Here is a 60,948-nt window from a genome sequence, read left to right as displayed (position 1 = left end):
TTCTCTCTTAAATGCAACATATTTCATTAATATCGGTCCTGAGGTTATCTCAGAAAAATGTTTTTGCGTTTTACATGTATTTAAATAGGCCGCGTCGGAGTTGGGCCCGAGCTAAAGCTTCCTCTGGCTCAGAACTGGCTCTCGGCATGCAATGTTGCTCGGAGCACTTTGCTGCACTTTACTTTCGCTTTCTCAGAAACGTAACCGTATAAAAGTTTTATCGCACACACTAAAAGTAAAAAAAAAATAGAGAATGAATTTTACAATAAGTTATGTTGACATCACGACTTCCAGCGACAGCTCCTTCGAAGTAGCAAATACAAATCTCGAAGGCAATGCATTTGCGTATATGCATTGACATGTTTCAGCCAATCTCATAGACCACAATTTAGCTCTTATTTAATTATAAAACCGAGGTGTGAAACCTGTACTATACATACAGCATCAGTAATCACCGAAAAATTGTAGAAAACTTTATGCCTGAAGCAGAACCGTCAGTAACTAGACTACAACGTAGTCACCATGAGCTGATCCTCAGACAATCCACCATGCGCGTTTTGTAAACAAGAAATGGCGTTTAAACGAGAGGGCACGGACACAGCGCTGTTGCAAGATTTGCAGGTGAGCGTTCTTTACTTTATAAAATTGATGTTTGCTAGCTCTATATATACAAGTCCTTCATAACCGATCGTTTTGTTCTGTTTGGGGCACTTAATCGCACAAGCGCACTCGCACAGCGAAGCTAGTTACAACAGATGAGCATTAGCTTTCAGGCTACTGATCAGCGATTCCTTGCTTTATTCTATATTTAGAAACGACGAGTTAGCGAAATTCTTGTCAGCCACATACCGGAGGACGAAGCTCTTCTACTCAAGAATGGAAAGTAAGTTCAGACAAGGTTCTCTCAGTGATGCTCATCGTTATCGAGCCTGATAACCTGCTTTATATTTCAGATACGCATGTACACTGTGCTCGCATCGACCCGTCCTCGACACCATTGAAATGCTTGCCATGCACAGAAAGGGCAAACGACACTTGATAAGTAAGACATTTTCCTCAATTTGTTGCTGTTGTTCGTTAGCCCCACATCTTGCGAAATGGGGCAACTTTCGCGGATAAAATCACTTTCACGAGAGTTCGCGTGTCTATACTTCATCGATGCTACATCTCACAAGCTGGTTGTAGCACTGCCGAAGGTACGAGGCATACACGGGCAATATGCTTGCGTAGCGCTATATAGTTCCGGGCGTAACTGGCTGATTACTGGAGACTTTTAGTGCGTCTGGTATCCCGGCAAGCGCGGGCGGTTTGACGGTTTAGCGGTGGCGTAAACGTGAGTGGCCAGATTGGTGGCGCCAGCTGGTGGCGCAAAGCTCAACCACACAAACACAAAGCTAAATACTATATTCTGCTTAGCTACTGGTGCAAATTTTTGACAGCGGCGTAATCGTGTTCACAATTACACCGCTGCCAAAAATTTGCACCAGCAGCAAAGCAGGATATAGTGGGTTACTGCAGTTTTAGCTCTGTGTTTGTCTGGTTGAACTCTACGCCACCAGGCAGCTGCTCCGCTCTGGCTGCTCACGTTTACGCCCCCGCAAATCCGGCAATCCGCCCAAACCACCCCCATTTGCCGGAATAGCGGACAGGCTAAAAGTCTCTATTGGCTACACTAGAGAGCTTTATTTTTGCTCGCTACGTGATACGGTACAGCGATACATGACACATTAGGACCTTTGCTCTCGTACGTCGTATACCGCCGTATGCTGTAGTATACCACAGTTACCGCAGGTAACCGTAACAGCCACCCTAACCGTGGCAATATGGCAACATCCATAGAGTGCCGACCACTCGCTTCAATACGAATTCACGCTTGTTACTGGCTCTCTGCCCTGTTAGCAAGAAACAAGTTGCAAGATCCGTCATCGCTAAACATGGAGGAAGGAAAAGATATGGGGGAGCATACTTCAAGTTGATTTTAGCTAAACCTGGTGGCCCAACACGTGATCACATGTCAGAGGGCGCGGTTGGTTTTAGTGTTCCCGCTCTGCAGGCAGAGCCACGGCGGGGCAGCTGAATAAAGCGCGCACAGGATAAAAACTACTGGCATAGATAGCTACTGGAAACAAAATGTCTCAGCAAATCTATCGATTCTTGCTCCGTGATCCCGACCCAAGAGGTCACGTATTGGACCACCACAGTGGCTTCACGGAGCGTGCGATTGCCAAGGCTGGCTGCGTGAAGTAATGCTTCCTCCTATATTTTTCCTTCCACCTGTGTCGCTAAGTCTCAACTCAAGCTGAGGTCAAATCATTAGGCATGTTTTGTCACTGCCACTAACCATAATAGCCACCCTAACTTTGGCAACATGGCAGCGTCCATACTTCGCCGACCACTCACTTAAATCCGAATTCACGCCTATTACTGGCTCTGTGCCCTATCAGCAAGAAACAAGCTGCAAAATTCATCATTGCTAAGTCTCATGTCAAGCTGAGGTCGAATAATTAGGTATGTTATGTCGTAATTATTGAGATTAGCTGTTTGTTTTCACGCTGCTGGGACTACAGGCACGGCACTGAGCCGTAAAACTGGTTTGATTTCTATTTAGCAGACCGCACCACAGCATTAGCACCAGTGATGCGTTGACGAAGCAGAACGCTATAAAAGCCTAGTTTTTCACTGCGTCATTAATTCCCTACCCTGCTCTAGCATAGTACGTGATGACGGTAATGAGCAAATGCCTAGTAGATGCTGAGCAGATGCTGTGGCACAATTTGTAAGGGCATTCACCTGTACTATTTGCTAAGGAGGCTGTAAGGTAACTGCAGGGAAAGCATACAGGTAAAGTGAAGCCCTGCGGTTACATGCATGTAAATGCAGCTTATGGTTACGGCGTCAAAAGGTTTTCGCGTCAATCCACCAACCATGGAGCATGTAACAGGATGGCAAGCAGATGCTGAGCAGATGACATGGTGTGGATGAGCACGTCTCGAGGGACATTCAGCCTTCCTATTGGCTAAGAATTCGTGTAGCTTCCACAGTGTTGCAACGAGCTTGTGAGATGGAGTATAGTCACCGGTTGCGTTGAAATAATGAAAGCTACCTATCCCTAAGATATATATAATGAAATGGAACTTTAGCAAGCAGAAGATGCCGAGAGAAGACGGAATAAAATTATTTGCCTCCAGTTACTGTTTTGTTCCTCCAATAATTGCCCAAGAAAAATTTAACCACTCGGTTCCATTGGTGCTTCGTGGATGTAACTGAACAATCCGTTTAGCTTGACCTTATGCGCACCAAGATTGCAACAAAACATTCAGAATCTCATCAGTAGGTCAGGATGGATTTACAAAAACAATAAAGGGGGCAGAAAAATTAAAAAAAGACAAAGATGACACAACATTGTTTGCAATATTGCGACCGTTTGTGACATTTGTGACATGCATTTGCTAAACTGAGTACAGAGATATGAGTACTAACATATTTAACTTTATTTGGTGGTGGAGGGGGTAGGGGTATTCTACAGATTCTTTTATGATCTGGATTAATTAAAATTTAGAATAAATGATAGTGGAAATGCAACTATTACATTAATAACACTGAAATTTCTTTCCTTCACATCTAAACAAATGTCTTGCCATGCCCTTCCTCTTCTGTGAGATGGATGCCATGCTCATAAACTAATTTACTAAACATGAATTTTATCACTGCCCCTCCCCTCCCCCCCACATTTTGTTTTACTGCCACAGCAGTTAAAAGCTCGAAACTGGTTCAAAGTATAACAGTGTGACTTCTTAAGTGAGGAAAATTGTTGTCTGAGCATGTATTCCACAGGCCATGGCAGGCAGTATGGTTGCAGACAAGGGCAATGTTATATGTGTCACAAGGAAGTTGTTCTTGAGAGGATGGCCGTGTGCACAGTGAGAGCCTGCTGCTGTAGCAGTAAAGGAGTTCAAAGCCGACAATACTACTGGAGTGTTCCTTGTTGTGTTTTCCCTTCTTCTGCTTTGTCTGTGAGGATGATTAATTTTACATGTACAGCCATTGTATTCACATCGTGATGTTGTATTTAATTATTGTATTTGTTTTATTGTGATTTTATCTGGAGCATCACACTTTTCTGTGTTTAAATTTTTGTATTGTTGTGTGTGTTGTGCACCACTGTCATATGCTGATGACATCTGCCAGTAAATGAGGGCTCACTGCTTAAGTGAGCACATTTTCTTCACCCCTTGCCTTGCTCCAGTTTTTTTGGAATGGGATAAGAATTGCATTGATTCATTGTTTTATATTGCACAATTCACAGGAAGCTATTTCAATCACATTCTGCAAGAAAGCCCCCAAAGAAACCAGGGCTGGGATGATGTAGCGATTCGATTTCAATTCACTTCCTTTCTGCACTTGTCAGTAGCAGAAGCAGGGCCCCACCTACTTTACCACCACAGTCATCCATACATGAGTGGTGGATGTTCTGAAAGGAATAAAATTGAGCGAAATCGCTACATCATACTGACCCAACCTCTGTTTATCGGAGGCTCAGTGAATCATGAGGGGCCCACTACTTTGATTATAAGTGAAGAATGTCGATGTTTTCATGTTGTGAAATTACAAAGAACAATTAACTTTAGGCATAAGTGAAGAACATTTGCATGTGCCTGATCATCATCATTAGCCTATTCATGTCCACTGCAGGACAAAGGCCTCTCCCAGTGATCTCCATTACCCCCTTCTTGCACTAGCTGATTCCGTCTTATTTAACAGGGATAGTTGGGCTAGTTGGTAGTCGATATTGGAATGCATCATGTAACCGCGCAAACAAGAACGGACAAAGAAGGAAACACACAGGACAGGTGCGGCTGTGTAACCGCACCTGTCCTGTGTGTTTCCTTCTTTGTCCGTTCTTGTTTGCGCGGTTACACGATGCATTTCAATTCCGTCTTATGCCTGCAAATTTTTTATATTTCATCACGCCACATAACTGCGTGCTGTCCTCGACATTGCTTCACTTCCCTTGGCACTCTAATAGGCTGTTGGTTATTTGCCCTACGTATTACATGGTCTGCCCAGCTCCAGCTTTTCCTCTTAATGTCAGCTACAATAATGGATACCCCCATCTGCTCTCTAATTCACACCGCTACCTTCCTGTCTGAACATTAGGCGGAACACCTAATGTGTGTGTGTGTTGTCAAATGTTCTTTTTTTTTTGTTTTCTTTCAGATTTAACTCGGCACTTGTCACATACGAAATGGAAGGAGCAGGAGCTGCAAAAAAGGCTACAGGAGGCGAATGCAGTGTCAGGAGCAACGGCAACCAGCTTTGATCGTACCAAAGTAAGACGTACTGCATTAGCAAAACTGATGGAGGTTTTGTTAGTGGCAGTAAACACCCTTGAGGTGCCAATTAACTTTTTCCATTGAATATTGCAACATTTTTTGCATCATCAGACTTGTGAAAAGGATACAGCTGCACAACAGATCAAGAATTTTCACTTCTTCAGCGAGCTTTGTCAAGTTTACAGTACATGGACTAAATGTGAGAATTTGCTACAGGAATGTCAGATGCGAGAATATCAACTATTTCATCTGTAACACACTTGGAAAGCACTATCCAGACACTTAAATAATGTGCCAGGTGTGGAACATAGTGAAAAACATAAGATGCAAATTTACTACATGATGACACACCAACACCGCGAGGGAACGTTAAGCTGTCTGTCTTCTAACTCGTTTTACTAAAACACTTTACGCATACTATTGAAACTTGCAGCACGACCTGCTATGCTAAGACAGTGGCTTTGGCGTTGTGCTGCTGAGGTTGAGGCCATGGGTTCGATTCGGCCATGATGGCCACATTCCAATGGGCCAGGCACATGTGTAGTATATGCATAGGATGCACGTTAAATATCCTGAGGTGGTCAAAATTAATCTAGAGTCCCCTCCTGCGGTGTGCCTCACATTCTAAATATTATTATTTCATCAGTACTTTTGTTTTTTATGCACTGTCTTGGCATGTGCAGTTGTGTACACAGCACCTGAAGGGGTCAAGAAAAAATTTTTTTTAAACATTCTGCTGTGACTTTTGTGTCAGAAAGTAGGAGTAAGATGGGAGGCATTTTGTGGCTCCATGAGTAAAAATGTATGAAGTCAATGTTGTGCTTAAGCAGATGCATTATAAGACAGTAGCAAACTATGACTAAGATTTGGACAACTACATTAAAGACTAATATGGCAGTGATAGTAAAATTTAACGAAATGTAAATTTGTGATGTGACAGAAATTCGCTGCTTGGTAATTACATGCTCATCATCTTGGCAACCAGACACGTAGGAGTGTAACTGGAATGAGCAGTAGATCAAACCAGGAAATTAGAAAAGAAAAAAACAGCAAAGCTTGTATGTTGGCATAAATTCTTGTCTCACTATTTTTCTTCAACAGGTTTTAGCCTGAGTATATTGTGACATGCATAGTTGTTACCAGTCATGCACAAATGCTGCAGGAGTGGAAGCTTTTTCTTAAAGCATGCTTTGTCTTTGAGCATGATTTGTCATGCCTGGTGCAGCCTTTCTGCTTATATTGCTAATAATTCAGGAATGCAGCGGTAAATGCAGCTCAAAGGGAATTTGTGTACAGAGGCTAGGCAGTTCTGTTCTCAAATTTTGCCACTTAATGTTGCAATCAATGACTCCAGCTTTTTCATGTACCTATGTGGTACTGGGAGGATGCAGCTTTTTATGAGATATGCTAAAAAAAAATTTGCTGGAAAGGTATTAACTAGAGGTAGGAGAATATAAGCTTTCTTGAACATGAATTGAATATAAATAGTAAGTATAGAATATCGAATCGAATATTGAATACTGGTCACAAGAAGACACAGGAATAGTTGCAGCAGGAATATATATTTTGTTGTTATTAGGTACCATGCATGGACTGATTAGTGAAAAAGAAATTGCTAACTATTGTGCACAATTAACACAAGTTTTAAACACAGTATCATTGTTTTAATGGTTTCCTTTGATTTCCATTAAAACAACTGCACAACTCCCCTCTCAGCATCTCTAGAACTTGGTTTGCAAACAAGCTTTACAAGAATAAATGGCAACAGTATGACTAGTTTTGTGAAAATGCTAAGTAAATAGTAATTGAAGAATGATCGGAAGTTCTGGAAAAAGAAAAGGAAAAGCCTCTGAAGGACATGTGTGCCTTAGATACATGTAGAAAGGCTCGCTGCAAGGAAAACATCACTGATTGTAGCATAAAAGATAAAACTACTAGTACATGACTAGACTGCAAAAAACACCAATGGATAGATACGAGTATAAGTCACCATCTGTTTGTAGGTTTCCGTCTGAAACCAAAAACAAAGCGCGCAGTTCTCATTTTATTTTGCATTGCTTTGGAAACTGATGTTGTTTCACTTATTGTAATTTGCGATACCTTGTTTAACAGGTGCATAATAGTAACCCAAATTTAAAGTCGATTGTTGTGAAATATGTGGATAGTTTTGATATTCTAAACTACCGAATAGTTTATTTTCAAATACGAATGCAACTATTTAGTGTATAATATTCAATTCATACCTGAAACTTCAAATATTCGCTCGCCCGTAGTATTAACCCTTTAAGGACAAGAAATGCCAGACGAAATTGTGTAGATTTTATTAAATGTGCAAAATGCATTGATAATAGGGATATTTAACAAATGGAAAAAGTATCTTGCAGAAATATTTTCTGCAATCGGCGGGCAACGCTAATAACAGAGCTGGAAGCAAGCTTCATCCAAAAGCAACCTATGGCTTCGTTTGGAATTCAAACAGACAACTCTCATTGAATGGGAAACACAGCTGTACATTGCATTTCCTCCACATTACCTGTATGATACCACTGCAGCCAGTGATCTTGTACTGATCGTTCTCATCTGACAATGCTTTCAAAAGAAAGTGAGTCATGCCAAATTTTCTTTTTCATTCTCTTTTCCTGCTCTGATCCAACAAGTGACACATGCTGCCTGTTGGTCAATGTTGGCCAAAGTCATTTAGCCTGAAATGCCATGCTGACAACCGAAACTCGTCAAGAAAAAAATATGTTTTCTGGTGTGTTGCCTGTCGGCAATAATCGTCTATGAAGTGTTGACTAGGCTTCCAGTAGCGTGTCATTTTGGTTGCAGCTCACAAGCTTGGTGTTCACTATTCCAAAACGAGGCAGACTTGGAAGCAACATCAAGATAACTGATTGCTTCACTCTTCATCAAAGTCCTCCTCAAGAATAGTAAGAGACTGTTTCTTGGATAACGAAGGCATGAAGAGCAAGTGGAAACATACTTTTGTGGAAGCAGCTTCTCCTGCATTATTGCACTCTCCTGCATACATGTACATGGATGTACATTGTTACACTTGTCTGTTGGCACCCACAGGAATGTTGAACAAAGGGCACCCTGCGGACATGCTTCAGCTGTTGCAGTTTACAGGGGCTGTTACCACTAGATGCGGGTGTCATAGATCTGCTGACAAGCCCAGCATTCCAGCAGGAGGGTGCTCAGCTTTGCAATGCGGTCATGAGCCTCTCTCTGTTCAAGCAACCTGATATTGCCGTCATTGTGAAACTCATCTGCCGAAACCTGTGCGTTTGTCAAGTGTCAAACAGCTGTCATCTGGAGATGTTCATGGGAAACCAAAATTGCTGCAAGCAGTGTAAGCTGACCATCACAGAGAGCCAGCTAATTGCTGAAAGGAGCCAACATCCGACCACGAGTACGGTTTTGACAGCTGCTTTCCGAGTGCCTCGTCATTGTTTCATATGTGGGGGCGAAGGCACACCATGAGAGGCGAAGTCTAGGGGGGAGATACGACAAAGTGTGCATAGTGCTGCGAACATTTCGACCATTTTGATTGGCCGCGATATGGCCATTGAATTTTCTCGTCCAGTGACCGATGGTAAACGACTGCTTAAAAGTGGACATCTTGAATGCTTTGTGCAGTGTGTGCTCAGTCAAGTAAATTGCTCAGGCTTGTAGTAGTGTGCTCCGGCATTCAGTGGGCTTTGATTTAATCATATAGACCTTTTTATCGGGCGAGGAGGATAGGGCACGCGGGGAGCCTTTCCTCCTCTCTGGCTTGGGCGATCTGGCGCGGCGCTCCTTGAAAGTATTGCTGTCGCAGGCTGCGGAACGATTTCGAGATGTTTTAGATCGTACTCTGTGAAATTTATGCCATGTCCATTCATATAAGGTTGTCAGGGAAGCCTTTCGGTGCATTGGTTAACTACAGTAGCGGAAATATGTCTTGGGGGCGCAAAAATGTGACACGCTTTATCAGCCGTGGTGTACGCACATTATCAGTCGCGATGTGTGTATGTGTTGGGAACTATTTTGCTTATATCGGTTTTAATTCAACAGAGAAAACCGGTGTCTCTGTATTACCAGCATTAAATGATAAATCAGCTCACTGTCTGATCGCTTGGCATAGGGAGTAAAACATAAAGCATAAGAGCGCATGCTCGTGCACGGCTAACCTAAGGCAACCACGAAACATCTAAGCGGCAGGCACTATCAAATATCTGTGATGATCCGGCATCGTTCTCGCGCATTTCAAGTCTAGTAGGCTTGAAATTACTATATGTCTACGCTAGCCTTCCTGCATGAGGCCGATGGCGCTGCTCAACACAGCGATCACTGCGGTTGGTGAACCAGCACGATACATATGTAAGCTGTGCGCTTCGGCATTGCCTTTTTGGTCTGTATACAGCCATAATATATGAGAGGCATCGCATAAAAGCAATGCAATGGCTATATTTTAGGACAAGATTTCCGTAATACGTGTGAGTGCGTCGTAGAGAACGGAAGGAAATTAACTGAAAAACAAAAATTCAGTTATCATCCTCTTTCTCAAAAAAGCAAGAAAAAACGGGCTAACGCCACAATACGACCTCGCATAGTCACGCCGCACAATGTTTATAGATATATAACTGCCGATGCCGTATGCTTGGACCATGCGGTATATAGAACATAGATATCTGTAATTCAGCACCTACCACTGCTTAGGACGCTCGCGCAGTTCGTAAACAGTCCCTTTGCTGGACAAGCTTAATTCAGACTGTAAGGTATGCTGCTATTACTTGACAAAACGATTTTATTCAGGGGCGGAAACCTCATCCATCGAACCAAGTAGTCGCTCAATGTAACCTGCAGCGAACAGTTTGAACGCTTGTCAAAGTATAGCATCACAGCTCCTATCATAGCGGAACGATACCCATGCTGTTACGATCGTTGCATATCTTTCATGGCTCCTAAACTGCGGCTTAGAAATAGAGGATAATATATACTGCAATAAGGTCACAGTGAATGGAACATTCAGAAATACACAATTGATCTCCGAGGCTGATTGTAGGCTCAAATATGCGCGCACACATTGCGCTACGTGTTCCGTCCACCCCAACGCCAGCAGAAACTCCGGCCATGGTGCCTTAAACCACTTCAGCACGTCTCACAGAACTGTTTACCACGTAGAAGACGCACGTCATACTAAACACACTGCATGACCGCGAAAACAAACGCCAGAACCTATCGCTGAGCGCATACCTGCCATGCAAAACACCGCTTTCACCCAAGCCAGTATGGTGCTGCTCATAGGCGGCGCCACTGTGCTCACAATATGGCGGTGCCTACGAAAAAACGGTGTATAGACCACTCAGATACAATTGGCTCCTATAGCGATGGAGCCAGTTGTCAATATGTAGAATAAACCCGTTTCTCGTTTCCTTCAACTTCCCCACCTCATCTCCTTGCCAACATGCAACTCTTGGCGATAGAAACGGATGATGGTATAGGTGTACTTAGCCAGTGTAATGCGATGCCTCAGTATAGGCCAGGCCAGCTACCACATTTTAGGCATTCCGGCATTTTAGGCAAGTGCTTCTCTGTGTAACGCCTGACTCCGAACCACGAACCGCAGAACCAGATCTATTTCTATTCCCACACCTCATGTAATGGCCTTAGTATGGAACGTTTCAGGTATACTAAATAAATAAGCAAACAGTTGTTATGCTATGATAACGGCACATGCATAACAGCCACAATCGCCATGTGTGGGGAGGAATAAAACAGCTCACAGCACCAATGTACAGTTTGAAAAGGGATTAGACATTGGTTTCTCTTGTCTCCAAAGTGCTTTCTTGCCACTGCCACTTCCCCATGCATTGTGTGTGATTCATCTAGGAGTTGCACAAGAAAGGAATGGCCCAGCTGATCTCACTGATACGGGTGTCGCTTACACCTCGCAAACAAAAAGTTCCTCCATTAGGGCGAAAAATCTTATGATAAGAAATTGCCTGACTGGGGCAAATGTGAGGACATGCATACGTGCCAACTCTTCCGAATGCTTTGCAACGTTTATGAATTTGGGCTCGTTTTACTATTTTATGAATGTTGTGCAAACTTTATCGAAATATATATTCTGTTCGCAAAAAAGCTTCACTCGCTGGTTTCCGAGCTTTTCTTTGAAAGCTTCATCACCTTAGAAAGGACATCACACAAAGGTTAAGACAATTAAGTTCTTGAAGCATGCGACATTGGAAGCTTCAAGGTTGCTGAAAAAGTCACTGCACTGTCCCAAGTTTGCTGCTTGTGTGCTGTGTCTAAGGATAAATCATCATCTATTCCTGAAAAGGCATGTGTTTAAGAACACATGCCTTAAGAATACATGTGTTTAAGAACACAAGTTGGCAGGTATGGACCTGAATACATAGGATTGGGAAAGACAGCAAGACATGGATGAGGAAGGGATTCTCTGGCACATGTGTATATATGTTCCCGTTGAGGGGCACTTGCCACTGCATTATTGACTTGTTGCGGACTATAGTTGCAATGATGTGTCGTTGCTGTGGTAACCCTGAGGCTGTGCTCAAGGACAAACTTTTCCAACTCAATGTGAAATGCTGTATAAGATCTTCTACTTCTGAAAAAAAAAAAAAAAACATCTGATGTGTATTCACGCATTTCCACTTTTTGAACTGTGTACTACCACTTTTAAAAAAATCTGGATGGGATCCTTATTGTTTGGCACTACCTTGCTCTCAGCTTTTAGGTTCTGCACCAGTGAAGGCCACAAAGAAGGCACCACGCCTCAAGCTCATGAAGGCAGCACCTTATAGCAGCTGTTGTAAAAAAAAAGGAGGCGACCAAGGAGCCACTGGTTCCAGTGGTGAGTGCAATTTTTAACCCTTCCTTTCTTTCACACATCTTGTAGCTGTGGCATTGCGCTGCCGATCGTGAGGACTTGGGTTCGATTCCCAGACAATAATATTGCACTCCGATCTAAATGAAAGTTAAAAACTGGCAATTTTGCATGAAGGCAGAGCATTAAAAAGGTGATAGCAAGGTTAATCGTTGCACTGAAGGCATCTCAGAAAGCTGGCATGATGAAGAGCATCACCAGCAGCATTGCAAGCATTGCACCTCGATGGTGCATGAGATGACATTGAAGAAAAACGGTCGGTGTTTGTCAGAATCCAAAGAAAGGATTAGTACATAAATTTCGCTTGAGGTTTACTCTTTGCATTGCTCAGACCTCTGCATGCATACAGCTGCTCAACAGGAATGCTAACATGTGTCCAAAGCACTCATGCCAGCAGCAGAAGCCATATTGCAGCCCTGACTCTGGCAGAGCTGATTGGGCAGACTGTAATGGTGCAGCCACTCGGCTTTCACACTTTTGCAGTCAAATGTAATGCGTGTCTCTGGAGACCTAAGCTTCCATGAGCGGGCTGCACATGTGCCTCGATACCGTGGCAGCAAGACAATGCCCACTGCAGCAGTGCAAATCTGCCTTGAGCATCCGTATAATTGCCATCATGATGAAATACTTGTGTACTGAGATTTTGGTGCATGATGTACATCGATTTAGGTACAGGTTAAAGAGCCTCGGGTCATGAAAGTCCATGGCTCACCTCTACAATGTGTCTCATAGACCAGGTGTTACTCTGGGATGTAAAGGCCAGTCATTCAGTCTTTCGTGTAACCCTGTTCCAGCATGTTCTACTGCTTTCTCGTAACAATGTATCAAGACAAGTTGTGTCACTGTATGGCTGCTCTATTTTATTTCTAAATTTTATCACACTTGGAGCTCGTAGCATAGATCAGAAAGATGGAAGGATAGCACGCGTGTAAGGTTCACTACGATACCCTGGTGAGCTAGTTGGTGCATTTCTGTTAGCACTGAGTGACTGTGCAAATAAGCACAAGGAAACATGAACAGCACGGGCACTCTTCCTGTCCAAGTCATTTTTGTGTGGTTTGCATTTACTTGCAGAGTCATTCAAGCTAACAGGTGCACAAGCTTGCAGGAAGTAGGCAATGATATTTATGTTAATGCTAATACCTCTGCGGGAATATTTTTACAGGAGACATTTTGCCATTACTGGGTACATGAGAACAACTCACAGGCAACCCGGTCATATGTGAAAATCTATTCTCACTTTTGAATGAGTGTAGTTTATTCACTGATTGCCACTTTGTCACTTAGCATGACAGAGGTCCCTCCAAAATATTTACAAAAATATTGTTCAGGGGATATCATTCTGAGGGACTGTGATGACTCTGCTCATCTGGCCTTCTACAGTTGGAACTTTCTTTAGTTCCTTGCACCTCCACCAAAGATGATACGGGGACATGTCAAAAGGGGTTTGTATGCACTATTTACACAACGAGTGGTGCCACTACAACAAAGATGGCAGGCCGGGACAGAGCTCGTCCTCTTTCTCGTCTGCTATACTGCAAATTCTTCCTCTTCGTCTGCAGAATGGGTGGCTCATAACAATATTTAGAAAAAGTCTGCGATGTTGGCTCCTATAATGAAAAAGCCACCTTGCATGGCATTCTGATGTAAATAATTCAATATTCTGCAAAATTACCTATTCACATTATTATTTTGAAGCGTTCTCAACTAAAGAATGTTGTTACACTTTTTGCTAGCTCAGTGCCATCAACAGCCATCTGCATCTCTGGTTGTACTGGTGATGTAGCAGATTCTCTTTGAAGCTTTTTTGTGTGGGCAAAGAGGGATCTAAATGTTTTGGAAATTATTGCAAGTTATCAGCAGAAATAGTTTTCAGAATTTTAAACCAACCAGTGATTCAGCAGTTAATAACCTGTTGTGACAACAACGCATTTGTGCACCTGGGTGATGTCATCGTCGTCGTCATCATCATCATCATCATCATCATCATCATCATCATCATCATCATCATCATCATCAGCCTAGTTACGCCCACTGCAGGGCAAAGGCCTCCCCCATACTTCTCCAACAACCCTGGTCATGTACTAATTGTGGCCATGTCGTCCCTGCAAACTTCTTAATCTCATCCACCCACCTAACTTTCTGCCGCCCCCTGCTATGCTTCCCTTCCCTTGGAATCCAGTCCGTAACCCTTAATGACCATCGGTTACCTTCCCTCCTCCTGCTGTTCATGATCTGAGAATGCCTGCCAAACGCACCCCAGCCCATTCTTATTCTTCTGATTATTTCCATCTCATGATCCGGATCCGCCGTCACTACCTGCCCTAAGTAGATGTATTCCCTTACCACTTCCAGTGCCTTGCTACCTATTGTGAATTGCTGTTCTCTTCTGAGGCTGTTAAACATTACTTTAGTTTTCTGCAGATTAATTTTTAGACCCACTCTTCTGCTTTGCCTCTTCAGGTCAGTGAGCATGCATTGCAATTGGTCCCCTGAGTTACTAAGTAAGGCAATATCATCAGCGAATCGCAAGTTACTAAGGTATTCACCATTAACTTTTATCCCCAATTCTTCCCACTCCAGGTCTCTGAATACCTCCTGTAAACAGGCTGTGAATAGCATTGGAGAGATCGTATCTCCTTGCCTGATGCCTTTCTTTATTGGGATTTTGTTGCTTTCTTTATGGAGGACTACGGTGGCTGTGAAGCCGCTATACATATTTTCCAGTATTTTTACATACGGCTCGTCTACACCCTGATACCGTAATGCCTCTATGACTGCTGAGGTTTCGACAGAATCAAACGCTTTCTCGTAATCAATGAAAGCTATATATGAGGGTTGGTTATATTCTGCACATTTCTTTATCACCTGATTGATAGTGTGAATATGGTCTATTGTTGAGTAGCCTTTATGGAATCCTGCCTGGTCCTTTGCTTGACAGAAGTCTAAGGTGTTCCTTATTCTATTTGCGATTACCTTAGTAAATAGTTCGTAGGCAACTGACAGTAAGCTGATCGGTCTATAATTTTTCAAGTCTTTGGCGTCCCCTTTCTGAAGGATTAGGATTATGTTAGCATTCTTCCAAGATTCCGGTATGCTCGAGGTCATGAGGCATTGCGTATACAGGGTGGCCTGTTTCTCTAGAACAATCTGCCCACCATCCTTCAACAAATCTGCTGTTACTTGATCCTCCCCAGCTGCCTTTCCCCTTTGCATAGCTCCCAAGGCTTTCTTTACTTCTTCTGGCGTTACCTGTGGGATTTCGAATTCCTCTGGACTATTCTCTCTTCCATTATCGTCGTGAGTGCCACTGGTACTGTATAAATCTCTATAGAACTCCTCAGCCACTTGAACTATTTCATCCATATTAGTAATGATATTGCCTGCTTTGTCTCTTAACGCATACATCTGATTCTTACCAATTCCTAATTTCTTCTTCACTGCTTTTAGGCTTCCTTCGTTCCTGAGAGCATGTTCAATTCTATCCATATTATACTTCCTTATGTCAGCTGTCTTACGCTTGTTGATTAACTTCGAAAGTTCTGCCAGTTCTATTCTAGCTGTAGGGTTAGAGGCTTTCATATATTGGCGTTTCTTGATCAGATCTTTCGTCTCCTGCGACAGCTTACTGGTATCTTGTCTAACGGAGTTACCGCCGACTTCTATTGCACACTCCTTCATGATGCCCACAAGATTGTCGTTCATTGCTTCAACACTAAGGTCCTCTTCCTGAGTTAAAGCCCAATACCTGTTCTGTAGCTTGATCTGGAATTCCTCTCTTTTCCCTCTTACCGCTAACTCATTGATCAGCTTCTTATGTACCAGTTTCTTCCGTTCCCTCCTCAGGTCTAGGCTAATTCGAGTTCTTACCATCCTATGGTCACTGCAGCGCACCTTGCCGAGCACGTCCACATATTGTATGATGCCAGGGTTAGCGGAGAGTATGAGGTCTATTTCATTTCTAGTCTCACCGTTCGGGCTCCTCCATGTCCACTTTCGGCTATCCCGCTTGCGAAAGAAGGTATTCATTATCCGCATATTATTTTGTTCCGCAAGCTCTACTAATAACTCTCCCCTGCTATTCCTAGTGCCTATGCCATATTCCCCCACTGCCTTGTCTCCAGCCTGCTTCTTGCCTACCTTGGCATTGAAGTCGCCCATCAGTATAGTGTATTTTGTTTTCACTCTACCCATCGCCGATTCCACGTCTTCATAGAAGCTTTCGACTTCCTGGTCATCGTGACTGGATGTAGGGGCGTAGACCTGTACAACCTTCATTTTGTACTTCTTATTAAGTTTCACAACAAGACCTGCCACCCTCTCGTTAATGCTATAGAATTCCTGTATGTTTACAGCTATATTTTTATTAATCAGGAATCCGACTCCTAGTTCTCGTTTCTCCGCTAAGCCCCGGTAGCACAGGACGTGCCCGCTTTTTAGCACTGTATATGCTTCTTTTGGCCTCCTAACTTTACTGATGTCTTAGTTTACTGTAATACACACAGAGCCATGTCAGATGTCAGTGGGGACACAATATATCCTTTTTGTGCTTGTAAAGCTAGTTTTCTTGCAAGGCAGATTGCCTAAAAAATTCTGGCCTAGTAATATTTTCAGACAGTGCTCACAAGCACAACTTGTTCGTGCTATGTCATGGAAAATGTAGTCGTGGCTCTTGTGATGAAACCATGCGCAAGAGACAAGCTTCAGCATGTGCAGCTAGCACCTCGTGTTCATTTGAACCATGACTGTGGTGCCATTATGAAGGCAAATGGGCAGGGCCAAGAAGTGCAGTCACAAATTAGAAAATGGGACTACAGCAAGACTTGCGCAAACATACAAAACTCTTTTTTTTTTTTCCTCCCTTTCTCTCTGCCCGCACTCCCTTTTCTTTTTTCTGTTATAATTGCTTTTGTGAAGGCTATGAACTTCAACAAAGCTGTGCTGAGGATTTGGCTCAAAGTTAAAGAAATGTAACTTTGACCTTCCTTTTCTATTCTAATAATTAACTTGCTACTGCAAAATCAACTAAAATAGAGCTTTAAAGGATACCTTATCAGTCTAAACCAAATTAGTTTTTCTCTTTAGGCTCCCTTTAAATACATGGGCATTATGTTGCAGCAGCCTGGCACGCCAAAGCATAAAGTAAAATACCGCATAAATGTCTTTTAGTGAAATTCGTGTAATAAACATGGCAACAACTCTTGCAGCAGCAGTAATTGATTTTGCGTATCATTCTTCTTCAATACTTAGGAGTGGAAGAGGTGAAGATGCCAGCCACATCGCAGAATGCAGAGAACCCTCTAGTCAAGGCATACATCAAGAAAACCCAGAGAAAGAACAGCTTTGCCACTGTTGTCGAACAAAGCAAGCGCAGCAGTACGACGCCATCTTCTACAGGTCTGCGGCTAGGTGGCAGCAGTCAATGGTGCGACGTTGACGAGAGCATAGCACAGCGTAGGAAGTCTGTTTCCAAGGGAGTCAAAAAAGATCTTACTGAAGAGGAGGCCAAAGAGAAGGCGAAAGCTCATTACTTTCTCAACTTGCGAATGTGAGTAAAGCAGCCTTAATTACCTCCCGCAGTGACTCATTCACTGTGGCAATCCCCTACTGAGTGTGATGTCACCTGCTTGATTCGCATCCACAGCATCAGCATTTTGAGGGTGGCGAAATGAACAAATGCTCATGCACATGAATATGGTTGTTAGTTGGGCTGGTTAGTATGGCAACATAGTACAACAGACATTGCAAAAGCAGGACGCATATTAAGGAAACGGGTGACACTGGCGCTGACGTTCAAGTAAAGTTTATTGTGCAGTGGCAGAAGATATAGGCAGAGGAAAATGTTTGCAGAAGCTAAAGGAAAACAAGGACATTATGTCAGGGGCAGTCTTTCTATTACGTTAGTGACAACATTTTTCATCACTGCACAATAAATTTTAGCTGGAAGTCAGTGCCTGCGTCATCCTTATCACTGGAACCATCTCCCTGCCTTCATTGCTGCCATCACTGACGTCAACAAATTTAAGAAAACTGCCGCCGATTTTGTATGCCCCTCCTCTCTGTAATGCCTCTGGCCCTGACAGTACTGAAATAAATAAATAAATAAATCCGTTCCCTTAACTCTCTCCGTACCGAGCTGTGTGATATTTACACACTACGAAGCCTGTATACATGATCATGTGTGTGATGGACCACGCCTCTCTGGGGTGGCAATTTATGCCCCAACTAATCATGAATGCACAGTGGAAATGCAGACTGTTAAGATATTTGGAAATGTTTAAAACAGCTAACTGAGGACTGGCAATTTTCATCTTAATTGTGAAAATTACATACTCTGCAGCTTTTTTTCCAAGAGAAAACTTTTTTTGTTGTTGCTTCATGCTAGTTTCAGATAGATTGTAACTTTTACCTTGTTGAGTCATCCTCTACCTTGCCAGTTTTCGCAGAACTTCTCTGGCGAGTATGATTTAGTATTTCAGTTTTGTATATATCAATGAAAAATACAGACAGTACGAGATATCACACATGTTCAAGCCATGCCAACAATATGCAGTTTTTCGATTTTTGGCAGCACTGTGTGGAAAAAAGCAAAGCAACCTTTAGTTGAAATTAATCTTAACTATATGAACTTGTGCATTTTTCATGAAGGATAATAAACAAGCTTGCATTCTTTTTTTGAATAGCTGCAGCCTCAATTTCAACCCAAAGCTGTTGAAACAAAATTTCAATGTGTCTATGATCCCATCCACAGTATGAGCTGTTAATACCAATAGTTTTCGATACATGTTTGTATTTTGTATTAGTTTCAACCAGCTCGTACAGTGTTATGCAAACACAGTATGTCATACATTAATGAGACCAACGGTGTATTGTAAGCTGGTAGCTTTTAACCAGCTAGTCCTCCTTTCTTTGCAGTGAGCATGAATAACAAACCAAATTGTTTTATTGCTAGGCTAGAGTTATTTGAAAAGTTTCTTAGCACACTTAGAGCATGTTCAGCTGTTTACAGAAAGCTGCTGCTTGCATGGTCTCTTTTTAAGTTCTGGATGGGTGCTGCAAAATAGGACGAAATAATTTCAATTTGTACGTGGGCAATTGAAATGCAGTGCCCTCATGCATCCATTCAATAAAAAAAGTGTCCATGGAAGCAGAAAAGTAGCAATAGACCACAGCATTGAGCGTAGGTAGCTTTCAAGAACGTTATGATGGAAAACATCAACTGCAGCAGCTACACAGGACTTTGAGAAATGCTAATGGAATTTTTCTTATTCACATCAATTTGGTCAAAACAAGGACTTAATTTGCTGAAACCACTGTTAAAAGAGCTTTAATTCGCTTCGATCTGGCTGCATTAGCATGCAGTGACATCTTATACATTGCAGGTTTTTTTCACAACCTGGAATAATATGTTACTTAAGAGGTGGCTCATTGCAAACAGCGCCATTGCGTGTCAAATCAGTTCTGCGGGTGACCACTGGGTTCAGTGTGCCCTTGCTTCGAGTTGTTAATTAATTCAACCTTGCTCTGGAATCTTCTAGCCTACTGGTTAGCTCAGATAGAGTGACCACTTCGGAAAGGCGTCAATCCTGGGTTCAGTCCTCGGGTTAGGATGACTTATTTTTCAACTGCAAAGCCCTCTGTCTGAAAAGCCCATCTCGGTTTTCTTCGTAGCTTGATGTTACAGTTGGGTGGATGACAATTTTACCTTTAAACTTTCCTTTCTGAATGCGCTGCAATATGTGAGAACATCTTTATGTCCTTAAATTTGTAGCACTAATTACACACCATCAGTGTGTTTGCAGGCATATTAAGGCATAGAGAGTATAGCCAAACGAGGTCTAATGGATATGATGTCTAAAAAAATTTTTAAATAGCTTTCCTTGACTTCACTGTCTGCTTTATTTGATTGTTAATCAACTAAAGATCACACTTCTCAGTTCCTCAGGTTTTTCTAACTCAATGTATAGCTATTAGAGTAGTACTGTGCTGCGTGGTTGTAATAGTGTTATATGGTATATGTATGAAGTAATATAGTAGTAATAACCTGCCGCGGTAGCTTAGTGGCTGTGGTGTTGCATTGCTGAGCTCGAGGTCTTGGTCTTGAACCCGGCTGTGGAAGCTGCATTTCTATGGGGGCTAATGCAAGAATGCTCACGTACTTAGATTTATATGCAGGTTAAAAAAAGTCTGAGGTGGTGAAAATATATCTCAAGTGCCCACTATAGCATACCACGTAATCATATTGTGGTTGCGGCATGCAAGTCCAGAGAATTTAATTTTGTATTAGTAATAATATATGCAGCCTGACTCCACAGCTGTCATCTTGCTAGTCATCTTGCTAGCTTGAAAGTCAAACATGTGAGTGTGGTTTTGGAGGCACAGTGTTCTCAAACAACTGTTTTGTGATGCTAATGGAAAATGTTGAGTGGAAAACTCGTGAATTAACGAGAGCACGTGCTGTACCCATTGTGCTCTTCACTGATTATCAGGCAAGCGTGTAAGCGTGTAGCAGAGATAGGGGCCAGCCATATCTTGAGCTGCCCTTGTGTTCATTTGTCCACAGGTCTGGCTGGAAGCTGGACAAAGACGGCAAATGGGTCAAAGACGAGAATGTTGAGTTTGACAGTGACGAAGAGGAACCTCCCCCTTTCGACGAAAGTGTGGCTTCCACATCATGACATCTGCTGACGAAAGTAGTTTGTGTGTGCTGGTATAGAATGGAATGAGCATGAGCGCTAATAAGTGGGGCAAAAGCAACAAAGGGAACTCACTCACAGAACACTGCCTTGTCCCATTTAGTGCTGCTCATACTTATGACGTCCACTACTTCTGTAATAAAGACATTCTTTTTCAAAAGTGTGTCCATTGAATTATTTCCCATTTTCTTTGTACATACTGCTATGTGTACGGCTCAACATTTTCCCGTAAGGCACAAAAATAAAATACTCTGAAGTTATTTTACGAACTATAGTTTTAACTAGCGATGTGCGAATATTCAAGATTTGGGATATGTATCAAGTAGTCTATGCTGTTCAAGAATTCACCATTCAGAATTGTTTAGTATTAAGTTTTTTGATATTAGAAGGGATAGCTATCAAACTTATTTCCTTGAAAGAGCGCTCATTCTCGCGTTTTACTATCATTGACGTGAGCTAAACACGAACGCTCAAATTGAACAACTTAGGAAGAAAATGGCGGCGTTTGGCGCTATGCGAAAGCAGCAAATGTAATGACTTAAGGTTAACTATGGTAGCCATAGTAACGCAGCTACCGCTTACAGGAACGCACATTTTTTGCCGCTGTTCTATTTTATTATTGCGGACGTCGCACCCGTCAGGTCACTATCGCAGCGGTGCACGTAGTCAACGGCGCGTAGCGAAGCGCGAGACGCTTCTGGCAGCTGTCTGCACACGATATCTCTCACGGCACATACAGGGGCCGTATTCTGAAACGATCCACTTCCGCGATACTATCTCTTCGGCCACGCCTTCGCCATCTGCCCGCACTGATTGGTTGCTTTAGCATAATCGGATGAACTAAGTGATCCGCTTTTGCTCTACCAGGATATCAGCGCGCGCCTGACGGCGATACTATCGCCGAGGTGATAGTACTGCCGAAGCAGAATACGGCCGTTTCAGAATACGTCCCCAGTTGAGCGCCTTTGCTGAGTCCACGAGGTTCAAATTGAGAAAACTTCAACATCACACTTGTACTATTGTACACCATTGTACACTCTTGTACACCATTTATTTTTATCATTTCTATGCAGCTGTGGCAAGGAATAGACTACAAGAACTGATCTTAGGGTAAATAAACGTTTTGCTAACCTAAAGTTCGTTCGTTTTAACTCCGAGGGAAATCTCTCGCTACCGCAGATTGCTTTGGAGAAGGCACTAGAGTCTTTGGCGGGAGGTGTGGCGTGGGGCGCGCTTCTGTAGCAATTGCGGAATATTTATTTTTCTTTCGAGTAAAGCTTGCAATCGATAATTAACTTGTGCAGGTAATTCACACTAGTGATTCAGTTCTTTTGTATGAAGACACGTATCTGGTTTTGGCACGTAAAACCCCATAATTTAATTTTTAGGACACGTATAATTACAGAGCCATATTAAGAGACATAAGAATATCATGCACGATAATTAGATGCTTAATCCCTCTGTATTTATGGTGACTCATCATAAAATGCAGAAAGAGTTATTCTACCGCCTTGACTTGCTCTTAACGGAGACTGCAGCACCTTGGCATAAAATTATGTAAATTTCGTACATTTATCGACAGTCGATCATAATTCGTGATTGAAGGGGTTATTTTTCTTATGCAGGCAGCAAACGACGAGGGGGTAAATGGACCGCATAAATAAGGAATGTATTCTGCGACGATCGCCTCGGCCGATACTATCGTCTTCGCGTGACGTTGGGCTCAATCGGCTCATCCGATTTTGCTCAAACAGCCAATCAGCGCTCGCCTGATGGCGCTATACTGTCGCCGAGGGGGTACTATCGCCGAAAGTGATCGCCGCAGAATACGCCCCCAGGTTGCGTGTTGGATTGAGCATGAGGGCTAATGCGCTGAAGGAGGAATATGAGGACGAGTGGCGAATTCCCTGGTCGAGCTGGCCGCGTAGTTTTGAGCCAGTTGCTGGCTGCAACGCATTTGCTCGCTTAGGGTCAAACAACAGACGAACTGTATGCAGTGCTCAAAGTTTGAAACACGACACTCGGAGTGCGTGGCTGCCGGCACTTTTTGTGCCACAGGTGGGCGCATTCGGGATAGTGGGCTGACACATTTTTTTTTGTACCTTTTAAAAGAGGCAGTTGTTCTTGTGCATTGTAACCCAGCGATCACCAGTGGCGGAAAAAGCATTGAATGCACAAAATGTTGAATAAACATTTGTGGCAATAGGTCTTTGAAAACGTTTTCAGAATGTCTATAGCGAAGACCACATTTAGGCATTATTTTTCTTGACCATGAAACTTCCTCGTACATTGCATTTTAAAGTTTATAATTAAGAAGTTTAATTTCGTTTCTACAAGGCTGCATTGCCCTCAATCCTCCACAAAGAGTTAATCACATGCGTTTAAATGTGCTCAGCAAAATAGAATTCGCGAATTGCATGAATATAGCGTCTTGGAGGTGAAAAAAAAAGACCGAACTGTTATTACGGCATGCAAATAAAATTACGTTTTCCAATACAGATGCGTCTATGCACAGAACAAAGCTCTTATGTCGTTCTCCATGTATATATATGTGCAGAGCCTGTTCATTTGCTGACACTTCTTGCAACATAGCCTTAGCTGAACAGACTGATGAACTGTAGCATATATTGCATTACGCAGTGTGTAGCGCAAAAGGGGGCATGCAATAATTATGACAACAAAACAGTCTTGGCTTTTCGCCTTAAGGCCAAACGACACGTACGCGTGAAAGCTCGCACCCACGCGCCTTGTGTTCGCTGCGCTCAACAAGCTGCATGGACGCGCACCAGCGCTGCGCCCACTGGGATCACTATTTTCGCCTAGGTAGACATCCTTTCGTATTTTTCTGAGGGAGCCAGATCGGTCATATTTGTCTCGAGAAGATATCTGTGCTTGCGCCGAGCTACGACGCGTACGATCTGTACCGCACCATCTGCGCATGCGCGGGGCGCGTGGGCGCGAGCTTGCGCGCCGGCAAGCGTACGTGTGGCTTGGCCTTTATAATGCCCCGTTTTCGCTACGCAATACGTTTGTATGTCAAATGTTTAGTCCTTCTACGAGAAACCGGGCAGCTGTCTTTTTTTTTGCATATGGCCGCAACTACATGCGACGTCAGACTCCCCGCTGGCATGGCATGCGCAGATACGTACGTGCGCTGGACTGTATGGCATGCTTCCGCTCTTCTATTTATAGAACAGAACTGACATGGTGTAGTGGTTAAAGCATATGATTCGGCATCGCAAGGCTGTGAGTACCATCCTGCCGTGGCAGACATATTTTTTCGGCCCAGTGCTCTTTTTTTTATGACCGCATGAATGACTACTCTCGTTGGTCCTGATATAAGCTATTTGCGATTATGGATGTCGAAATTATGGGCAAATAATGTTCTAAGAATGTTACCAGAAGTTTTTTAGACCTCTACTAAAGTGGCGTTAGCACAGCTGCATGAGGTTTTCGGGAAGTGTACATTTAAATAAAGTTTAAGCTCAGACTTCCTTTATACGTTTTGTTTATCTTTTAAAGACGTATTTCGGAGGTCCCTTAGCTCTTAGTCTGTTTCGTGGGTCATCACTTGTAAAGGGCAGGGGAGAAGGGTTATTTTACAATTTGGCTCACATTTGAAATGTAGGGAAGAAGCTGAGTGAAAGGAAGAACAGACGACAATACGCCACTGGGCAAGCCAAGCCCGTCCGACTATAAGCGCACAAAATTTCTTCCTATATATTAGGCAATCAAACACACTCGAATACGCTGTACTTTCCCTGGCTTCCGAGGCTTTTGTCTTTATTATATACCAGCGCAAGTGGTATATAGGTTCCGAAAAGTCGATTTATATGTTTTGAGTGATCACTTAATTAGCTGAACGCCCCTCACTGCATCCTTAGCATCCGCTTCCTTATGTCCCTCGTCGCTGTGACCCGTTCACAATGCAAACAAGAAAACGATTGTTACGCATGCAGCAATGTGAACGACCAGGGACCCCCATGATTGATCTGGAAATTGTTCTATCGACCTGATCGTATGTCGGCAACCCATGCAAAAATAAAACAAAAAAAGCATTAAGAGTCTGGCTATCCACGGTAATCATTGTGTCTCGCGGAAGCGTTCGGAGAAAGCGTCAGATGTCGTCGAGTATCTGGCATGATTCCATTAAACGCTTGCGCTTCACAGGGCGCGGCACTTATGCAGCCGAGTCGCTCCCGATGGCAAACTCTAGTGGTATATGTCGCTGAGCCATGCAGTGCGAGGGAAAGCTGCGTGGCGTCTAGAGCAGGTCGACAGTACTCTGGATAAAGTATACATCACCGTGCTTCGACAGCACTTGCGCTGCATTTTTGGGAATGTTCAAAGCTCAAGCTCTTGCTCTTATAAGCACATTGTCGTCATGCTTCTAGCGTTTGAAGCGTGTCGCCTGCTTAGTGTGCCTTATAGAGCAGACGATGTGCATACACATCAATTCGAGATGTGTACGCCGGGGTGCAATAAAAGCGCGACATCGAGCTTGCTGTCCTTATTGGCCGCGGCGAAGTTCTCGCTTTGACAGTACTGCACAGTTTTAGCGACGGCGGGGAGAGACAACGTACAGGCGGGACCCGTAATCTTTCGCTTCCTCGCCGAAACGAGAGACACGGCATCGTATCAGCGTCGTGGAGAGGCCATTGTTGTCCGTTCCTGAGCCGCCAAGCTGCTTGCGAGGTGATACACGGCACTCTTTCACTTCACCCAGAGTCCGAGGCTGTGCTCAGCCTTCCTTCCGTCTCGGGATCACTCTGGCGGAAACGTTTGGCCACTTTTCTTGTATAGAGAGGCATTGGTGGTTCGTGTTGGCTCGCATCTTGTTCCAAAGTAGTGTTCGTGTACGACGGTAAACGATGCAAACGTCCTGGAGGATCGTCTTGCTCGCGACAGCTGTCTGCGTGGCGTCTGTTTCTTCGGATTACACCTACGAGGTCCGATTCTTCGAGACAAAGGTGAGATGGCGAAGATTACTTTTTTGGTTCGGGCAGGTTACCAATTCGTTTATTCATTTACGGCACCTCGTCCGCAATATTACGGTCCAGCATAGTATCTATAATAATCACAAGAATGAGCAAAAAACAATGACGCCAAAACTTATTTTCAGTTAATCATGAACTTGCTCTGCTAAGCTAAACTCCTTAGCAGACCACTTTTTAAAGGTTCGTTATTATACGTCAGGTCGACTCAAAAAAAAAAAAAAAAAATAAATAAATAAAATAAAATGTAATGACGCCATTCCGGCCCCGTGAAAGTGGATGCCCAGCGAAGCTGTTGCAAAACCACCTCTACAACTGCTGAGGGTGGTGTGCAATGCTTTATTGATGGCTCGGATGCTTGTTTTTAGCTTCTTCTTTATTGAAACTTGCGCTGTCTGTATGTTGTTTGTGTGATTCCAATGTATGCATGCACTGTTCGCTTCACTTTGCTGAGTGCTTGTAGCCTCTACATTACGAGGGGGATGAGCCATTGCATTTTTTGTTTGCTTAGAGAGGTATGAGCCATTGCTGATGATGATAATTTTTTTTTACGGATGTACACGAAAAATGCTGACTACTGAAAGGGTAAAAGCTTCGCTGTAATAAAAGAGCTGAAAAATAGACGTTTGAGAGCTTTCAAATGAGGCCATGTACGTGGTCACTCAGCGACTTCTCTTGCGTTTTCTTTTCTTGCTTTTGACAGTTATTATTTACATCACACGAACTCCTGAATCTGCTTACTACTTCTAAGAACATTGCACACGAAACAGTTGATCTCCCTCCTCTGAAATAGTGTTCGAAATTCAGACGGTGTGTTCACAGTTCTAGAGATAATACGGCATAAAAAAAGTTACCTTATCGTGCTGCCAATCTTTAAAGATGACAAAGATGAAAAAAATTATAAAAATAAATTTTCGGAACTAAATAGACCTATAATTTCGGAATGATTATCAATTACACATGTGTCCGTAATCCGTTCGTGAGTTCATTCCACAAGAGTGCCGTCGTATCTTCCATATTTCTTGTCCTCTGCATCATCGGTTCAATATGAGAAACACTTTAATTTGCTATCGATTTTTTCTTGTTTTAGCTCATATGTTCCGTTTGGGAGTCATCGCATTCAATTGCATCTATCGATATCGACACAGCGCGCCAGCTATTGTCGCACAGGGAGGGCGAATGGATTTAAATTCGAGATCTACAAAACGTGTAGCACGGAATACAGAGAGGGGAAACCAGTTCAAGCAAGTTATCGGATCGATTATGGCCTTCCGAATCGTGAGTAATCAAGTGCGTATGTACATACGCAGCCACGTAGTGATAAAGACGGAACAAATAGCGACGATAAAGAAGAGCTGCTTACGGAGGGCTTTCGTTTACCGAGAACACGAAACTACCAGTCGGTTAGAGAAGAACTTGGACTTGTTAGTGGGTATTTCGGGATGGAGACGTATTTACATATAGCGTGAAATACGCAGAGCCGAGACGCGGAAGACGAGAACTGGCAGTGTGGTTCTCCATCTTTTCTTGCGTGTGTATACGAAGGCGCTTGTTAAAACTGCCTCAATACCTGCCGGTGTAAATCGTAGGCATCATCGCTACACAGCAACACCTGCTCTTCCACGTGGTTTAAACTTGATTCAAGTTCAAACCACGTGGCTCATACCCCTATAAGCAAGTAAAAAATGCAATGGCTCACCGCCCTCGTAATGTAGAGGGTACAAGCACTCAGCAAAGTGAAGCCAACAGTGCATACATTCATTGGAATCACGCAAGCAACGTACAGAATAGCGTACGTTTCAATAAAGTTCGAATATATCGCCACTTGAAATACCGGGAGTGCCCCTTCACGTGCCTGGGGACGTATTCTCGGACGATTATTGCGGCGATACTGTCGCTTTCGCGTGACGTATAGTGCTCAATCAGCTAATCAACTCATCCGATTTTGCTCAACCAACCAATAAGCGTGTACTGAAAGTTACATCACCGAAAGTGACCATCCGAAAATATATCCCGTGGTTCTTCTTTCACCACCCCACCCCCGTCTCCCCACGCAGAACCCCCTTCCCTCTAAGTTATTGCGTTTATCATGATAGTACTTGTCGGCCACACGCTGAAGGTAATGTGTCTCTAGCGGGAAGCTACGCAGGGTGTTTAAGAAAAAGAAAACCATTTTCTGAAGTTGGAAAATGTCGCGTGGAAAGAAGGCACGTATCCAGGCATCATACGCGGCTACCTTCATTGTTAAAGTGTTTTCGACGGAAAGAAAAGCGATATCTAGCGAAGAAAAAACACGAAAGCGCTTACCTTGTCCCCCCCCCCCCCCCATTTCCTTTTTTTTTTCATTTTGCCCTAATTGGCCATAGATCTTATGGTCCGAAACTGGTCAGTATGAACCGACTAGCGCAGTAACACATACTACTGAGTTACAAAATGCTCTGCAGCATGCAACCACATGAGACGGACAGAGGAAAAGCAAATCATTCATTCATTCATTCATTCATTCATATAATACACAATGCTGACTCGAGGTCCATGCAGCGAGGTAAAAATAAATGAGAGAGTGCAGTGCACAAAACATGTGCACACACGCACATAATTTTCATATGTGTGAATACAATTGTCACAAAGTTATCTAATTAAGCGATTGACCTAAGCAGTCCCAGTCAGCAACTCTGCGCGGGGAAGAAAGAGCATTTAAATGTGTTAGTTCGGGCAAAATAGGGGGTTAAAGCATCTTGATGACGGTGACGAGTTGGTCTCGTTAACTGCGAATTTATGTACATTGAGGGGTCGAGCGTTATATTGTTATTGAGTAGTTGGGAAATAAATTCGAGCCGTAATTTGTTTTTACGCGCAATTCAAGTTGCGGAATGTCATTACATCTCTGTTAGGTTAGGCTATTTGGCGCATAATGTCAATTTATGTCTAATAAAGTTGCATTGTACAGGAGTAAGCTTGTGAGAAAGTATAAGTCAGTTTGTACAATCTGCAAGCAAACGTGAAGGAATACAGCGTGATCTGCTCGGAATGGTCTTGTTCATTTCAGCTGCTCTACTTGTACAAGATTGCAAACGTCACGTGCGTTCTATTTTCAGGTGGACCACTTCGGTTACGCCAACAATGACACCTACAAGATGCGCTACCTGTTTGCCGACCAGTACTGGCTCAAGGGAGGGCCCATATTTTTCTACACGGGAAACGAAGGCAGCATCACGACGTTCGCGAACAACACCGTAAGTTTCAAAAGGGACAAAGCGCATGTAGATCCGCTGCATTCGCTCCAATTTGCGTTGCTGTGCGGCGGAAATGGAAGTGTGCCGTACCGAAACAAAATAAGGGTCCATGCTTATACTGCCATATTTTATTTTTCTTCCAGGGGCTGATGTGGGAGTGGGCTGAGGAGTTAAAAGCACTGCTGATTTTTGCCGAGCACCGGTACTACGGTAAATCGATGCCGTACGGAGCACGCTCGTTCGAGGTACGGCATTTTTCCAAAGTTTACCGCGACCCTTTCACCGCGATCTGGATGCCAGCAGCCTGGGCTTCAGTGTCGTGCCGGCCTTTCTTTTATTAAGTGAACGTATCTTATGTTATTAATTAATTAATTAATTAATTCTAATAAATTCATTGAGTGTCCTGCGATTTGGCGGGGTGGGCCTGGACCCCGCATATAGGTTTCGGCCAAGAGTTGTTGGCCCTTGGCGGCTCCTCGGCTCGCTGGACGGCCCAGAGTGCTGCAGGTCCGAGCTGAGCAACGCAGACTCCCAACGCGCGCGGAGGCTGTCGCTGTTTGAGGCTGCATCACCGTTATAGTGTATTATGCTGTTGTTTGAAATAAATAGTTACCGATATAAGTGACCGCGGTGGCTCAGTGGCCATGCATTCTTTTGTCGAGCGTTTGAGATCCCTTTCTGGTGCGATTCCCTTTTGTGGCGGCAGCATTCTGATGAGGGAGGGTGGGGAGGGGGGGCAGGTAGAACGCACAAACGCTCGCCTATACTCAGTTTCTGGGTGCACATTAAGGAACGCGGGATGGTCGAAATTAATTTGAAGCTTATTGAAGCACTAGCGTTGATATTTTATTTATTTATTTATTCATTTTCATACTCTCACGGCCCGGCGGCATTTTTGACCAGGACGTTCGTGACCAACCGCGAACCGCGAACAAGCAGACGCTTGAAACACTTCCGGATAGTGCGAGAAGTCGCTTACAAAGCTTCGCTGTCTTTGACGTATCAGTTTGCTCGGATTGACACACACCTTGCGAATGATTGTTCGGTAACATCAAGGCGGTGCATCCTTCAGTTGTAAAGTGCTGCTTTACTTTTGCAGAGTCCGGCCCATCTTGGCTATCTCACAGTGGAGCAGGCGTTGGCCGACTACGCGGATTTGCTGCGGCACATACGTGAAACGTTGCCCGGAGCCGGAGACAGCCCAGTGGTTTCGTTCGGAGGTTCTTACGGTGGCATGCTGGCTGCCTGGTTCCGAATGAAGTACCCGCACGTGACCGTGGCGTGAGTGTATAAACACTTTTCTGACGTTTGGCGTGGAGTAAGCGTCAACAACTTGAGTCGACAGGCGCCGTTTTCCACACATCGACGACTAGCGATATTTATTTGTAAAAGCCATTCTTTGCTGCCGAATACGACGAGGTCACGGGTTCAAATACAGGCCACGGTAGCCACATTTCGATGGGAGCGAGATGAAAAAGAAAGGAAAAGAAAAAAAAATGCTTCTGTGCTTAGAGTTAGGCGCACGATAAAAAAAAAAGAAGAAAAGAAAAACACCGGTGGCCGCAATTTGGAGCCCTCCACGACGGCATCCCTCATAATCCGCTGTGCAGTTTGGGGAAGTTAAATACTACAATTCAATTTGGAAGAATCGAAGCACGTACGAGAACGGAAATGGTTTTTGAGGGGACGAGAGTTCGTCTCAACGACAAAATCGTATACTCGCATTCAATCTGCAATTGTTACGGCGACGTTTATCTTCTTGCCCTCTGCACCCATCAGTTCTCATTCCATTGCTAGTTACGCTCTCTCATTTCGTGCGCATTTGTTAGCGTCCTCTCTCTGTCCCCGTAGCTGAGTGCTGACAAAATGTTTATTGTACCGTGTGTCCCGGCTTGCGTTAGCCAAGCTGTTCAACGAAAAGCAAAGATTAGAAGAAAAAAAAAACAAGATACACAATACAATAATAAGGGTTACGGGGTTCGGTCATCAGATAAATAACTCATTAGTGCATGTCTCATTGTGTGTCGCATTCAGCTCATAACGCCCACTACATTTTTTTTCTTTCTACAGAGCACTGGCAGCCAGCGCTCCAATTCTGCAGTTCCAAGGCATCACCCCCTGCGGCGCCCTGAACGCTGTCGTCACAAAAGCTTTCAGGAAGGAATCTGAGCTGTGCGTTGAGGCCATCAGAAAGTCATGGGACGTCATCAAAAACATGTCTTCTACAGGTGACCATTGATAGTAAACAAATAGTTATTTTGCAGAGAGATAAAAAGAAGTACCCTCTCCAACACAATTACATAAGGGCAAAAACTCTTCAGAAGGCCCAGAGCTCTTCGAATACTGGCGACGTCTGGTGGCTGAAAATGCACTTTTGCAGCCACTACAATTCTGCTGAAAACGAAGCACGCCCCTGTAAACTTGTGTTTCGGATAACCAGATATTTTCAATGCATTTAGTGTATCAGAAGACTCCCGGTGTACGAAAATCTTAAAAATCCCAGTAATGGCATGTTTCTACACTGCGTATAATCATTACGCGCTTTTTACGCTCGCAATTCAAGAACACTCTACTGAAACTTACGGTCTCCTGCTTAGCCTATAGGACAGAGCATTACGGAACTCTAATAACCGACGTAGTCGAAAATTGCTTTATGACCATGCCGAAATGGCCTTGTGTGCTACTTCGATTCGCCATGCGCTCACGAGACAGAAACATCCAACGATTTACATTTCGTATCCTTTTCTTCCTCCAACGAACAGCGGAAGGTGCTCAAGCCATCGACGAACGCTTCCACATTTGCGGCAACTACACGCCAAGAAACTTCACGAGTCTGCGGGACTGGATGACTGATCTGTACGCGAACCTTGCCATGGTTAACTACCCGTACGACAACAGCTTTCTGGCCCCAGTACCCGGTCACCCAGTCAGGGTGAGTCAGCGGGTTTGTGTATTGGTTCAAAGGATTTGCGGTAGGTATGCTTTAGTTATAAACATGGAAGATCAGTTTCGCGAATGCCCGTAAGGTAGAGTAAATTTATTTAAAGAAAAGATAGGCAACTACCAGGGTATAGCAGATGCTGCAGTCCAGGGGGATGGCTGTAGCACGAAGCTTTCTTTAGGAGAATCCCGCATGGGTTCCCTTTGTAGTTTCGTAACAGGTGGTTGTTTAGGTGGGTGCCAGTTCTTCCCTTTCCTGAAATTTCCTCCACCTTGCGGGCTTCCACAGAACCGATTTGCCATATTCAGTGCTTTTACACGTCGAGTTGTCGATCAATTCAGCGTCGCCCGGCAATCTGCCATAGCCTCCCAGTTAGCTTTGACGGTAGAGCGACCGTCACGGGAAAGCGGTGGTCCCGGCTTCGGTCAATGAACCAGGACGAATTTTTTCACTAACTGTGAAGCTTTCGTTTGGAGAAACCCGCATGGGTTTTCTTTATAGCTTGTGAACGTTAACGATAATTTGCAGTTATTGATATAGCACTCGAAGTTTAGAACATTTGCTAAACCGAAAGCTACTGCTGGTAGCAGTCGCGCACTACTTGTTACGCCAGTAAACCGAGACGCGCAATACGCTAACAATCCTGTTTCAATCTTTGTACCTTCAATTCCTGCTTGTTAACATTTTCCGAGGGGCTGGGGGAAGTGCTGAAGGCATCGTTCGTGCTCGGTAACGGCTTACCTGTCGGTCAAGAATTGACGGTCCAGTCATTGGTGGCTCTATAGGTCGGGCCTGATTACCTGCGTGTTAATAAAGTATCGTTATATTTCTACTGTTGGTTTTACTCCTGGAAGTACTGTTTTAGTCAGCATAACGTTACACATTGACGACGTGAATAAAACAACTATACGGCTGACTAACGGCAAAATTTCAATGAAAACGAGAACAGCGCAGACTAACAACTGAACTTTATTGTTACCCAGTGGTGGGGGTAGTTGTTTTCATTATGTTGTTCCCGGCGTGATGCTCATCTGGCCCAACCAACCAAAATGCATCAACTGGCCCGGAAGAATACTCTGTTAGAGGCAAACAAATTTTAGACAAGTTGGTTCGCGACTGCCTAAGCAAGGGCATCAAAGTAAAGAGTCCCGGAATATTTAAACCATCTACAGCGACACTCTGCTTAGACACGGATCGTTGCAAGTAATTAGAGCGAACATTTCATTGCTTGCAGTAGAATAAACAGTAAAAGAAAGCACAGGTACTAATTTTGCCAAATTATATTTTGAGACTAAGCGTTAACGACAATGGCAAATATGATGTTTTCGATAATTGCAGGAGGCCTGCAAGTTCTTGAACAAGACGTTTGATAACGACGACACACTGTTGGACGGTATATACCAGGCAATAAGCGTCTTTCAAAATTACACGGGGCAGACACAATGTAACGACCTCTCCAAGGGTTCGGGAACTTTGGACGCGGATGGCTGGAACTTTCAGGTGAGCTGTTTCAAATTTTGCGTGTCTCACGTAGCTTCACTAAATGAGTGCAATGACGTAAGCAATTACATTGAAAAGCCAACTGCAACCACATTTCACGTTGGCTAAATTGATCGTATAAGTTTACACTGGCGCAAATCAAACACGACGCGGATGAGAAGGACCACAAAACACGGCGGTGAAGTTGCAACTAATCTTTATTGAAAGAAATGAAAAATATAAGTGCACCTAAGGTTAGAATCAAGCATGCGTTGAAGTATGACAGAAAAAAAAAACGAGCAAACGTGACAAAAAGAAAAAAAAAGACGGTGTTGCCTCGTGTCTCGGAGGACATCGCACTCGTAGTCGAAAAGCGTGATTGATGGTAATAGACATATCCTTCTTTTACCTTTAGAAAAAAAAAAATCAGCTCTCTCGTTAACTGATCTTTATCCTGTTTGAATACTGATGCCTCACTGAATTTAGGGGTACACCTTCAACGGCTCAATGTTGTGCTAGGCGAGCATTTTCATTGTCTCCTCTCCAATAAAGATTTGCTTTATTCGTATATATATATATATATATATATATATATATATATATATATATATATATATATATATATATATATATATATATATATATATATGTATTTTGATGGGTGCTCTTTAGTTTCACCACACTTTTAAAAATTGCCTGTGGCAGTTCATATAATTCTAACCTTCGATATAAATTTCCTCAACGAGGGGGGCATTACTTCTAGAAGAAATGAAAATTCCTAATTGAATAATTAACATAATTACGCTAAATATAGTTTGAATTATTTACGGCAGAACTAGGAATCATAGCCGCTGAGGTCGCAAGGCATATCCACTTGGAATGAATTCTCAGGGCTCCACCAGTTTCGAGATATTAATTTTCAACATGTCCGATGAAATGCGTCGGCATTCCAGTTAATTTCATGCTACAATCTATAAAACAGCCGTTTTCTTTATAAAGTAAGTGGAGCAAGTGAATTTTTGCCGCAATTCTGACGGCACATATCTCGAATCCAGTGTCCATCGTCAGAATTCATTCCAAGTCAATATGCCTTGCAAACTCATTAGCTACAATTGGTAGACTGAAATACGTGGCGTAAAAGCAAATAAGTAAACGTTTAATTAACGTATTTATATTAATTATCTAGTTAAGGATTTAGATTTCTCGTAGAAGTAATGACCGCCTGATCGGGTAATTTAGATTAAGGGTTGGGATTAGGTTATTTGCCACGGGTAATATTTAAACATTTGGTGCAGCTAAAGAAACTCCCTGTATAATATATATATATATATATATATATATATATTTATATATATATGAGGGAAAAGAAACAACGTTTTAGGCCTAAAATCCACAGCATAGAGTCCTGTACACAGACGGTGATATAGATATAAAAGGCGAAGGGAAGTGACACCCCAGTGAATTTGTACACTACACGAATGCATAGTCACGGACATACACACACACGAAGCCGCGATGCAGTCTCTGATGAGCAGGTAAGCATATGAACTGATGACGAATACTCTATGATGAAATAAATAATATATGATAGTGAAAAGTCAGCTTCATCACAGAATAGATTAGCTGATAGTTCATCGCCGTGTTTTGCGGTGCTTCTCCTCTATGTTGCCTGTCTCGTTCGCACCGCCGTTTTAATATGCTTTTCAACCAACTAGCCCAAGTTTCAGCCTTACTGTATAAATGAGTAGCTTATAATATTGAAGAAATCGCGGCAATGCTGAAGATCTGATAATTGTCTAATGTTCTTATTAGCAGCCTTTAAGTTGCACCTCAGCGAAAGACGCGAGCACTTTGTGGCTGGCTAATGAGATGCAAGTCCCAGCACGTTGCCTCTGAGATGTTCGCATAGAGCCGCGAACATCCGCGATCGGTGCCTGATCTCGGTGGTCATGTCAAGGAGACGCAGTGGATTCTCAATCTACTGGGTCATGCGTCACTTCCGGCCAGTGCTAATGGCGTTTTTTTTCAGTCTCGTTATGCAAAACGTGTATTTTTGGCCCATTATCGCCAGCAATCCACTCATATTTCATACGTAAAAGCTTTCTCGAAGGCTGCTCATACGTAAAAGTTTTCTCGAAGGCTGCTGTGTATTTATATTACCTGGAACTAAGCCTGCTACGTGGTTCAAAACTTTGTTGAAGTTGGCTTTTAAGGTACAATAACCTTAAGAAGTCAGTGGCTAGGACTTGATGACTAAGTTAAGGCGTAAAGGAAAGAAAACGCGCTTTAGCAAATTAGCTCAGGCCGACCTCTCTACGTTTCTTTGACTAAATATATCTCTCTATTCTTTCGCTACTTCGTTGTTTTTATTGCTGACCCACCAAAATGAATGCAGAAATGATCGTGACGCTTGTTCTACACACTGAATTAATTAGACAAAATACAAAGAACACCACCCTCACGCTAACATCGCCTTTACGTAAGCAGGTCTAACTAAGTAAAGCACGGCCGCTGCACGAAAAAGACTCGAGGCAGGACACAGTTTTCCTTAAACAACCACACTGGCATCTTTAAATTTGTGTGGTGCGAAAAGTATACTAAGAAAGCGAACGCTGTTTTCCTTGCTCGCTTCTGTTTTCAGTCCTGCAACGAGATGGTGATGCCCATGTGCAGTGACGGCGTCAACGACATGTTCTACAAGAACGACTGGGACCTGAACGAGTACCGGAAAAAGTGCGAGAAAGACTTCCACGTCACGCCCGACGTGTACAAGGCTGAGCTCATGTTTGGCGGCAGGAATATTTCAGCGGCGTCCAACATCATCTTCAGGTTGGCAGTGTCGCCATTTAAGTAACGAACTGTAATATCCTTGTGACATGGGCATTTCTGAACGTTCATGCAGCTATAACTTAACCAAGAACTTGCGCTGCCGTATTCATTTTTCAGCACACTTTCGCGCGTCATTTCGGTCCTCCTGTAATCAACCGTGTTCTGAGCATCGACTGCGCCCGATAAACTCGGTGCACAGTGACTTGAACGAGCATTGAAACTGCCTGCGTTAAGGTGACATTATTTTGGAAATATCCTAGACAACAATCACATGTATTGTGGACAACAGAATTTAGTGCTACGAGGCAAGTAGTTAGTGGAGAATGAGAGACTCCTGCACGATGGAATAAAATAGTGACACGTAGTATGTTAGTGGTGTAGCCCTGATTCCAAATGAACAACGTTACTATTAATAGCCAAAAGACACTAAGGGAGAGTATGGTTAGTGAAACCTGGAGTTGGTAAATTCTGTTTCATCCAGCATCGATGGCGCCTTCTTCTTGGCTGTTTAATTCCACAAATACCCATACGGCGAGTATTATATACTTAAGGGTAACAAGTCGATTCCTGCATTCGGATCAGTTAATTCAGTAGATTTGCGCTTTCCCGACAAAATTAATGCTGCTGATAGTAGATGGAAGCGCGGATGAAGTAGGTGTCAACAAAAGACCGATCATCTACTGCATTGTGTATGCATCCCATGCATAAGGTCAATAATTCTGACTCTGTGAGTACTATGCTTACTATCTGTCCGGCAAAGCCTCCACAAACTACAGGTTGCTATACCACTACTACATAATGCTTCCTCTGTGAACTTTGTTTAACATGCACACCAATGACACCCAAGACCAGTTAATGCCTGAAATCGTTTGTGACTCCCACAAGTTTTTATAGCCAAAAGAAACTCGTTAATGGATATCACATTTTCACTTTTGTTGATCATTGCGTCTATTCTTACTATGTCATACGCAGTAACGGAGACTTGGACCCGTGGTCAGCGGGCGGGGTTCTCAACACCATCTCGGACAGCGTGATTGCGATATATATGGAAGGAGCTGCCCACCACCTAGACTTGCGTGGGTCGAACCCAGCCGACCCGGAATCCGTCGTCAATGCGAGGAAGATCGAGGCGGAATACATCGTCAAGTGGATGAAGGAGGCCTACGGCCACTGATGTGCCCATCTGATAGCCCATTGTCGTCCATTCGAAATACACGGCTTCATTCGATGCCCTGTCATCTCGGACGCTTTTGTCTGACACAAAACTTGACGCCGTCTGGCATGCTATTTGATACAACAGCGAGTTAAGGAAAGTACATAGAAATGAGATGAACACGACCTAGAGCTCTCATTTTCGACTCCTGCATTTACTCAGGCGTCCCTCCAGTTCTCAGTTTGCGTAAAGGAACATCATTTTTCCTAAAGATACGAGAGACGGGTAAATGAACCCGAAAGTTGAAGGCAAATGGAAGGTATTTATGTTGGCTTTCCTGCATGTTGGCGCAGTTCTTCTCTTAATGCGCTGGTCCAATTATGCACAGGATTATCAGCTTCGCGGACGAAATGTGACGACGGTGCGTACATGCCGGTGCACATAAGAAGCATATTAAATTAACCTTGGTTAACATATTGCACTACAATCGTGAATAAATTAATCCTATTGGAAGCGAAAATTGGCAAGTCAGAAATTACGCGAGAAACAAAAGACGGCCCAGAGACGCTACTTTAAATTTACCACTCAATTTTACCTATGACGTAATACACGAAGAAGAGAACCTGGTGATCAGTTGGAGAGGTAGAAAGCGCTTGCTTCGCCTAATTTATTTTGGGAACGTCTACTCCGAGTTTGGCAGATGTTTTTCGTCGTCATCATCATCATCATCATTACTACCATCATCGTCATCAACAATACCAACCCAAAATGATTACACTACCGATTGCAGAGTAATGAACTACGAAATGCACAACCTGTTAATATTCGATGGTCTTTAGGAAAGCCACCGAAGACGCGAAAATACCGTGAGCTACTATGACGCTACAGCGACACGCTTTAGGCGCTGTGTACAAAAGATGGTTAACCTCAATTATTCCCGCTCATGATCAGCCGTCTTCCTAAGAAGTTTAAGCTAGATTTAAAGGAGCGTTCATTTAGGTGAAACGTGACTTGTTTCTGTTCAGCGTCTCTTAAGGGTGCTGTTACACTTTTGGTGCAATAAAGAAAGAACAACATTCACCGACGATTAGGATACTTCCTATGTCGAAATGAGCGCAGCTCTATACGTGTTTTTATTTCGCGATATATTGAGGCAAAGAATTTGACAGAGATTTGTAGCAGAGTCGGCAATCGTCAAAAATCTTATCTACGGGTAAAGCGCGTCGGCTGTTTTACATTACTCATCGAAGGTTCCAGTGCAGCCGCTGGTGTCGCGTGGCTTCCAGAAAGTACCTCACAATTCGCGTTGCGCATACAATCAGATTACAAAGCAACCGCAAACCATCACAGTCGAAACAAGCGCGAAGGAGACCAAACCAAGCAAACAAAACAAACGCGAGTGAGAGCGCTCGGGTGGGTCTAGGCTCAAGCAGGTGAATTTCTCCGAATACACAAACTTCTGTATGCTGTTGCCGTCACCTTGCTAGGGGTGCACGAGCCCCCGAGGCGATATTTAGTCAGAAAGCCGCCACGTGCCGACACACATCCGCCCAAAGTCCAGACCATAGAGTTTCAACGGAACTCCGATGCTAGTGTCTGCGGGAGCTGCAAGCGAGTTGGGGCAGCCAGCATGAGAATGATGGTTAGTACATGGATTTGTCTAAACTTCTTTCTTCGGCCTTCAAACGGCTTCGTTACATGTTAAGCTCATCATCTTAAACTAAGTACTTCGTTATAAATAAATAAATAAATAAATAAATAAATAAATAAATAAATAAATAATCACTACTAAAATTGTCCGAAGGCATAATTCGACACAGGACCTCCAGTATTATTGCGACTCGCAATACTGCAACCTTGACAGCTAGAAACAGCTTTGCCACTGTGGACGATGTCTTGTGGAATAGCGGATAACTTGCGCCAGCTTAATAAGCGGTAATATATCAAAAGCCGCAGTCGAGTAATCACTTGAAGCATAGCCAGTTGTTTTTGTTCGACGCGCAAAACACGAAGAGGAAGGTTGTTAAATGCCTTGCGAAGAGGCAGCTTGCCTCTTCCAAAGGTATATCCACATCGCAGCAGAAGATCCACATCCATATCACAGAAGGCATATCCATACCTGAAAGTATAGTAGCAGTTCACGTGCCGCAGTTTGAGCATTTACTGTTCGCGGAGGAGTTCGCAGTATCGCATGCCGCAGTTGATTCCGAAACAACAGCGACATTGAGAAGGTAGTAGCTATATGCGGACGTGGACTACACTTGACTGTACGAAGTAAATATGTTTCGATAATGTCACAAATAAAATTTCGACACCAGGAATATCTGATGATGAAAGGAGAAATTTGAGTTACACTGCTACGTGAGGCACGAAGTTCGCCATAGAATGCGAGAGAAAATTCGGCATTCGGTCTAGCTACTACAGAGGCGTTATGTCTTTCGGTGGGAAGAACATTGGATGGGCGGCTAACACTACATTCAGGTGTGTGCCAGCATCTGTGCGATTATTCCTGTGTCTTTAAGTTCACCAGAAGACAATGTATAGGCGCTGTCTGCATTGGATTGTATTCATTTTGTTGCTGTGGAATCAGGCAGTCGGTTTTAGCAAGCTCGTTTAATGACAGCAAATCAATCTTGTTCAATTGTGCTTCTTTCTGTGTTATTTGTGTCATCGTTCTGAGGCAGCGCGTTCTCAATATTACTCGTTAATTGTTCACCTATTTTTAGCTTCAGCAGATAGTTGGTACAGACATGGCCTTCCTCGTAGCAGTTGGTTGTGTTGATCATGCTGTGATTGCGTTGATCATTTCGCTAAGTGATATAACTGCCGTATTGTTTCTATCGAGTGCACAAATATGCCATGTGAACAATTGGGCGTGCTCTGCTGCTACATAAAGTAAATGTAGTGAACAGAAGAAAATTCCCTGGGAATCTTCTTTATTTTACACAAGGGTGTTTTCAATGTCTTTTACACTTGTGTTTTCACTTTTCCAACAAACAACGTGACACCCATTTTGACACCCAAGGCTAGGTTTTACAGCCCCGTTTGTTCTAGGTTCATTCAGCTGAACGCGAATAAAGTCGTCAAGATAGTAGCGCCACGATAGGAACTGAGAACTGCTCTTGATCCTATAAGTTCGCACGCCATTGGTTCATTCGTTGGTGTACATTTGTTTACTGCACAAGGTGAACGGGTACTAAAAGTATTTTTTTTCTGTCTGTATACAATCGATTACGGCACCATTGCTTCAACCCGGCGTACATGACTTAGCGAATGATCACACGCTCGTATCTGGAAGTATTAAGACAGTGCTGATGTTAAACCTTTCCTTATTATTACTACATCTTCTTCACCTCCATTTTACCTTGTTCTACAGTTCTCTGAAACGCCTTCGATTACATCTTGCAATACGAGAACACGTTAACTCTACCGCATGGTCCCCTTGCAGTCACGGAGACCCGTGGTCCTCCGTGGGCATCCGGCATTCGCCATCCGACAGCATGCCGGTAATCATGATCTCGGGCGCGGCCCACCACAGCGACCTCAGGCTCTCGACGGACAGCGCCACTGTAGCCCTGAAGGCGGCTCGGGAGCTTGAGGAAGCGCACGTGTTCCGGTAGCTTGAACAGGCGGCGCTAGCCGACGCCAAGGATCGAATCGCCAACGCTGTGCCACGAGCATCCACTGCTCAAACACTTCTCCTGAAGTCTTGACACTTCACACAAACGCTGCTTACAAGCTCAACTCGACGCGCCAACTCAATTCAAGCTGCGTTTACGTGAACCTGGTAAAGCTGAGTCAAGTCGGTTTTTCGGGCCGAAGTCCAGTTGTCGGGCTCATGTCACCGCTCTAACCCGCTTGGCAAGATGCATGTAAACGCGGTCAGGTCAGACTGGATCATCTCGTCTTCTGAGTCCTGACACGACTCGCTCGCGTCATGTTTCTGTAAACGTAGCTATAGTCGAGTAGAGCGAGGTGCCACATTTAGGCCCGTTGGGCACCTATATAGGGTCGTGGGTTCCCGGATTCGACAGCTACCCACAAGAAAGACACCGAGAGCGCAAACGGTCGACGTTTAATAATCCTCCCGCAAGTCCAAGACAGCTCTGACCACTGGGCACATACGAAAATTACTACAGGGAACTCTGTTCGGTCGTTCTCCTACCGTGGGATTGATGGAAAGTCTATGAATTTTCTCAATATTCGTGATTGGGACTTCAGGCAGGCTTGTGTCATTATTTACACTTTACTTTTCTAAAGTTTCCATGCAGGCATAGTTCTTTAACATAGAATAAATCTCGGCGCACACGCATAATTAGTGTAATATTCTACGCTTTATATTACTCAAATTTTGAGACAGTCATAGATTTCTAAACACAAAGTAAGCATCTGCAGATGTGCCTAATTAGTGGGAATAGTTGCATTGGTAACGCAATCTTTTATTGAAAATTATAAATTTCCGAAGTCAGAACGCCATTTCATGCTATAAGAATAAAGATGAGACAAATTCCTTTGTTACCCACAATCTCTATGTGAATCGCTATACTTGACACTTCTGCAGAAAATAGCGCCAAAGCTTCCTCGAGCAATTTTTGTAGGAAGCCTTATGGCTGGGCTGATAGTTCTGAGCACTGGCACCAAAGATAGGGGCCGCGTCCTGTGCCACGGGCAGTTGTTCCTTCAATAGCCGCCGAAAGGCGCCTCAAAGGCTGAAGTAGTCAATACGGTAACACAGAAAGTTGAGCTAGTCAGAACCGTGCACCAGAGAAAGCAACCGGACGTCTAGCGTCCCTTCTGTCCGGTTGATTTCTCTCGTTTTGCCTTCCTTGTTCTTTTCTAGCAAGCGCTGGAAATTCTTTAATAATAGTCACTTCGCTCCTCGGTGATATTTGCTATAAACGGTTGCTTGAAAAACACCCCCTGCATTACACGGCTTTTATGTAGACAATGAAAGTGCCTATGCTCCGTTTTACACATCGGGTGCAACACTGTGGAGGCAACATATATTTCTTTACAGTGGCTGCGTTCGCACAAAAGAAATAGTTCGGGGTTTCTTGCAGCAAGTGTGTGAAACTCTTCTTTATGTAGGCGAAATATTAAGGGGGAAAATGTTCTAATCCTTAAAAGCTAACAAACTGTGCTATAGGGATGCGAATACGTTGTTTTAGATCAAATTGCTTTTTGTTGTCTTACTTTTCGGTTTCTTCGTTGGCAGCACGTCGCTGCAGACGCGCGCTTATCCTCGCGCGAGAGTACGCTATTGGAGCGTAGCGAAGCACAGTCTACGTGTACATGAACCCGCCGCGTGCGAATCGAGTCGGAAATCGGTCTGAGTGAGATCGACGTGACCGCATTTACATAATCTGATTGCTGACGAGGTTGGCCAACGGCGACGCCCAGCGTCGAGCCGAGACACCAACGCGTACAAGAGGGCTTCCGGTTCACGCCGCCGTCGGCAGCAGCTCTATTCCATAGAATATCGTCGTTACCGTGAGCCTGCACTGCGCAGCGCTTGTCTTTGACTTGTCCTGATACCATTCCATCTGCCGGCGCATTAGACGCTCACACCTTATTGGTCCCACTCAAGTGTCAGCGCTAACTGGCCCCAACCCTCCATGTTTGCATGCTCACAGCAAACGGATCGGGCTGGATCAACCTACTCCATGTAGTCGGGCTGGGGCAGTCCAACTCGACACTCATTCAGCCCGACCGACTCGCGGTTACATGAATTCGACAGGCCGTTTCCAATCCGATAAGCCGACTCGGCTCACTCCTGTTGGGTTTATGTAAACGTCCTGACAGACTGGTCGATAAGTACTCCTGCTTCGCGGTCTTGCGTTCAATCTCAAGATATGGTATGATGCTCAAAAGGCGCTGGGTGAAATTCAGGAGAGGAAATTTTTCAAATGTCCATAAAAAAGAAAGATAAAGGAAATGGCCCAAGCGAGGTGTCGAGGCCACGCCCTTTTCACTCAGAGCTGGATCACTAAACCACTTGACAACAAACCGCGCGGAGTGACACTTTTTGATGACCGAATTTCTCGCGTAGACACCACAGCGTTGCACGTTATGTATAAAACGGAGCGTACGCAAGAAACTTGCTCAGGAATAGCCGGAAGCAACCTTACCGGAGCGTCGTGTCCAATTCAGCGCACAGGCGGTTCTGTCCTTTATTTACTGCTAAGGGACCTTATTTACTGCGTTCTGACCATTCTTAGTACTGACGATAGGCGTGTTTGCAGGGAAGGTCACTGATGTCACTTGAAGGTTGCGAAATGAAAAAAGAAAGAAAAAAATTGAGTTCAGAAGGGAAACCATTATTACGCATTTTTTCAAGGAATTTAGTTGAAGCGCCTCGATTTAAAACACGACATTTCGGCAAACCCCTTTCAAATGAATGCGTCATTTCATCTCGTCTCATCAAAAGTGTTCCTTTATCGAAGAACACTCGTGGAAAAATAGGCAACGAGGATTGCCAACTTTTCTAACATCATCAAAGTAGACGAATGTAAAGAAAACCTGGTGATAACCATTACAAAAATGACTGTCAGAAGAAGAATATTATGTATTTTAAATAAAACAAAAACGACAAGTGGTAAGAGGAATGGCTGGTAGCTCAACCATGGATGGGGTCGTACGCCTGGTCGACTACAATGTACTGAAGGAATAAACAATACAGTCGTAAAACACGAAGTCAAGAAAGTAACCCAAATGCATAAAAAAATTGAGTCACTATCATCACGAACTTCTAAGCCATTAGGAGAGAACAGAAGAAGAAACAGAAGTGGCGGCACCACCATGGGCGCGCAGGCCGACATGGCCCAGGTAAGCGATGACAGGAATTTCCGTGGGTTATCCTGTTGCGCCTCCATAATATAGCATAATTGTACACGAACAAACAGCGACAGTTTCTCATTTGAATAAAGAATCGACAAATTTCGCACGAAGGCGATGCATTGAAGGTGATAGCTCGATTTAGCGTCGTGCCGATGGCCTCTCGGAACGCTGGCGGGACGAGCAGCACCCGCAATGGTGTTGCGGGCGTGGCACACCAATGCCGTGACGTAATAAAAACCACCGGCGTTCGTCCTCGCCAAAACAGAGTAGATAGGCGTGTTCGACACCTTGACGTTTACTGTCCGTTCTACTCGGACCAATCTTCAAACCACGGTGTCGCTTGCGTGTAGCGCTCATGCCAGCAGTGGAAGCCACAAAACTTACACTGGCTCTGGCAAATTCGATTGAGCGCAGCTTGACCGTCACATTTGCGACCATACACACTGCGCGCCTCCGGAGACCTCCTAATGCTCCACCTGCGGGCTTTGCATGCGTGTCGATATCATACATGACAGCACTAGAACGTCAATGGCGCGCGAACGCGCCTCGAGCGTCCGTATAATTGCTTTCGCAATAAAATCATGCGGCGTCCTATACCCGGGGCCGTAGTCTTGGGCGGTGACTTCTGGGGGTATATTTCTGCGAGATTGCGCGTGGCTAGCCTCGGATGGAGCGGCATTTATGACCGGCTGGCATTCTGGACTCCGAGCCATGCACGCTGTCTTAGAACAGCGCCATAGGCACGCTGTGGACAGTTGAAGCCGACGCGCCGGGTGCCATAGTCGGGCAAAACCTCACGAAAGTCAAAGTGTCTCCGAAAGTTTTCGCGAGACAATATGCAGTGGGGGTCAGTAGCTGCCGTTTTTATAGAAGCTTAAGCATTCCTATGCCTACCCAACGAAGAAATCCGTCCGTCCGTCCGTCCGTCTCGTAAGACGATCGCTTTCAAGATAAGACGTGCGGCAGCGAGCGAATTAACCTTCGTGCCTCTCGCTTCAACTCGAACTAAGCGGCGAGGACACAGCGCACACGAAGCTAACAGCAATCGGTACACTGTGTCCCCATCGCAGTTCGCTTTCAAGATAGGGCCCGCGCGGTCGCGCCATACGCAGCCGCCGCCGGAGTATGGCTGATCACGGTTGATAATGGCTCGACGTCGATGGATAAGGTGCTCAAGAGCGATAACGGCTTGTAGTGATCGGAACGCCACCAGCACACCTGTCGCCGCCACCTGCAGTAGTCTGCTTGCGTCATCAATGCAGCTTGCGCCGCTGTCCGCAGCAGTTCGTGTCGCCGCAGCGATGTCGTTTATACTGGTCGGATCAAGTTTCTTAACATTGATACTGACACCGGGCTGCGTGGAGATGAGCAAGCGGCACAGTGCTTACGCACATTTAGGCAACTGCCAGATGAGTTTCCGCGTGAATATTTTTCACCGTTTACAGTTACTGTACCAACTCGACCTGCTTGCAGTTATTCCCACACAAAGCGGGGCACAGTTCTGCTAGCGTATGCAAATGCTTGTGGGTGGCTGCTTGGCAACGGAAACGGTAAATTGTAGCCCCACGCTAAAGCCTCCGAAGTTGGGAATCTAGGGGACGCCGCTTTTTTTCGGTCCGCAGCCATATGAGTTAGTCGAAGGAAGAGGACAGGAGCAGCAGGAGGCGGCAGCCATGGTCAGCAATAGAGGCGCAGGGGGTTCGCAAAGTAAGCTACGCTTTGAAATACTGTTTTGAACCTCCTTGGCTACAGTCTAGCCAGCGCCACCCAGAATGGTCTGACTCAGCGGCTACAGCGTTTTGGACGTGTCGCGCCAGAGTCGCGCGTCCTCCTCCTTTCTCCAGGAGCGACGTTCGCACCGTGCTTTGAGGCGAACGTGGACTCGCTCACTCAATCGCTGCCTCTACCAGAAAGCGCTGGCGAGAATGCCAAGGCGGTTCTGGGCATAAACGCAGGACTAGGCATATTAGATGAATGTTTTCGCTCTTTCTTTCTAGGAGACCGTTCGCAGACGAAATTCACTCGGACGTGTGAGTAGGCCGCTTCCAGATGCCGCATGCAAATGTGCGTTCACTGAAACCGAGTTTTGCTTTCCTAACGAAGCCTGTGTAGTTAGTTAGCCTACAAACGAGACTAGCTGGCCATATTTCATGGTAAAGCACGCTGCTCGAGGCACTCGGAAACGCGAGCACACGTGTATAACTAGCGGACGCATAGAATCGCATAGTTCCGTGTCTCCCTCTGTGCCACAAACAGTGCGCCTTGCCGTTAAGTTTTCAAAAGTAAAAAAAGAAAGTTAGGAGGGATCACCTCGCTGCTGACCAAAAAAAAAAAAAATAACACCTTTTCGATAGGGGTTCGAAAGCTTCGGACATCATAGCCATGATATTATCTTAGTGGCGTTGCTTGAGACCGAATCTTTTTTTCATCGTTGCCCCGTTACACGTCGAATGCCTTGTTAGGTGTAGGTGGACTGGGGCTTTATTGAGTACGCAGGCTCTAACTATATTGCGAACACCCTCGGTGCTGAAGCGTTATTAAAGAGAAGTTGCTTTGATGTACTTCCGATGCGCTTTGTTTGTTTGTTTGTTTGCTTTGTTTAGAGCAGCTTTGCTTAAAAAGCTGCACTGTCACTAAGTGCAGCTTCGTAAGCAATGACGTAAGCGTCTAGCTTGCCATAGCGACATGTCCCAACCACGGAGTAACGTAAACAGTAGTGCCGACTTTTCTGATAATGGTGTCCCTTTTTTATGCTGTGGAAGGACAGTTTTGCCACTTGTACGTTGTACAGATGGCGACACTCGGAGTTGTTTCTCGAAGACCAAGAAATCGGCAATCGACCATTGATGACAGAAGGAATTCGAGATAAGTTCAGAGAAATGGTCATTGGCGAGGAAGGGTATAGCAGCATAGGGAGTGACCATAAATGCATCATTTTGAAAATGGAATATGTAGTTGGGAAAGAGAGCAAGGAGTGCGAAATGACCAGTCCAAATTTGAACGCTGAACAAATAGCAAATATATTCACAAGAGTCGAGGAAGAACATTGCAAATGGCCAAGTAGAGAGGGGGAATATAGTGAGCTTCTAAGTGTAATAACGACAGAAATAGGGAAAGAGAAACAACATGTTCGTTGGAAAGGAAAAAGAAACCGAAAAGCTGGTGTGACAGGGAGATACGAGAAGCGATCGCCGAACGACAGAAAGCATCCCGAGAGCACAGGCAGGCAAAGAAGGCGCAGTTGCCGCAGGATGAAGTGACCAGTAAATGGGAAATATACCTAGAGAAAAAGTCTTTGGCTCAAATACTGGTGCAAGCGAAGATAAAAAGGGAAAGTTAACGTTGGTTGTCAGAAATACGTGAGAAGAAGAACGCCGCACCTAGAATATTGTTGAACCACATAAAATTATTAGGCAGGAAGTCAACAACAATACAAGAACATATCGTAGACGAAGATGGAAACAAACTGGAAGGGGAAGCGGCAATAAATTACATACGAAAAATAGCACCCGAATGTTTCCAAGGCATTGACGAGGTTGTATTTGAAGAAAAAAAGAGCATGAAAGAGAACCATATGGAAAAGGAGCTGGTGCTGGCAAATTTCAACTGGAAGAAAGCCGAAGGGAAAATTCCTAAGCGCGCAGCCACAGGGCTAGACGAGGTTCCCGTTAGGCTGCTTAATGAACTAGGACTAAAAAGTAAGGAAGGTCGGGTGAAAGCAGTGGAAAAAACTTGAAAAGATAGAAGAATACCAGACAGTTGGCGACATAGTAGAATGAATTTAATTTACAAAGGTAAGGGGGAGAAAGACAGAATTCACTCGTATAGACCGTTAATCATTACATCGATGATATACAGATTAGCAATGCAGGCAATCAAATTAAAACTGCAAGCATGGACAGAGAATAATGGCATTTTGGGAGAACTTCAGAATAGCTTCAGAATAGGTAAGCGTTTGGGTGATAACTTATTTGTTCTTACTCAGTGCATTGAAATGTCAAGAGTAGAAAGCAGACCGCTATATGTGGCCTTTTTAGACATTACAGGAACGTATGACAATGTAGACCGCAACATTCTGTGGGATATTCTGGAAGGGGAAGGCTTAGGCGACGATTGTCTGCAGCTTTTGAGAGAGATTTACCGAGAAAATACCGTTTGCGTAGAATGGGAAGCGATGAGTAGCGAAAAGAAAGTTGATATCGACAAGGGGCTGATGCAGAGGTTCCCTTTATCCCCACTGCTGTTTATGATGTACATGGTGAGGATGGAGAGGGTGCTAGAAGGAAGTAATATGTTTAATCTCTCATACAAACAGGCGGGTACAGTAGTGGAGCAGCAGCTTCCAGGTTTATTTTATGTGGACGTCATTGTGTTGCTAGCTAACAAGCAAAGTGATTTGCAAGGTCTGGCTAATATCCGTGGACAGGAAGGCGAGAAATTAGGTTTGAAATTTGGCGTGAGAAAATCAGGTGTTATGGTATTCAATGAAAACAGTGAACAGACAGTGGCAATACAGGGTCAAGAAATACCCCGGGTAAAAGAATATAAATATCTTGGTATATGGATAAACGAAGGCAATAGCTATATGGGAACACAGGAAAAAACAATAACAGTAAAAGGGAAGCGAAATGCAGCCACAATGAAGCACAGAGCGCTAGGGAGATAAATAGACATGAGGTGCTCCGGGGTATGTGGAAAGGTGTAATGGTTCCAGGACTTACTTTTGGGAATGTGGTTGTTTGCTTAAAATCAGGGGTACAATCAGGACTCGATGGGAACCAAAGGTCAGTGGGTCGCCTCGCATTGGGTGCTCACGGGAAGACTACAAATGAAGCTGTGCAGGGTGATATACATGGACTGGACTAGTTTTGAAGTGAGGGAAGCTCGCAGTAAAATTGAGTATGAAGAACGACTGAGGAATATGGAAGAAAGTAAATGGACTGGGAGAGCGTCGTTGTATCTGTACATGAAAAACATTGATTCACAGTGGAGAAAAAGAACTACGAAGCTTACCAGCAAGTATGCGGCCTGTACGGTGGGCAACACAGCAACAAACAACATCAACCGGAAAGTCAGGCAGGTTGAAATAATGTCATAGATGGCGGGAAGGGAAAAGAAACCTGCCATGAGTAACTACTTAAGAGGAAAAAACGAAATGAGGAAAGAAACAATTTACGATAACTCAAAAGGAAGCGCATTATTTTCGAAGCGAGATCAGAATTCCTTAGAACACACAGCTATAAAGCGAGATATAAGAACGAAGAAGCATGTGCTTGTTGCGGTAAAGCTAGGGAAACGATGGAGCATGTTTTATTAGAATGTGAATTTAGCCACCACTGGACTCCTTGAAGACCTTGGGTTCAGCGAGAGTAGGGGGAAAGTAAACAAGTTCGCAATAGGAGATTAGTACGAGGCGATTGGAACATTGATGGAAGAAAAGTAGAGAAATCACAGAAAACGGAGACGTAAAAAAACAAAGTTCACAATAGGGGGTCAGAAAATTTGGTTATGGGAATTAATTGTGCATTTTCCTTTCTTTTTGTTTTTTTTCTTCTTTAATCTAGGTAGGGCATTAGGCAGTATAATAGCAAGAGTTTCGTGGCGCAACCCACCAACCTGTTCCAAAGGAACGCTCATAACATGCATCCACCATCCTTCCATCCGCGCCAGCCGCTAGATTTGGCGCATTTCTTTCGCTTCTGTGTCATCGCGCCTAAAGGCCTTGAGATAAATGTTGTCGCTCGACAACTGCTACATAAAGTTGAATGCGTTTTGAATGGGAATGCGTAACTCTTGCACATGATCTCATGGGAAAATGATTATTTGAAACAACAGTACAAATCTTTAACTTCGTAGGAGAAAACATTTAAAAAAGCAAAGAAACGGGACCACAAAATCTATATGACCGGAAAATAATCCTTCATGTGCATTCCGTTTGACAGCTGTGGTGTTAGGAACATAGGAGGAGCTCTCAGGAGTGTTCGTGCTCTACTCACTGAAAAACTCTCGAACCCTAGGGGGCGCGGAGAGGAAATTTTTCGTCGCCTTTGCCGTATCCGCACCGCCATCAGGGAACGGAACAGTTCATGACTTCGCTAATACACCGTCGAACTAGCTTAACAACATAATGTCACTACACGCGCGACGAGAAATCACTTTGAGTGCAACAAAACACAGGAAAGTCAACATGTGCCGACTGAAGACACAAACCACAAATGAAACCAAACAGCGTATCGCGACTATGCGCAGCATGACAGCCGGTCGAGACAAATCTCTATCTAACGTAAGCAACATATTTGAGTTTGCAACACTTATCGAAGAACCGTGCCATGTACAGCTCGTTCTTGCAATCGGACTGACCCGTGACTTCGTTTTTCGTTTTGTTTGCTGGCTGCTTGCGGCCTGGAATGGTGCTGCCATCGACTGCTTAAGAGCCGCTTATCAAGCTGGCTGTTTAATATCTAATTTCGACGGCGCGTGGGGTGCTGTAGTTATGCTAGCAGCCTGGAAAAGAGGAGGAGAGAATAAGCACTAGCGAATGCCTGTTGTGCACAGGACCAGCAGCGGAGGGAGAAAGTACGACTGCGGGCAGAGCGCACTGAGGGCGAGCTGGTTCGCGGCATCGGTAAGGGAGCCGAGCAAACGTATCGGCGAGTGCTCCAGATTGGACATTCCTGTATATCTTATACCCGTGTCATACGGGCAACTCGGATCTCCTTCAAACTTCTTTCCCTTAAAGGACCGCAAGGGAGTTTCATCTCAAAGGAGTTAGCTCCGTGTCACATGGCCTATAAGCGAGCTTTTGAAAGCTGCCGCTGGGGGCCCATTAGGCGCTGCTCACCTCGTACGCAGTCATGAAAGAAACACGTTATACATTGCTAAAAAGTTTTGGTTACTTGTCTTTTCTTACAAAATACAATTATTTATGCATTGCATTTTAAAAATGTCATGTATCTTAAAGACAAAAAAAAAATAACGAGCATGTACTCAACATGGCGCAGTCAGGGCAAACGCAGCAGCCATTCCGAGAACGCCCGGTTCGAGAGTCGAATGTAGCTGCTCAACTCAAATATCTTTGTCAGTGCTCAAATACTACATCATATGCAATAAAAACAGTTATATTTGCTGGTAAAAGTGAAATTAATAAAAATCAGGGTGATTTCTTGACTCGAAATTCAAGCACGCTGGTAACAAGAGTACTCCCTTCAGTCTGCAAGGGAGATCTTCCATTTCCTTTCGCTAGGAACTTTCTTAAACTTCCTTTGCTAAAGGACTGCCGTGTGACCACGGCGAGCATCTCCCTCGAGATAAAGACGTCCTTGGTTGAAGGGAGTTAAAAGGGCTTTAGCCGCGTCCGTGTGACAGGGGTATTACTCCGTGGTCCGAACGGCGAAGTGATAACTAACGAGCGATGCCTGTTAGAATGGCTGGACGATTAACTTTGTTAATAAGCATGTATAGGGCAGCATAAATTTGATGAAATGGGTTCAAATAAAAAGGAAAGCTACGTAAGTTAATTCGAACGTAAGTGTTACTAAATAAAAGCAAACAGAGGACACAAAGCAAGCATTAATGTCCGTAATTTATCCATTTCAGATTTCTAAAATGACAAGCCTGCGGGTGGCCGCGGCGGTGGGGTTATTGATCTTCACATTGGCTCCACTCGACGTGGCTGCCCAGCAGAGAGCGCTTCCTTACCAACTCTACAACTTTACTACGAAGGTACGTCCAATACAAAAGTGCTGGGTTTGGGCTAGTTGGGTGAGCGCCAACATTCAGAAAAAAAAAAAGAAAACGACGTTAGATAGAGAGCATTATGAAACATCGTTCCAGCGCACAACTGAACACGGACGAGAAAAGAAAGACAACACGAACGCCGGACTTGTGCGCTGGAACGATGCCATTGTGCGCTGGAACGATGTTTCATAATTCTAATCACAACCAGCTAGCCCAGCTGTCCATACTTTGCGTTAGGTACAGAATCCTCCGTTACCCCATCGCTGTCGTTTGTTACGAGCACACAGTTCGCCTGCAGACACATTGCGCTGAACCTTTCCACGGTGACAGCTGTAGGAGCACACAGCCTGGCGATCGGGTCCAGCGAAATCGGAGTGGCGCGATGCATATTGGCGCAGACATGTCCAATCGCCTCGATGATGATGATAGTTGGCATCACCCTTGAAACTGGGCGGCGAAAAATAGTTACCTAGTGTGCTTGAGCTAATAAAGTAATCTATAGGTATTTATCAGTCTAGCATTTTGTCTGTCTCCACAATCTTTTTGACACTACCTTAATATCCCTATGTCTAAATTGTATGTGCCTGCAACCAATCCGGTCCTATGAATTTCTTCCCTGTTTTTATTCCACCAATATTCTAAACGTTTCTTGCTTAAACGTTCTTGTGATAATCTGAACGTATCTTGCTATTGCTGCATCACACACATGCCTCACCTTGTTGCGAATATTTGCGCCCATTTGTTTTTGTCTTAAGGCAACCAGCTCGAGCCTCAAATAGCAAGGCACTGCCCTTGTGTTATCATACAAATTTTCGTTCCAATTTCTTTCTTGCCGTTACTTTAAATCTCTATAGCCATCATTTGCACCCACATCACAGATCTATTTCTTTCACTTTCTTTTCGATGACGACTGTTTACATCTGTACCTTATGGCCAATTTTCTTATCGCCGTAGTTTTGTAGCTCCCTCTGGTGAATCTTTGAGGCACGAAGTGCATGCTTTCACGTTTAATATATGGCAGGAAAACCTCGCCACAGCGTCGGTGCATGATTTCAGGGTGAGGATATCTCAGGGAACCTTGCCGCGAATTAATAGGGCCTTGACAAAGAAAGAACAGGAGCGCTGCCTGACCTACAATCGGTGATCTTGATTATTTTAATTAATTATTTTAATTAAAGAAAGGCCGCATGTCGTATTACGCGCGGACACTGATAGCACTCGATTAAAGCGCATCACCATAGAAGCAAGTACGCCAACAACGTCAATTTGTCAATTAACGTGTTTCGCATTCTGCCCACTAAGGGAGGTAAACTATGCGTGTAAGAATTTTAATAGCTTCGGTAAATTATAAATCGAGTCCGCTTGTTACAACATATTCTGGGCGCAGTAATGTTGGAGTGATCCATATGCCACGCCTCTATGCCTTGGACACGTTCTCATGTGTTCATTAGATAAATTCCATTCCTAAGGCCGAGTTATAATTTTGATCTACGACTGTTGCGCAAGAGGAACACTATAAGTATTCTAAGTATTTGACAAAGTCATTGACGGGGAAATTATTGAGAATATTTACTTGGCAGTGGACAGCCCTTTCCTGAACTGAAGCAACTTTGACATGTACTTTTGAAGCCTTTTATACGGTACCTAATATTGGGGCAGAACGCGCACTTTATTTTACTGTACTGGACGCAAGATATGCGTGCGCGGTAGGACATGTTGGGCAAGTTGGAGTTTGCTTAAAGACATATCGCAGCTCAAGGGCACGACCACAATGAAAGACACATGGAGAAATACAAAAAGAACAATAACAACAGCAAAAACAAAACCAATATAGCGTGATATAGACACATACCTCTAGACATGTAGACATATGAACGTATAAACATATAGACTCATAGACAAAGATGCTTATGCAAACAATTTACATACACTAAACGTACGCCGTTGCGCCTGGTTCCCTGTTTCAGGTTGACCACTTCTCGTACGGCAACAACGCCACGTTCCAGATGAGGTACATCATGGCGGATAAGTATTGGGACAAAACAAAAGGGCCGATATTCTTCTACCCCGGAAACGAGATGAGAATTGAAGCCCTCGTGCACAGCACGGTACGATTTCGCGAGAGTATAGAAAAAAGTTGCGCGTGTGTTAGCCCCGCTCAGCTTTGAAAGAAGCAAGATCAAGCTCCACGATTGAAACACTTAGGCCGCACTAATCAGTGAGAATGCTTTACGAAGAGTGCGTAAAGATGCACGGCTTACGAAACTGCAACGCTTGAAACCAGGATAAATGCAGGCGCTTGCGAACTTAACATCGTAATTAGAGGGAACATGCTGATTTAACCGAAGATCGACCTTTTTCTTTATGCAAAAATAATCAAAAGCGAAATCTAATGAGGATTTCTTATCATCCACCTCCTTTGTAGCTTCGTGCTACAGCAGGGTGGTTGACAATTTTCCCTTTGAGATTTGGTTCATTTCACCACGTCAGCACATCTGTACAGAACAGAATGTACTTAAATGGCGAGGATAGCGTGAAAAAAAAACTGCATTTTAGCAGCTTGACTAGTCCTGCGACTCCCTGGTTACGAAGGCGTAACCTTTACTCCATTTTACACGCTTCCACAGCGAATATTTTCTATGTGCAGCATCCCTCTGTTTTGAGTTGTTGATATTTTCGGCTTGCATTGCGATCTGCTAGCCTCCTGGTCAGCACAGATGGCAGAGTGACAGACCCAGAAAGGCGTTGGTTCAGGGTTCAATACCCTGGACTAGGACAAATTATTCTTCAACTGCGAGGCTTTCTTACTGAGAAACCCGTAGGAGTTCTTCAGAAAGTTTCTCGTTTCGTAGCTTTAAGCCGGGTTGCGGTGGGTTGGCATATTTACGTTGTGTCATGAATTTTTGTTATTTCGCGGTATCAGATGCGCACTTCGCGTTGGCCTCTCTTCATCTGTGAGGGCACAATGGCCTATGTAAAATTAGTGCCGATTATCATCTCGAAAGCTGGTGACCATAACATGGTTAAACCACCTACCGTACAGTTTCGCACGCATCTGACATCATACCTATACGTGGTGTATGCGTTACGGAATCGCTTAATTCCTAGTATTGAGAGGGACTGAAAGCGACGTGCAATACAATATAGAAGGTGCCTAATGAGCTTAAGGAGAGCTTACACTGTTACATATCCTGTAGTGGCACTTTATAACATAACGTCCTTCTCGCTTATATTGATACCAGGGCATTATGTGGGAATGGGCACCACGATTCAAGGCTCTTCTGGTGTTCGCTGAGCATCGCTACCACGGCCTGTCTCTGCCCTTCGGAAACGACTCATTTAAGGTAAAGGAAATGGCTGTAATCCGCTGAAGGATAACATATAGGCACAATGAACAAAGTGCCAATGGGTGTTTATGACCAATATTAAACTTCAATTTCAACGTCGTTTGCTCCCGTTTCTCACATTCTTGAAGAGTGACTACGACGCTGTTTAGCTTGTTTCACTCATATTAACCTAAGACCGGCATATCGAACGTGGTCAGTAACGGTTAGTTATAAATTCGTGAGGTCAGCAGGACATGGCAGATACGTCGCATGCGTCGACTACCACCCTTCTATCATAGTAACATTCTTTGTGCAAGCATCAAAACTTTTGATCCTGAAGGTATTTTGTTTCATATTTAAATATGCTGTCTTACTCCTTGTTAAGATGAGTAGCTTAGAGTGCGCAATTTCTAATATGTAGTCGCCATAATGTGAAATTAAATGTGCTTGTCAAAGATAGCAGAAATTGTATATCACATAGGGTACGGCATAAAGCGTTATCACGAATCGAAGCTGGGCGAACAGATCAGATGACCGCAGTGGTGGGTGCTCCTACTGCTGCCGAAACGTGTATATTCGTAACAGCCCCGATTATCCTGTCAGAATACACGCTCAACGCAAAAGTGCTCTCCTGAGGAAATTATTTAGTCAGCAGGACAAGTGACACGTAACATGAGACGAAGGAAACGCATAGCCGAAGCGCTAGTCACATAACTAAGGTTTAACGGAAGAAATCACTTATTTTTGCACCGTATCTGCACAACACCATAATTTGTTGGCCATAACTGAAGATGATACTTAAATTTCCATCGTGATAAAGTATAACCATGTCGTCTTGTCAACCTTTAAACGTCTCGTCCTCATTTCATAGGATCTGGATCACATGGGGTACCTCTCCAGTGAGCAGGCCATGGCTGACTACGTCGATCTGTTGACATGGCTCAAGCGGAATCTTCCAGGAGCCAAGCACAGCAAAGTGGTCACTTTTGGCGGCTCTTACGGAGCAATGCTGGCTGCATGGATGCGGATGAAGTATTCCCACGTCGTCACAGCGTAGGTGACTCCTCGATTATCCGTTACTTAGGTCGTAGGACATGATTGACTGAGTTATATTTCTCAAAGACATACATATAGTGTCATGTGACAATCTTCTAACAACGTCCTTAATTCTACTGCGCTGGGGACATGACTGACTGAGTCATATACTTCTCTCTTCAAGGCTACAACAGTGTCGTATGACGACTTTATGACAACGACGTCATATGCTGGTGAAGACACGTCTACTGCAATTTGAAGAAAGAATCAACATGAGTTCCTAATATCGCTGAACTTTTGACTTTTTTGGCAACCAGCATGCTTTACTTTTTTTTTCTTATATGCTACCTGACCAGATGAGTTTTCATCGAACTCTTGACTATGTGAACTGCGGAAATGCATATTCACAAGGCGTCGTAACCGAGAGACGACGAAATTATGGCTACTGCGGTGGGAACAAGGAACCTATAGGGGTTCCGGAACGTGAATTCACTTATGACTTGGTCAATTTCTAGATGCCCTAGTATATTTACTAGCGCCATATGAAATAGGCTCTGAGGCCCCGCGAGGCCAAATACTTTTGTTATTGCCAGCGCCCATTAAGGCCGATCCACACGACGGACCAATAGTCTGCGGGCAGATCGGTCACGTGATGCGACGTCACGGCCCGCCGCGGTCCGGTCCGGCGCAGGGCACATCCACACGGCGGACCGCCATAGTAGACGGCAGAGCAGACCAACCAGCTACACTAACGCTTTTTCCCGTTATCATTGTAATCATTCCGACTCGAGTCCCACAAAGCCGGGAACTGCTCAACGAGGGATACAAAATAAAAAACCTCCTCGTCACTCTAAGAGGACATGGTGCTTAAAAAATATATCTGCTGCACGCACGTGTAGGCGGAACGGTGGACATGAAACAACTGGCTTTTGCAGAGCCGAAAACTAGATTGGATTCGGCTGAAGACACTCTGTTGCCGGACAACATTCGTTGGCTACGCCAAAACTGCTGCGGTTTGCATGCGGTCCGCCACCAAAACTGAAGTGAGAAAAGCCTCGGCGATTTGTTGGACCGCGAGGGCTGCGGTCTTGCGCGGGCCAACAGCGGTCCGCACGAACTGGGGACGTTCTATCACCATATGCGCGGACCACGGTCCAAAAGAACAATTTGGTCCGTCGTATGAATCGGCCTTTATGAACCCTCTTCCAGTTGTGACAGAACAACAAAAATCAATATTCGGACGCCTTAGTAGTCCGACAAAGCTCTTATAAGAGCCGTTTTCAGTGCAGAAAAAACTTCATCGTGTAGCTTAAAGGTTAGATTAGATAGGCTTCTGCACGTAAATAACTTATTCGAAGGAACATAGAAACGTTGGCCTGAGCCAGCGTGCTCTACGCTGCTACTTTGCACAGGAGAATGGGGACGTAAAGGTGTGACGAGGGATGACGATGACACAGAAGAGGGATGCACAGCGGTGAAGGCAAGTTCACCATTCTGATGATTATCAAAAAAATTTCCAAAAATGTCTTTCTCAAACGTATTCGCAGAAGCCATGGGGTTTAGAAATTTCACAAAAAAAGGCGGAAAGAAGAGTCTCGTATAAGGGATTCTGCGTGAGCAGCATAGTCGCCGATGAAACACTTCACAATACTAATTAAAGAGCTGCGATAAGCGGCTACAGTACGGTGAGGGCCTGCAAGGAGTTTTTAACGGACGGAGTCTTGTGACCTCAGATAACTCGCATTGCTTCTAGCAAGTGCCTCAGCATTTTTTTTCAACGCTTTTGTTGTCATTATTTTCCCCTCGTCGCTTGCATATAGACGAAACATCTTAGAGCTGGTCGCCACAAAATATTTGTGTGAAGCTGCCGCCATCACCCTCACGCATTTCAAGTCTAGTAGACTTGAAACTACTATGCTATATCTAAGCTGGCCTCCTGTATGAGGTCGACGACGTTGTTCAACACAGCGATCACTGTGGTTGGAAACTGGCATGATACATACACAGGGGAATCATTTTTAAGCTTTACGTAATTTTTAAATATAGCCCGCTGCACGTAATTCCAGTCCTTGAGCTGGATTGGGGAGGCGCACATTACTGCACGAGAACTAGAAACACCTGTTCAAATAATTGCCAAAATGTAATAATTAATGTCTCAATTATTTACATTAAGGCACATATTGTAATTTACAAATCGTAGCGGTTGAGTTTTCAAGGCGTATGCACTTAGAATGTATTTCCAGAATGACGCTAGTTTGGAGGTAAACGCCATGAAATTCACCGTAAAAATGCACTGTTGCCCCGTTTACTTTTTAACAAAACGCTGTTCTATGCATTGAAACACAAAATGTAACTACAACGCCCATGTATTTCGTCCCACCCCTTTGGGAAATAATTTCTCGAAAGTGGGGCCGTCCTGGAAATAAACAGACCTCAGTAAGCGCTCGTCTTTGGGTGTTTCACTTTCTAGTTGTGTTCACTGCTGCGAATATTTTATAAATCATTTATCTGCCTAACTATATGCACAAAAAGTGGTCACTATGCCAACGTCGTCGTTGCCCTTTCTCAGCGCTCTGGCCAGCAGCGCCCCGTTCAGGATGTTTCCCGGTCTCGGTTCCTGCGACCGGTACTACATAGGCGTGACGCAGGCATTCGAGAAGTCGTCCTGGGGATGCAGCAAGGTCGTGTCTTGCACCTGGCCAGCGCTGGACAAGCTCGGATCGACACGTGAGGCTTTCGATTTAACGTGCCCGCTAGTCACATTCTGTCGACTGCATGATAAACAGCGTTACGCTGGAAACGACACGATGCCGAGAAAGCGCCCCACATTTCCACGCAGATATATGCAAAGAACGACGGGAACTTCCTAGTGTGGTAGAGTAACTTATTCGGAGGTAACTTCGTTTCTTCGTAATTCCGTGCTGGAGTAAGTTTCCGACGGTCCTGACACTCCTCTAAAGGCCGATCCACACGACGGACCAAGACTGCGGGCCGATCGGTCACATGATGCGACGTCACGGCCCGCCGCGGTCCGGTCCGGCGCAGGGCACATCCACACGGCGGACCGCCATAGTAGACGGCAGAGCAGACCAACCAGCTACACTAACGCTTTTTCGCGTTATCATTGTAATCATTCCGGCTCGAGTCCCACAAAGCCGGGAACTGCTCAACGAGGGATACAAAATTAAAAACCTGCTCGTAACTCCAAGAGGACATGGTGTTTAAAAAATATATCTGTTGCACGCACGTGTAGGCGGACATGAAACGACTGGCTTTTGCTAAGCCGAAAACTAGATTCGATTAGTCTGAAGACACTCTGTTGTCGGACAGCATTCGTTGGCTACGCCAAAATCGCTGCGGTTTGCATGCGGTCCGCCGCCAAAACTGAAGCGGGAAGAGCCTCGGCGATTTGTTGGACCGGGAGGGCCGCGGTCTTGCTCGGGCCAACGTCGGTCCGCACGAACTGGTGACGTCCTATCACGTGATGCGCGGACCGCAGTCCAAAAGAGCAATTTGGTCCGTCGTGTGGATCGGCCTTAAAGAGTACGCTTACTCTGCTGGTGGCCAAGCTGCATAAGTGTGTCCGATTTGTTTGGGGGCAGGGGGGTGAAGGGGGAAGTACGAGAAGTTTCGGAAATTGATTTAGTCACAGAAAAAGCAGTAACTCCGGCGCAAAGAAATTTGTATCGGGAATGTATACGCTTCTGTCATTCGCTTTTCGAGACAGCCCGTTAGACTTAGCGGTAAAACCTAAGAATGTCGGAATACCGTACCAGTTGATATCCTGTTGAGGCCCTGGCTGGAGAAAAATCTTGCAATACATTTTACAACAAATTCTTGGCTAAGGCTAGGGCGAAGTTTTCGTTCTAGGTAAACACACATTTAGCGTAGACTTGAGAACATGTGCTTAGGGCTAGCGACTGCGTCCGAGTCGCATTCTTTTTCCCTGTCTCCTCGAGGACCCTCAAAACAGTGGGGCATGGCGAGTGCTGTTTACAGCTCCAGTCGAAAAATTAAGCGGATATACACGCGTCACTTGCTTCGGGATGCGCTTAACCTGTTCGAGCGACTATAAGAACTATGCAAATTACGAAGAGGGAACAAAAGTGCACGTATGAGCACTAAAAGCCTGACCATTAGCGAAGTTACAAAACGTAGGTCCTCAATTGTACGAATAAGTATAGGACACTGATCCGCATGAAGTTAATCATGTTCCCCCACTAGGCCCTATAACATCCCGGACACGCTCCCAAGTCTCTCTAGGGAAGCAATACATCACTGTCCACAATGGATCTCGGTTTTAGCGCTAATCTTAATTCGACGAGCAGCTCAAGCCAGTGTACGCAAGTATAGTGACGTTAAAAATAATCACTGAAGAGAAAATTAACTTCAGCTGTATTAGTACATTACCCTTCCACAACGCCACTCTTCCCGAGAGAGGAAACTTAATAGGGCAGAAA

General features: G+C 44.3%; 3 protein-coding genes across 3 annotated transcripts in view; all 3 read left to right on the top strand.

The window, feature by feature from the left end:
- The first annotated feature begins 515 nt into the window (after nt 1-515).
- On the top strand, nt 516-21,081 carry LOC126539508 (sodium channel modifier 1-like). Its single transcript, XM_050186378.3, has 7 exons — nt 516-621; nt 813-883; nt 954-1,042; nt 5,218-5,330; nt 12,069-12,192; nt 17,476-17,773; nt 20,789-21,081. Exons 1-7 carry the CDS (start codon nt 571-573, stop codon nt 20,901-20,903), a joined length of 861 nt encoding a protein of 286 aa, XP_050042335.1. The 5' UTR covers nt 516-570; the 3' UTR covers nt 20,904-21,081.
- Nucleotides 21,082-25,599: 4,518 nt separating this feature from the next.
- Nucleotides 25,600-37,634, top strand: LOC126539506 (lysosomal Pro-X carboxypeptidase). The gene is made up of 9 exons (XM_050186376.3): nt 25,600-25,891; nt 29,014-29,151; nt 29,295-29,396; nt 30,251-30,432; nt 31,222-31,379; nt 31,914-32,083; nt 33,431-33,592; nt 36,213-36,400; nt 37,373-37,634. The coding sequence occupies exons 1-9, from the start codon at nt 25,793-25,795 to the stop codon at nt 37,572-37,574; spliced, it is 1,401 nt and encodes a 466-aa protein (XP_050042333.1). The 5' UTR covers nt 25,600-25,792; the 3' UTR covers nt 37,575-37,634.
- A 14,127-nt stretch (nt 37,635-51,761) lies between these two features.
- Nucleotides 51,762-60,948, top strand: part of LOC140214260 (lysosomal Pro-X carboxypeptidase-like) — a 20,710-nt gene continuing 11,523 nt past the window's right edge. The window contains exons 1-5 of the mRNA XM_072285618.1: nt 51,762-52,112; nt 54,095-54,235; nt 55,370-55,471; nt 56,325-56,506; nt 59,058-59,215. Coding sequence (XP_072141719.1) covers nt 51,963-52,112; nt 54,095-54,235; nt 55,370-55,471; nt 56,325-56,506; nt 59,058-59,215 — 733 coding nt within the window. The 5' untranslated portion in view covers nt 51,762-51,962. The remainder of the gene's footprint in view (nt 52,113-54,094; nt 54,236-55,369; nt 55,472-56,324; nt 56,507-59,057; nt 59,216-60,948) is intronic.

This window comes from Dermacentor andersoni, chromosome 11 (genome assembly GCF_023375885.2).
Source record: "Dermacentor andersoni chromosome 11, qqDerAnde1_hic_scaffold, whole genome shotgun sequence".
Classification (NCBI taxonomy): domain Eukaryota; kingdom Metazoa; phylum Arthropoda; class Arachnida; order Ixodida; family Ixodidae; genus Dermacentor; species Dermacentor andersoni.
This window is presented reverse-complemented; position numbering and strand designations above follow the sequence as displayed.

What these genes read in the sequence shown, in the direction of transcription:
- LOC126539508 (XM_050186378.3), top strand. Translation starts at nt 571, where the DNA reads ATGGCGTTTAAACGAGAGGGCACGGACACAGCGCTGTTGCAAGATTTG. An exon ending in CGCTGTTGCAAGATTTGCAG is followed by an intron (nt 622 to 812) that starts GTGAGCGTTCTT and finishes TTCTATATTTAG; the next exon opens with AAACGACGAGTTAGCGAAAT. An exon ending in AGGAGCCACTGGTTCCAGTG is followed by an intron (nt 12,193 to 17,475) that starts GTGAGTGCAATT and finishes TTCAATACTTAG; the next exon opens with GAGTGGAAGAGGTGAAGATG.
- LOC126539506 (XM_050186376.3), top strand. Translation starts at nt 25,793, where the DNA reads ATGCAAACGTCCTGGAGGATCGTCTTGCTCGCGACAGCTGTCTGCGTG. An exon ending in CAAAAACATGTCTTCTACAG is followed by an intron (nt 31,380 to 31,913) that starts GTGACCATTGAT and finishes TCCAACGAACAG; the next exon opens with CGGAAGGTGCTCAAGCCATC. An exon ending in CGGATGGCTGGAACTTTCAG is followed by an intron (nt 33,593 to 36,212) that starts GTGAGCTGTTTC and finishes TTCTGTTTTCAG; the next exon opens with TCCTGCAACGAGATGGTGAT.